Source organism: Rhagoletis zephyria, unplaced genomic scaffold (genome assembly GCF_001687245.7).
Source record: "Rhagoletis zephyria isolate East Lansing unplaced genomic scaffold, Rhagoletis_zephyria_1.1 Rzeph_scaffold_00073, whole genome shotgun sequence".
Taxonomy (NCBI): domain Eukaryota; kingdom Metazoa; phylum Arthropoda; class Insecta; order Diptera; family Tephritidae; genus Rhagoletis; species Rhagoletis zephyria.
This window is the reverse complement of record NW_016157157.1, coordinates 42,671-107,764: the sequence shown is the minus strand read 5'-3', so window position 1 is coordinate 107,764 and position 65,094 is coordinate 42,671. Positions and strand designations below refer to the sequence as shown.

Here is a 65,094-nt window from a genome sequence, read left to right as displayed (position 1 = left end):
CTGATCATTTATGTATACATTTGTCTATATCTATCTCGATTCGTTTTGGCTGTTACAAACAACCGTTATGTGAACAAAATTAATATACCCTTGTGCACAAGTGCGCTCGGGTATAAAAAAATGGAAAAACTAAAGGGAGGAGGGCAATTAGGTTAGGAGTTCTTTGTTGCGAATCAAAAAAGGTCGTAGTAGGATAGCAGCGTACACAGGATTTACACTACACCCAGAAAAATGCCAGCTAAATATATTTCTTCATATTTCAAATCATGTGTTGAGAGAAAAATTTTTTTTGCTGCTGTTTGGTGCTCTCGGAGCACTGGCACAAGACGGCAAAATATGGGAGGTGGTTTATTTATTTAATGCCAGTTATCTAAAGCTTTCTAAATTTTACACATATTTTTTGATAATAATCCATATTACAAACGTTATTTTATTTGGTTTTATTATTTTTTGTTTATGATATTTCACATAATTATTTTAGGTAAACCAAATTTTTGGGAGTTAAATTTTAATTCAAAAGTCGTCAATTATAATTACATAACGTCGCCTGGGTAAAAGATTGTCGTATGTTACGCACGTACGTATGACGCTTACGACAATCTTTTACCCAGCCGACGATAATAAAAAATTTTATATTATATTATTATAGATTATATTTAAAAGAACAAAAAAAAATATTTAAAAAAAAATTTTCCTCAATTCCGGCTGGCTAAATCCGCAATCCTGCAGCGGACACAGCATGAACTGATAAAAGTACTCATATTTCGTTATATATTGCCGATTCAATTTTTTCTCTTCATATCATCTCATCTTAACAAAAAGCTGTTTCTAAGATGTCTATTATTGGCATAACTTAAAAATCTATTCTAAACTTAAAACTTTATTTTAACAGAGGATGGGTTTTAACTTACGGCTATGACTATAGGCCATTGCCTTTATTGAGCATCTATTTTTTTTAGATGGCAGCTTGAAACCGAACATCCTCCATAATATAATCTCGAATACGGAAGTCCAATTGCCCCAAAAATGTCAAAAATGGTTCCTTGAAAGTCCCGTTGGTAGTAATTTTTTTTTAATTACGTAATAAAATGACGCAAACATTTCTAAACATACAAGCGAATAAAAGATAAATCAATTTCTGCGTAGTTGCAGTCCAACGCATCAGACAGAATTTGATCGTTAAAAATTTATGATATATACTATAACCAAAAAAACGCAAACCACATTGCTAAGGTTGTTGACCATTACCCGAAATTTTAATTTAAATTCAGTGCCTGTAGCCTGCAGTAATTAAAAATTCCAACAATAATATCTTAAGACAACCAATGAAGCATAAAATCCAACGATTCATTGCACGCAGCGAATATTTAGCTGAGAGACGCGACGCGAACATGTACACAAATTAATCATACGACCCGGTGACCCAACGCAAAGTCACGCGTCTGTGCTTCGCTTTTCTTCACTTCACTTCTGCTGATGTTGAGTGTATGTATGTACATGTGTGATGCACAAATAATATACCAACATGTAATACTCGATATGAACGATCCAGAGCACGTTTATTCTCGCCTGCTTGTGATGTTGCTGCCTAGTTGTTATAAAATAAACTTTATATGTATAACTAAAAAAGATATCACTGCTCTAAAGTAATAAAGTAGAACCTAATATTGACTATTTAAAATCTATAAAATATTTTCAGGTATGTTTAGAGAAGGCTGACAGTGCCAAATGCTGTGGCGGTTTCTTTGCAGCTCAGCCCGTTTTATTTGCCTCGTATGTGTATGTATAAATAACTGTTCTTTTAATTCATCCAATGCATTTAGTCTAGCGAAAATTTCTTTGATAGCTTCATTGAGCATCAATTCTTAAGTCGCTGATTTAGCTATCGCAACAAAATATAGCCACATATATTTCCAGACGAAGACAAATCCATCCTATATGTACCTATGTGTATTTGCATAACTAAGTATGTATTAGGGATGTACGATTAATCGATAAACTAATTTTTTAATAAGTCATAATCCTGAGTAATCAGAAAACGAGATTAATCAGATCCTGAGTAATTAATNATGGATTTTAACAATTCAGAATTTTTGTCAGAAAAAATTAAAAATATTTGACATTTTCGAGACCAAATAATTTGAAAATAAATCAAATCAGCTGCTCTACTGATACTACCTGTTCAATGTACCTTGATGTGTACTCAAAAAAAATTTATTGAAATTTGATTACATATGCTCATATCTTTCGAGTTGGCTTTAAAAGCAAATGAAATGTTTTTATAATATAATAGAATATTTTCCATATTAGCAGCAAGTAATTTTCAAGCAAAAAACCAAACCGACTTCAATCCTCATATAAAAATTTGTGTACCGGTTACTTCTTCATGATCCAATGATAAGATCTAAACTAAATTAGTATGGGACCACCTTTGTGATACTATCTTTCCTTTAAAAAAGTAATTATAGAAATCGGCTAACGTGGTCCAAAGTTATGCGGTAACACACGTAAAAAAATATAAAAAATATTCTGACGAATTGATAAACCCCTCCACTTTTTAAGTCGGTTAAAATTAGAATGCCAAACAAGCACGTTACTATGTTGCTTATTGAAATGAAGAAATATATACACAAAAGTAGTATATATATGTATTTATGCGTATAAGTTTTTTTTTATACAAAAAAGAGCATTTATTCGGGTCTGTGATTAATCAGGTTATGATTAGTCAATTTTCTGATTAATAAAATTACTTGGATTCTGATTAATTGAAATGTAATTCATTGAGAAATTAATCACTTTGATTAATCAAAAATTATTATTCTTTCATTAATTAATTAATCAGGTTTTGATTACTCAGCTTTTTTGATTAATTGATTAATCGCAACATCCCTTGTATGTATGCATGTTTCGTACTTTTTCAGCTCACAAAGGTGTCTACTCAACACAGCATCTGGTTTCGCTGCGAAGAAAATTGTAATAGACCTTTTATGTGGTTAATTGCCAAAAATGGCAAATTTTATTGCATCATATTAAGGCTGCAAGCGTTTTAGCCAAATAAATATCTCATTCCTGTGTATATAAAGCTAAATTATATAATTTCTTTGAATAATAAATGTGCTTCTACTAGTGTGCACATATTTCTATAGAAGTTGTGAGCGGCTGCATTTAAGGTGTTGTCCAAGTCAGAATAAATAATTGCTAAGGACCGACTGATCTGAAGCACTAGCAAATCTGTGTGTTTTTTAGTGACGCAAAACCGTAACTACAACGTGTCAATGCTTTATAGACTAGACGGAAGAGCACATATCGGAGGTCGTCAGCAATTGGTTAACCATATCATACTGTGAAACATTTACATATGTAGGTTTACTTGTTACAAATATGACTGGGGGAAAATTGTGTAGTTTGTCAGAAAATCTAAGTTGGCAACCCTTACTATGGGTGTTTATAGGTATTTGGTTAAATTCTATTGTCTCATAAGCCATTTCATTCTATTCAATATAAAACATCGGAAAAAATATGGCGTTGGGTTTGAGTTTGAGTTGAGTGCAACCAACTTTTTACTAGCAGATCCCAATTTAAATTCCTTATATCCTATCTCTTTTAGTGCTGGCTGAATGTCAGTAAAAACGGTGTTGCTGTGAGTCGTGCTATTCTGCAGCAGATTGGCTGCCTTCTTTAACTATTGCAAACAATTTGTTTTGATAGAAAAAGCTGCATCAGGAAGGTGATAGGTATTTTGAGTATAAAACCCCAACATTTGCCTATCGAGTAAATGGAGACTCAAAATTATTAATTTCCCTTAAACTATTAGGGAACACATTAAATTTTAGACTTTGGATCTTATTTCATCGTTTGAGTTATACAAATTTTTTACATAAACTGTTTATTAGGAAATATACTGGAAAATCTACTGAAAGCAGTTTAAAAGAATTTTTATCATTTGTAACTATTTGCAAAAATATTTTTTCAATATGATTGGGCAAAAAACTGAACGACCCTGCGTTGACAATAGCTCCCAAATGTCTAGCAATACAAACATATTTACATTAAAATTTAAAAATAAGTTCGTAATGAGTATTTGGGAAAAGCGTTGGCAATGCCGCCGTTTTATTCACTACCACATTTACCATCACATCACTCATTAATTAATTAATTCAATTATATAATAGCTACTTACTTCTACTCTAAACAAAGCACACATTTCCCACAGACCAAAAATATTTAGGAGCCTCACTACATACATTTTCAATTAATTTTTCGCTTTATTTATTTGCTACGCATTTCTTTTTATGGCGTATTGCCGTTAAAGCGCAAATGTATCACTGTTCTTAAAATATTTACAATTATTTATTTGTCGTCGACCGCATAGCCGACTACTGACTACTTACTTATTTAAACATTTCCACGCGCATTTTCAATTTTAATTTAATTTATTTAACTTAATCAATTGAATTTGTTCTTCACAACCATAAAAAGCTGCGAATTCCGCTGAATCGTGTAGTGGCTTACTTATTTATGGAAAATGCTGCATGTAACACCTGTCAGCAGAATCCATATGTGTAGCTGCAGCATATGCAGTTGTTGTTAAATGATTAATGAATGTATGAATGACGTAATTAATTTTGGGAAAACTCGAAAATATTACATTTTTACAATAAATCAATATGGGCACCATATTTTTTTTTTGCTTACATAGGTATTGCCTACTTTTAGTCGGCTTACATACTTTTTACTTGTATAACTGCAAAATGTGAATTAATCGGTGATTATGACAGTTTTTAAATCCAGTGAAAAACAAGTGCTCTTTTGCACTAAATAAACAACTGGAAAATTTAATAAAACAATCTTTCGATGAGCAAAAAGCACAATGAAAAATTGCACTGTAGAAAAATAATACATAAAGAAGAAAATAAATAAATAAATAATCCGAAGAAATGATAACCTCCTCCTTTTTGAAGTGAGTTAAAATCTGAAACCGGAACTTAAGTTATCGGTCAAAAAATTTGTTTAGTTAAAAACACATTTTCCTCGACCAAAGTTATATATCAAAAATTACGAAATTTTAATTTAGCTATAGTAATTTTGTATAAAACGTAAACTATCTGTGTACTAAGATATACGTAGTTAGTGAACTAGACAACTCATCTACATAAGCTCTTTTAATTAAAACTAACTACTTAAGCAAGCCGTCGGAAAACCGTCAAAGGCCCGCCGACGACACCTTCTATGTTTTAAGTGAAAAATGATTTTATTTACTTGAATTTAATGTGAAAACTGACAAATGGAAAAAGCTCATTTCCGCTGCTGAAACCGGTGTAAATATACAAGTAGATGACTTTTTATGAGGGTCTAACCAGTAATGGTCAAAATTGTATTTACTACATAATTACTAATTTCAAGCGTATTTAGGTATTTATGTTGTAGTAAATACCAAAAAGGATTTCGGGATTTTCGGGACTATTTTGGATCTTTGCGGCAACTTCTGGATTCTCGAGACTATCTCGAGATTTTCCATTTTTGGGGCTACTTTGGTATTTTGGGGCCATCTAATAACTTTGGGACTAGTTCTTGATTTTCGGGACCATTTCGGGATTTTAGGGACCATTTCGGGCATTTTGGAAATTCAATTTATTTATGTTTTGCTTCGCTGGGCTAAGGTGAATTCAAATGATCAGATTTGGGGAGAGTTGAGTTGAGGTGAGGCGAAGTGAGTAAACGTGAGGTCAGTTTAGGTTAGGTGTGTTGAGGTTAGTTAATGTGAGGCAAATTGAGGTGAGTTGAAGATATGGTTTCAATTGATTAATACATCTACTAAATGCCATAGTACTTTAGTGGCAGTATTTTGCATTTTTAAAGTGTCGCAATACTTTAGATCAGAGTACCTAGCGCCTAATACCTATTTGTAGAAATTCCGTGAAAGTGCAGAAAATTTAAACTTGACAAAGCAAAACAAAATTTTTGAAGCAAAAAACATTGCTTTGTGGAGTTTTACGCGAAATCTTTTACTCCATAAGCGCTTGCAAGTACCTTCTGAAGCGATTTTATCACAACAGAGGATTAAGAAAAAGCCTCAATGAGTTTTCAAATTATTCCCGTTGATCTTTATTTAAGGCACTCCGCTTTGGCATAAAGCAATTACATACATATAATGCCACGTGCCGCACAATAAAATGAGCAATGAATAAATTTAATGGCGCAGCATTTTCTATGCTTGATTTTTATGAGTATAATTTGCGGTTGATTTGTTGAATCAAGTGTGAACCGCAGCATCGTCAACACCATCGGCATGCAACAAAAGCAACGCAAAAACAAAAAATTAAAGGCAAATGAGTTGTGTGTGCGTGGTTGGGTCATGCCACCCGATTTGAGTTCATTGCACAAACAAAGGCATTTGAAGGCGCCTTAGAGTGGGTGACTGCTGTTGTGGTATACTCTGGTGCATAATGTGCAGTTGACGCTCTTTATGTTGCTGCGGCACTCGACTGTTGTTGACGTTAGGGCATTGAATCGTTGTTGGTTCGTTGGTTTGTTGACTGCTTGCCGCCCGATTACTTTGCATTGCTCCTCTTTATTTTCGGCTCATTACAATTTCACATTGACCTAGTTAGGTTGGTTCGTGTCCTGCAGTGCAATGCTTTAGCTTAGCAACAACGATTGACGCCAGCGCTATCGACTACACGTGACTATTCATACATACTTACATAGGTAAGCAATTGGCAGTGGTGGCCTTGAATGCCGCTGATTATTTGAGCCGGGGGAGGAGGAGCACAAGAAAACAGCATTTCTGTGAATTGTTTTTGTAAATTGAAGGTTTTACAGCTAATTCGGAAAATTTTGTTTTTTTTTTTTGGAACTGGCCGAAAAAATTTTGGTTGTCGAATGGGGGTTCTAATTTGAGTAATAATTAGTGCTTATTGCAGATTTAAATTTCTGGTGCAGCCGCTTGGTAAAGGCATTCAAATTAAAACAACGGGCAATTTAACACGAGGTCGCTCATACGCCGTGGCGCATTTCTTAGCAGCAGCATAAGTGGCGCGAAAGCGTATGCAAATTAGGCAGGGGTAGGTAATGACCATGCGGGCAAAAATGCACTGAGGAAATATAAATGAAGAAGTCGTGCCCAAAAAAGGCTAAGGTACATTTATTCAAAACGAGGCAACTTAGCCAGAATTTTTCGAACATTTTCGGAGCCGTTTAGGATTTTTAGGCATTTTCGGGATACCATGCATTTCACTATTCGGGAGATTTCTTTCGGTTGTCGTTGGGGTTTTGCTGGATTTTTTCAGCACATTTGGGGTTTTTCATGACTTTTCGAAATACTTGCTTTTTATTTATGTAATTTTTCAGAGGCACATTTTAATCTTGAGAAAAGCATTATTTACCGGTTATACTTTGCGAAAAAATTAAACAAGAAAACAAGAAAATAAAATAAAATAAAATAAAATAAAATAAAATAAAATAAAATAAAATAAAATAAAATAAAATAAAATAAAATAAAATAAAATAAAATAAAATAGAGGTCGCCCGTCTCCGAGTGTATTTCTGCCATGAAAAACAGCTCCAGAGAAAAATACATTCGCCATTTGGAATCGGCGTAAAACTGTAGGTCACTCCCCTTTGTGTGACAACAACAAGGCGCACGCCACAAATCGCAGGAGAAGCTGGACCAAACACTACTAAACCCCTTTTTATTTTTTTTTTCATCATGTGCACTGGCGGATTCTTCCATTGTTAATTACTTCAAACTTATTAAGTAGAAAGTTAAAATATACTTGCCTCATCTTGCCAATCTCTCTTAGTCCACGCTCTTTCCTCGCCTCAAGAACATACATACATATGTAAATATTTATCGCGTTTCCAATTAAAAACTTTTACTGACTAATCTCCAACCCATTGACAAACAAAGCCAATCAATTTGCCACTTTTTAATTTTAAACTTTAATTGCCTTCATTTTATCAGTTTTCTTCGACAGCACTTCACTTAAAGTGCTTGCAATATTTCAAGCGCATCAATTCTCAACAAACACTTTGTGTACTTAACCACACAACCGTTCACACTTTCACTGCACTTAAGTCATTATAAACTAACCCAATTACGGAAAACAGTGGAGCCAGCTATCAACAGCATTCGTCTTCCGTAAATATATATATAAACGCAACAACTAAGATGAAGCGAGTGTGACCACAGCGATAACTCACACATCGAGTGGAATTGTCTTTTCACAGCTTTACTTAGCAAAATTTAATTAAAGTTTGTAGTAAACTTTGCATTTGCAAAATTGACTTTTTGCACAAGCCGATTTTTGCATTGCATGGATGTGCTCTCAACTTTATTCGCATTATTTTACTTGTATTGTTCAACATTTATGAATATGTTTTTTTTTATAGATTTTTGGATTGTGCAACGGAAATATTATCTACCAGGGCAGATTTAAGTCTTCTTCTTGTCACTTGTAGGAGATTTTTTTTAAGAGACGCCGCACAGTGTACGAAATTCGAAATTAGGACGACAAAAATCATAACTTGAAAACTAATGGATATAAAATTATGAATTTTTGCACATATCATTTTCGTGACGAAAAGTACGTTCAGGCAAAAAATTGTATAAATCCGCCCACCGCCACGCCCACTTCCCATAGGAACCACACATTGGAAATGAATGAAAAACCAAAATACACTATTAAATTAGTTTTTTATTAGACAGAATTTTTGCAAATTGACTTAACTCTCATCAAATTCAATATTTAATAATGGGTTTTTAAGCAATTTTAATATATCTGGAGTAATGGCTCCATGCTTGGTCTTGGGAGATTTCCTTAAGATAGAAATGTATGGATCAGACGAAATTAGAAGTCTTTTTAATAAGTCGTTGTTTGTTTGGGTTCGAGAATTTTTTCGCGTGAACTGCAATCTGTAGCGTTTATTGTCCTTATTTCTCGATTCTTGGGCTTCTTCAGATAATTGGCCGATAGGAAGTATGCAATGATCAATTACAACCTTGCCATGACAGAGCACTTTATGTACTGTAACTGGCATATAATACCATGAATAAAGCTTGAAATATAGTTTATATATAAATATAGTTATATATGTTTAAGTTTATCAAAATCGATAGTTGTTGTTGATCCGCTGCTAAAATTCATAGTAATAAAGTTACATATTTTATCACATCTATCTTCTTTAAGGTTAGATAACCATACATCAAACAAAATTCTATGCGATATTTTAGAGGCGCTCATACTAAAATTTAATTTTCTCACAAAAGTGCAAGTATGTGCAGAATTTTATTTCTTATTTTTAAAAATAAATATATGTATGTTATAAATATGTTCTTTGTTGTGGTGGGTGTTGGTGGAGTCAAAAGATCAGGACCGCTGAAAATTGACTTTTATTAGGAATCACTTGTAAAAACATGCCCTGAGTTTTTCATCTGTAAACAGTTACCTTTACTCAAAACACAAAAATATAAAAAGTTTAACCAGATAATAGCTTAAGTTATCTCCACCGAAAAAATTTTGAAAATATATTTATTACTTTGATAATTATAGGCTTTTAAAAATTGCACTAGTTGCATTTGCACTAATTGTGTTTTTGTTTGTTTATTTTCCCTACCAGTCGTAATACCGCTAGAAGTGTATAAACAAAAAACTTGTCGCATATATGGTATTTCTGGTATATATTGACATTCTTCTTTATAATAGAGCAGCCAGATTTAAAAAAAAGGAATATTAAAAAACCATTTTTGTCGTCTCAAATTTGAAGATCCAACACGACGCGTCGATGCGAAAATTTAACATTACGTATACGACCTGGTGGCTCCTCTAGATATTTCTAAAATATGCACAACATTAATTGCATACACATTTTAAAAAGCTGACGGCGTTTTTAAATTTTTGATCATATTTTTGTTATCCTTTTGTACAAATAAAAATGAGCATTTTACATTTCTAATGTTTTCTATACGTAACAGGCACATGACCACCCCTTTCAGGCGGCAGGCGGTTAAGTAAACACGATGTTGCCGAGCTACCAAAAAGGCTTAATTACACAGCATACAATTCTGCCATTTTCCCTCTCCCACGTTTGTTATATGTCTAATCTAAAAATCCGCATGAGTAGCGTGAAGTAGCCGTAGCTGCGAAGTGGAAATTATATACGTGGTAATGTCAAAATTTCCGCTCATTAACTTTGGAAATTAAACTCTACACCATGTTTGCGCACATCCACATAGTTTGCAAGAGGCAGAAAGTGTGTAACCAATTCAAATCTGTGAATCAACTACAACCACAGCTACTAACCGCTGCGCAGATGGCGTATCCAAAGTGAAGTAGGTTGAGCTTGTGATGCTGCAGTTAAAATTGCAATTATAATTTCACTGATTTTCGACTGTTGCTTGCCAAAGGATTACAAATGCTCACAATATACAAACGATAAGCTGCCGGCAGGGCTTCCGTTCGCTTTAGCATTAAATGTGATGACAATTTTTAGATAAACAAATGCTGTGATGTGGCATTATTCTACACAAATATTACGGATATTAACAACAAATGTTATCAACTATTAGCTTTTATTCATTGCTCATTATTATTCCATTTCATTCCACTTAGTGAAAATTTTGCCTACGGCGGTTCGAATTGTCTGTCACTCCCGGCTTCAATTACCTACCTTTTCGCTTTTGACTAGTTTGTTGTCCTTCTTGGACAGCGCAATCAACGTAAGCGGCTCTAGTGTAATCAAATAATTTAGCTGAATGTGCATGTATATACATATGTATGAGTGTGTATGTAGTAGAGCCAAATGGCTTTCAAATTAAAGGTGGGATGATAAGTATAATAACAGTCAGCTCAAATTAATTGAAACGCGATATGATTTTCGGTCAGTGCCTTCGTTTTCTATCTGTTTTTCACAGTAAAATGATGCGCATCTTTCATAAAGATTATGAAAACAATGTATCAAACAATAATGCTAAGCCAAATATTGTCTTACAGTGAATGGTCGCCCCTGAGTGTAATTGAGTTGGAGAGAAAGTGAAATAGATCAGGCGTATATTCATTCTTCTGTTTCTTTGTGAGAAACCGACTTCGAATGATTCTTTGACGAGTTCAATTAAGCACAAAAGACGTTCTCGTTTCGTTACTAACTAGAAATACCAAGTGCAGTCAAGCCCTATTCCATTTGGTATTTCTACCGCAGAGTAGTGGTTCCTCATTCTGATGGCGCACTGTGTTCTCTTTAAGGAAAAACTGACAAAAAGTACCTAATGTACTTAACAAATAATTAAAATCCGTTCTTCGGCTCTTTAGAACATGGAAATAGACTTCCTGATGCAATAAAAGTAAAAATATGTGTTTAAACATTTTTTTTTTTTAATCTCATCGCATCTGGTTTAAGGTCAAAAAAGAAAAAAAATTTAAACTTTTAATTTTTAAGTACGTTTTAAAAATAAAGGAAATTATTTTAAGCAACGAATTTACTTATTTAGGTTGAATCTTTTTCTGTAGCGAAGTCACATTCCTCGTCGCTCCATTGTTTCACTCGGTCTCGCTGAAATCCAGCTTCTTTGAATCATATCGATTTCTTCCAATGAGTTTAATCATACAGAAGCTATTTGTCGCGTCATTTTCTATTTTGGCTGCCCGGGCTAAGGCTTGCAAGTCTTATGCTGCGACATTAGAGCTATTATTTTTGGAATTTTGGCAGCTCTTTTCGTCTGGAAATTTTAACAGGAAGGAAGTCAGTATCGTAAATCCGCGGAACGAAATGAGTCGCTTTACACTTGAGCATCGTTGGAAAATATTGCTAACGAAATGAACTTCGATTCTGCTCGAAGAATCATATTTTCTGACGAAGCGCCTTTTCATCTCTACGGCTATGTTAACAAGCAAAACTTCCGCATCTGGGGACCAAAAAAAACTGCTTTTGATCGTCGAAAAGCCAATGCAAACTCAGAGAGCGACAGTTCGGTTCATTTCGGCTAACGGTGAGTGCCACAGCACCGTGATAAACGATTTTGTGTCTCCGAAAATTAAAGACATCGATTTGGACTTGGACGTCCTTCGATTTCGGCGGGATGGCGCGCCAAGCCAATCGTGAGATATAACCAGAAACTGCCACTAGCATCTTGGGAAACTGCGTGAACTGGATGCGCAACTGCAAATCCAACACGGGCTGCTGTGTTTCGTAAATAATGGGAATTTTTGTATTTTCGAATATACGAAGAATATAAAAGTGTTTTTGTTAATTTTGTATATAAAACCACTTATATGTACCACCCAGTAGATAGTTCTTAAGTGTTTTCAGCTATTAAATTTTTAACTCGTTCGCTTTTTTGCCACATGCCTGCACTTCTCAAATGGCATATAAAAGCAAGTTAAAGACATGAGTTGCTGCCCTTCCTCAACCAAATTAATCTAAAGCTGTGCATTTTGTATTTTGCTCTAATTTTCTGTGAATATAAAATACCCAAAGACTTTTTGGCTAACTTCAGTTCCAGTTTTAGTGAATCTAATTTTTTGTATCATTCTTTTTTCACTTATCAAATCGTGGCGACGGCAGCCCACAAATGGCACAAAATTGAAGCGGTGGCAAATAAAACGAGCATTGCATTTATGTAATCCCATACAATTCTTCATTTCCGATACATAAGTATGTACATATGTATGTATTTCTTTTCAATAGGATTTCTTTGTATAAAATGCTTTTATTTATTTATTTATTTCTATAGAAAGTGACTGTCATTATCTTTATCCCAAAAATGCTCTCTTTTACATGACTGAGTTAACATACAACTTATGTAACTGGCAATTAAGTGATTCTTGACTCTCTAAGCTTTTGATTCTTTTGTACTATATAATCCTGTCATTAATAACGGTACACCTGAGCATTAGTAAATAAGCTCGTAGAATTTGTTACTCAACCATTTGTAGATAGTTTTGTGTGTGCATATGCGAATCTCTGCTATTATACATACAATTGACATTTCAGGTCACGTAACATTAAGAAGTACAGTCGCAGCTACTACTTTTTGCTTTGCTATCTACAAATAAGTGCGTTAGTGTTTCACTTTATAATACTTTCCCAGATGAAACCCAAAATTTGTATAAACTTTCTCAATGCAAAAATTTACTTAACAATTTTCGATGCCTTTAGTAAGAGCCCTTTACCCTTTCAATGATTACACGCTTGCCTTGACTGCTTACAAAAGTATAGGTCTTTTTCGAAGGTGCGTTCTACCATGAAATTGCCTTTGAGCAGAAGAAAGAAGTTTAGGATTTAGAATGCAAAATTTTAACCTTAATGAAGTCGATATATGCTGGGAAGAAAACGAAATATTAATTACATTAAATACATAATTACGAGTGGAGCTCTTAGGCATTTCAAATACGCAACCTTTTTGTATTTCGAACTTAAAAGGCATCTGCAAAAGTCGCCTAGTACATGTCTGTGTTAAAGTGATTCTACTACTTTCATATCCATATCCTTTTTTATTGTTTCTGAAAAGCTACATATGTCTCGATTTTTTTTTTCTTATTTTCACAATGGGTTTTAAGAGTCAAGTAATCTATTATTTATGTACAAACATATGCATGCGTCCGAATACAACTATGTGTATACATACATATATATATGTTGCCATTCGAATATTGTTCTTATTAGCACGTGAATAATTAAACAACAAGGCAATTTGTTGTTTCATAGCAAGCAAGGCCAGCTGTCTAATTTCTAACTAAACCTAAAAAATAAATGCATATGTCCACTGTCCTCCAGAGAAAACATTTGTATATACAGAAGTACATAATCAAGAGCATATGTACATAATTAATCGATAATAAGCTTGTAAGGGAATTCATGTCAGAAATATGTTCAGCTGTTGCGCCTACTCGCTGTTACGTGACAATTCCCGCATGTAACTTCATACAAATTTTCATGTATTTATGAATTTACATATGTATGTATGTAAATAAGTGTGTATACATATTGAACAAAGGTACGTATTTGCAGCTTTTTGTTGTTGTCACAATTCTGACTAAAAGTTAAGTCATTCAGATGAGAATTAGAAATGTATGAAGAAGTGATGTGACTGTAGAGATATTCACAGATGAGCAACAGCCTAAGCAAAGATGAATGCCCATTGGAAAGGACGACATATATATTTATATGTATTACTTGAGATGATTTGAAATTATTGTTGAACAAATATTTCCTCGCTTCATCTTCGGTTTTTTTTCTTTAATAAAATAGAAATCTTAAACCTTTTCCTCCATATTTTTTTTTTTGTGACCTGCTGAGAGCTAGCTGACAAATTAGTGACTTTTTTTTTTTTTTGAGATGTGAGAGAGCTTACTAAATACCAAATAGTCCCAAAATCGATTTTTACCACGAAAAGTCACTATAAGTGATTAGAGACTGCTCACTGAATTCCGTGGAAAATTTGCCTGTTTGCCAGAAACTAGTTATTTCTTAGCACATTTTAATCATTTGGACAAAGATTCGACTTTTCAACAAATGGAAAAAAATGGATCCAGCTTTTGCTGAAAGGTGAACATTTTTAGCGCATAGTTGTGCCAGTGCCTCCGCTAAGATAAAAGTTCGTAGTGCTGTTTATTATTTAAAAATTTCAGAGGAAGGATTTTCGACGAAAATTTACGCAGTGGTCACGTAGATCTTTTAATTTATAAGTCCATGTTCGACCTATTTATTTCTTTAAAAAACTCTATGTCAATGATTATTTCCCAATTTCATTTACTCATGTTGCGTGAAACAAATTCGTAGTGGTATTCACCTAAACGCGTAAATGCGTTGTAAACACGTAAACCTCGTAAATTTATTAATTTTGTATGAAAAAAACGATTACGCGATTACGAGGCATTTAAGCATTTAGATGAACACCCATAGTAAAAACTTTCCCATTTTAAGAGACCTTGGGTAACACCATATAAAACACAAAATGAATTATTCAAAGTGAAGGCGGCTGTGAAATAACCCAAATGCTTCTGACGAAAGTGTTAGGGGTTAAAAGCTTGTCCAAAGTGCCTTTTTCTAAATTTCCTACAATTTATCTGTCAGATTGCATGGGCGTTTTTTAGGTACCGATGTACATTTTAGTTACTGCCATTTTAGATATTCTTGAGGAACCTGTAAATTTATGTTCTGATACCGATCTCAAGGAGCTACCTAAATACCTTAGAATCGCACAATTTCTTCCTTGACAAAACTATAAGTAAAGCCACAAGGGATAATGATTGCAGTTGGTCATGCGATTTTCCTGCCCCTAAATAATAACTATGTATCAAGAACCCAATCAAAACCACCAAACGTAAAAGTCGGTGAAAGGATTAACAATTCTGCAAAAATCAGCACAAATGTATGGCCTACGTATTGCTTATGAGGGACTTCAAATGTAAGCTGCCTGTAACTTACCTACGTTCACTGTTTATTTCTTTCATAAGATACTGGATCTTGGTTAACATATGGCTAAAATGAATTAAACAATTTTCATCGTTCAATTACTTTCAGTCCAGTATTCCAAGGTAAAATCAAAGTCGAATGTATCTCAACATATGTATCTACAGATAACTGAAGCATGTTGATGCCACAAGAATACTAGCAACATATAGACTGCGAATTTATTTGTATATGAGAACCCAGTACGGAAAGAAACTGGTGTAAATATTGATGTTCAACCAGTTTTTTACCCACCACAACTAATTGCAGATCTGACTTTCTTCCTCGAAGCGAACTGTTGACTTTAACATGGCGATGTCCTAGGAAGCAGTCAATTATCCGACTCTGCATTTGATTGATTTCAACTACTTTAAAATGCATTTGGCTTAAAGCACTTCAAAGTCAGTATGTTTCGTTTGAATACGCTTTCGTTCTGCACTTTACAGATACTTTTTAATATTTTCAAGGCACAAAAAAAAGTTTATTATTATTTTCACATGTTGTCTCTGTTGGGATTCGAACCCGGAGTTTCCGGAAGCTAATAAGTAACAGCAGGCATCTCTGTCATGTCTCTGTTTAAAGTCAGTTGCTACATAAGCAGAGATAAATAACTTTTTCTGAGGAAATTGGTTGAGCTATGCCATACTGGGTTGAGGTACTCAAGCGCTTGGGTAAATCTTTTCCCAAATGCACTTGCTGTTGCCGATGTTGTGTTTTGTTCGATGGCGAACATGTTGTGCTGGCATGCCACGAGCANAATTGAACGGCAGAAATATGTATGCATTTACAAACATAAAAATTATTATATTATTAATAAAAGTTCTCTGCTCGGCAACAACTTGCCCAGGTTCATGCAACATTGTTTAAGGAGCATTTGGTGAGAAATCCACAAAAATGTTAAATTTCAAATGTTAAGAAACCTCGAAATGTTAAAATAGAATGGTGAAATTCCGTCCTCTAAACGTTCCAGACAAATGTTCGATGCAACCAAAATTTGCATCTTCTCAGTAGTTATAAGTTCTCTGCGGCAGTGCGCCAAAGGGGGCGGTATGCCAGCACGTATTTACAACCTGTGAATTTCGAGTTTTCGATGCGAACCAACATAACAAACGCACCCACACACACACACACACACAGATATAGGCCCGTGGTTGACCTGGAGCATATCGCTGGCGACAGCAGTGCGGCGAACACGAATCGCTCAGTTCAGTTTTTCAGTTGTGTTTTGTGCGGCGTGTGCGATGGTTTTGTGTTGGCGCTTTGGCGGCGTTTTGGCGATGACGAGAAAACTATGTAGAATGAAACGTGAAATGATTCTAGTGAAGCAAAACATAAAAAAATAAATGAAATTGTATAATATCTGCATAAGTGTAAACAGTGTCTTAGTGCAGAAGTGTAAAGAGAATAAAAAAAAACTATTAAATGTTAAAAGATGTTGGCATTTTTACAATTTAAAACGTGTTTTGCCAGCGATTTCTGACTTCGAAAAAGTATGAAGCTCAAATCTTGCCGGCCGCAGACGCTTACATACCTATGTACACAAATATTTAATTTTAGAGTTCTAAAGTAAACATTACTATGTGTGTGTTATTGAAATTAAGGCAATCAAAAAAAATATATTGAAAGCATAAATTAGAGATGCCTAAGTGAAAAGTACTCGAACATACATATTTACTTGGATGCACTAATATGCATATTTAAATGTAAAAAAAAAATATTGTAGTTACTTGTGAAATCTGTTAAACATTCAATTCATATGTACCTACATAATTCCATAGATACCTGCAAAAGTTTTAATGCATAACTAATTTTTATGTGTATTAAAAACCAGAAAGAAACAAAACAAAAACGTATAAAGTCCAACACAAAAGTGACAAAAAAAAAAATCAACTTTAACCGGAGATTCGCGAGCATCAAGCGACAAGTACGTACGTATTTTTAAGTAAGTAAACGAGCGGCTAAGTGAGTGACTTGTGATGCGTTTGTGGTGTGTGTAAGTGGCTCAATCAGTGGAAAAGGTTTTTCGTGTATTTTAAATTTTAGACGCTGCTACTAAAATGATGTACATATATGTACATCAACATACTTATGCACATACATACCTACAGGCACGCTAAAACAAACATATGCGTACATATCTGTGAGATATTTGCACGTTCGCACTAAGCAGCGCACAGGGAAGTGTAGGTAAAGATAGGCAATAAAAAGCAAAGTGTGTGTGTTGCATGTGCTACGAAAGTGGTGATTATAAGTACTCGTACATACGTACTTATGTACAGTGACTCAAACAGCTATTCACAATTTTTGTTTTTATATTCACAATGGATGCGTTTCTTTATACATTCTAGATAATCCCATTTCACAGCCAGAATAAACAGAATGGGTTTGAAATATACATACGTTAACATATCATCAGGAACGTTCTAAAGAATAGGTAAACGAAAAAGTTTATTCCAAATGTTCAGAATGCATAAAGAAATGCAGCCAAAATTTTTCAACTTAAATTTTTTTCATAAAAATATGGTTAATAAAGATTAAAATTTTACACTTTATACAAAGGTTAGGACCATTCAAAAAATTTCCAGTAAAATTTTTAATTTTCTATTCTGAATGTTTTTTAACGTTTGCTCTTTTTCTATAACAGGCACAATTTATAAAAACTTTTTTTTTGCGAACAGTCTTCATATTATTCCAATTGAACTTTGTTTCAAAAATTCATACTAAAAAATTAAAAATGTTGATAACATTTTTTTAATGTTTTAAAGTTTTTAAAAGTTTGAAACTTTGATTTGTATGTTTTTGGTTAAAGCATAAACAATAATTTTATAAAAAATACAACAAAAAAAAGTAAAAAAAATTCAATGTGAGCACTTGTTTGAGTCACTGTTTTAAGTACTTATGCGTATACTTGTATTTATATACATTTCATGAAGTTGAAATGGCATGTTAACTTTGGATCAGGTTATCCCAAACGACGCATCGACCTGATTTGATTTTGCCATGTCCGTCTATCTGTACGTTTGAACGCAAGCTGTGTAGTCCCTCAGTTTCCGAGACTAAAATTTTATATGCACGCGTGTTTTTGTAATGTTTTAAAAATTTTCTGAACTGACAATAATAGTTCACTATAACTTATAGCTCCCACACAACTGATTGTTCAGATATAAAGTTATGATTTCAAATTATTGAAACCGTTATTTTTTTCCAATCAGTTTGCATATTAAAGCTTAGAATCCAGCTCTCAAGAAAGATCACAAGAAATATTTCTTATTATTTCTGTTGCTTTTACTGTAAATTTTCTTGAAGAAATAAATATACCTATGAGCATTTTTTTTTGTTTCTTGAGAGCCGCAAACTGATTTGAGAAATTTTAGCTGATGAAAATTTCTTTTCCATTTCTTGTGCATATTTTTTTATGAATTATTCGTTTTTCTTGAGAGCTGATTAAAAAAAAATAATTTTTCACTTTAATGTTTCCTTTAAAATTGAATACGTTTGCACTACAAACGAAATGACAGATTAAAGTTAAATTTTCCTTTATTCATTGCAGATATGAAGCCGGGCGGGTAAGCCGACCACAACACTGTCCTTACTTCTTTTTGCTATGCTTCATACATATGTATTTTCTGCTATCCCGCTCACTCTGCCTTACGAAGTTTGCGAATTTTGTTTATCTCTATCTGCTGATTTTCTGTTTTATACGGAACTATAAAAATGTCTGTTTGTATGCACATATTTGTGTGTTGGTAGGTAGCTTTCTTGTTTTTAGCATTTGTTTGCTTATTTTTTAGGGTATTCCCCTGAGGGAGCCAGCTAACGCTAGTTAATGCATTTCACAAATGCACTTTACTGCGCTCGTAAAACTCACATTGCTCGTTGCATCTTCGTGTTTTTTTTTTTGTTTTGGTCTGAACAGCTGTTTTTGGGTATTTTTCCTTTCCATTGCCTCATTGCTGAACAAAGCAGTGTGGTTTTTGTTGAGGCTGTTTTGTAGTTTCTCTCTGTTTATTTGTCTGCATATCTCAAAGTACCTCATTCTACCGCTCTCGCATTGTATTACTTTAGTGTTGCCCCTTTCCAATACATGGTGCGGCAGAAGTGCAGCGGGCATGCATGGAGTATGTATGTAATTTCCCCACTGACTACTTATGTACATATGTATTTATTGCTTTGATGCATTGGTTTGTGTGTTATGTGGATGAGCTTTGACAAGACTATTCCCATATAAGCACGATGCGTTTTATGCAATCACAGCAGCGAGCCAACACTGAGATAACTATGAGATAACTATGTACTTGAAAAAAGAACTACCTACAAGTCAATACACACATATATGTACTACTAGAAGATGACCCGGTGAACTTAGTATCACCTACAATTTACTTGATTATAACGATATATAATTGTCCCAGCGTGAAACACGAAAACTCTTAGTTAATTCCGCAAATTTCCAACGACTGGCCCTACGATTTGTTTATGCTCATCGCAAATACCAAACGCACGGGGAATTCCAGCTGCTTAAAATGAAATGGCAAGTCCTTTGGAATCATCGGAATACGCGGAATTAAAACATCCCCTTCTTTGTATTTACTCTTGATGATCGTTGCCTTGATGACGTTATTGCTTAGTCGAGTTTGATTAAAGTTACGCAACATGATGATGACTAAGCTTACTTTTAATGTCATATTGTGAGGTGGTAGTCCAAGCAATTCCAGCGAATTTAGACATTCAGTGAGATATTTGACCACGTCATCCTGGTTGATAACTGTGTTTTTTGTCACATTGAGATCTCCGACATCTTTGTTTTTTTTCGCGGCATTATTCCTCGTTTGCCTTGAATTAATGCGCGACGTCCGGAAAAATACGCAGAAGTCTGTGGATTATCTGATGAGCCCGGTCGAGGTGTAAACTGCGATTTTTTCACGACAAATGTCCAACAATTGCTTCGAAAATGCCTCCGCACATGACGCCGCATTTAGTTTGTCAGCTGTAGTTGATCGTGCAATAACTGGAAGTGTCTGACGGAAATCGCCGGACAACAGAATCATGGCACCACCAAAGATGTTTTGATTGTTAGGAAGATCTTTCAAAGTTCAGCCTCATGTTTAGTTCCACCCTAAGAGTTTCCTTGTCCGACTACGGTCAACGGGTGACCTGATGGACCTAGCAACCTTGCATTACGAGGTTTTCGCCCAACGTTCGCTAAGGTGACTAAGCGCTCATATGTTCAAAAGTTGATCACAGGTGTACGGACTTTACAACTTTATTGGTATATCTACCACCTTTTTAGATATATTATATTTTCGACCATTTTTACCTACAAAGACAAAATTTGCCATTTAGGGTATTCACAACGGTGTCGTAAGTGTCGTATTGGGGGTGTTCGCAAAATACCATCTAATTCATATTATGAATTTTTTCAGTGTTAAAAAATAGTTGGTTGGCGTTTCAAGTTCTCTAAACATTTATTTAAGCTTTTAGAGTTTACGACATACAAGAATACGACACTTACGATACCGTTGTGAATCCTTCAATTATTTCCTGTGTGTATCCATGGAATTTTGACATCTGATATTACACAGCCTGTTGCTTCACTCTTTCCTCAAGAAATAATGGAAGGGGGCATATATTTCTGTTGCAAACATGGGTCGCCTTGTGCTGTTTTTTCACAAAAAAACCACAAGAAAATTTCTTAGCCACACAGGAGAAGTAATAAAACCGCTTTTTCTCTTTATTTTCTTACATTCGGCTGCCTTACATGTAGCCAAATTTTATAGGCAAATTTTCAAATAAGGCAGTGTCAATATCTTTCTTCCAGCTCTAATTACTTCACCTGGTATAATTCAACCATGCTTAGCCATTTAGTGTGCCTCATTTTATATGGAGCTTTAGATTTTCTTGAGAGCTGGATACTAAGCATTACTCAGAGACAGTTCCTCAAGAGTGCCCTTGAGTTTCCAACCCATCGGCTGTGGCCTAGCAAGTGCGTTATGTAGAGCGGACGATTTGACGATGCCAGAGGAACCGAAAATAAACGAATCTACAATAAAGTTCAGAGTGTCATATCTCTTCACTAATAACTGAAAGCGATGTAAATTCTTTGTCAATTTCAAAAGCTTTCATCGGCAGCCTGTTAAAGGAATCTACTCTTTTCTGAAAGCCTAAAAAGGAGCATTCCACTTTGCATTCTTGTTACAGAGATACTTACTAACATCCTCGAACTCCAGATTAGCGACAATCAGTAGCTTATCCTTTCATACCCGTTATAGCGTATTCTATATATTTACTTACCATTCGAGTTAATTGGTTGGGTTGTACAAAATTTTAAAATGCTAAAATGTGCCATGCACCCACACTTTGCCCGCTCCACATGGCTAATATGAGAGCTGTAGCATTTACCTGCGGTCGAATAATATCCCTGCAGTAAAATTTAGAGGCAGTCCGACGAAGCGTTAGTTCCGAACTACATATTTCAGAACTATTTATGAACTGGTGTACAAATTCTCATTTCTTGTCCAATATGAAAGTAGCTCAGCGAGAAGACCTCCGACTCAAGCATCGTTGGTCGGGAGTTCAAATCACGGTGGAGGCTGTTGTGAGTTTACAGATTTAACGAATTTAAATTGTTGCGTGCCGCTTACAATAATTTTTTATTTTTTTTCAATAAAATATGTAAAAACATGATCTCTGTAAAATAAAAGTAAAAACGGGAAAAATATCCAAAAATCGAATCTTAAAAACGTTTCCTTATAAAAAAAAAACTGTCCAAACCGCAACCGGTTAAAAACTAGTTGCAAAGTAAAGCTCTACGCTAGTTCTGAGCTAGTCAGATTTTTTGCAGGGCTACAATTTAAAATTTCTTCTACAATATTCTTTTCACCAGCAACTTCGTTTGCTTTTATTTTTTGAATACGATTCTCTTTTGTTTTTTTTTCGTCCGTATACATTCCGCTCTATGGCTTTGTTTTTATGGATGCTACACGTGTTAAATGCGGCCACTGTTGCACATTTTGGTCAATGCCATTGCAGACGACAAGTACCGAGTATACAATTCTCTTCAATTTTTTTGCGTTTTTTGCTTTGGTTGCTATTCCCACGCGCGCTACTGTGCGCATAAACATATGTACATACACGCATACATATGTACATATATACTCTTCTGTTTCAACCAAAGTGGAATAAGGAATGGTAATAAAATATCTGCTCATTGCGAGATTGTCTTGTACTAAGTACGAATATATTGGGTATGAAAATGAAGTGGAAAAATGAAACAGTTATTTTGCAAAAAAAAAGTATCGTAAAATGGAGTAACCGATGTGAAAGTGAGGAAAAATAAAGTTCGCATCATAAATATGTATGTGTCGCGCTGCACCATCGATTTCTCAGCACAAAACGAACATGTAGGACATGTATGTACATGCCAATGAAAAATCTATCCCAGTACGGTTGTTGGAAACAACATTTGGTATGCCCAAGCTCTTTAAAAAAAAAATGTTTTAAGCAGCCATGCTCTGGAAGAAATTGAAAATCGAGAATCCTTCGCAAGTATCGTTGCCGTTTCTACAAAAGTTTGCATGCGTATGAATACATATATATTAAAGGATATAACTTCAAAGGACATATACTGTACGGGAGCTTTCCTACAACACCCGGCCATCACTTTATACCTTCGTACGTGGGGAGCCCACTTACAGGCTAAAAATAAATGGATTTTGGTATGATACTGAGTGGAATGGGGCGGAGATTTCTGGTGGTAGGGATTTAAACCCAAATTTCCAGGATAGTACACCACCATTACCTTTGCTGAGCACATTCACAAAGCTAAGTTCCCTGAGGCTGAATTTGTATTGGCTGGATTCCAATACTGAGCGCAGTTTCAGAAACTGTCGAATCCAAACTGTTGGCTCCAGAACTGACGCCGGGCCAAGATCTTGTATCTATATCGAAAATAATGAGGATGAACTTCATTTTTTTCGGAGAATATGCCTCGGTATTCCAAGCCGAGTTATTTAATATCAGCGGGAATTTCCATTTTTGTAGTGACAGCCAAGCTGCACTTAAGACATTGGCTAGCCTTCTAACTACTGCCAGATTGGTTCGGCAAAGCAAGTTTCGACTAAGTCATGGCGGAAAAAATAACTTTTATTAGTCAGATCACACGGACATACCTCTTGATGAGGCATCTGATTATTTGGCCAGAGAGGGCTCAGCAATGACTGGAAGGCATCGATAGCATGCAGATGGGTGAAAGTCATGTTGCTTCCAATCTCGGAGTGTCATGCTAGGTATTCGCTTTCATTGTGCAGATTGGACTGCATACAACTTGTGAGACTGTGGAACACATAAACACCTGGCTCTGATTGGAATACATGACAACCCCATTTGCCCTTCCTACCTTGAAGAGAATAAGACGCCGGAAGACGCCTCTGCAAGGATTAGGTATGATATTTTTGGCAGAGATTTTTTTGGAGAGAACAACTGAGCTCTTTGACACTCAACAATTTGCTTCGATTTAATCATTAATGAAGTAAATTTAAAACAGAGTAAAAAGAACATGAAAACAGTAGATTAGGTGGCATGTAGCCTGAGTTCTTTTTTCTGCATGCAAAAACAAAAAATAACAAAAAACATATATTCAAAATGCTTATATGAAAGGTGTCCTCAACTTGTCTCGCACGTGTCTAGCAATGTTTCTTTAATCCAAGAGAGCCTAGAACAAGAAGTAAAGTTTTGTTTTTTAACGCAAAAAGTTATATGTATCAACCAGCGATCGAGCAAATAAATATGTATGTATATGTTTTTCCCAAGTATGTTAGATTTCTTAAAGTATGTTGTTTGTTTTTTCATAGGAAGTTTCCCAAATTCCGAAGAGACAATACATTTTGAGAGGACTTTCTGCCATCCGTTCAAAAATGTGGCTTGTTGTTGTGCCGCCTTTAGTTCGTGGACGTTCGTGACTAGGTTATGTTCTTCCGTCAACATTTACATATATTCAGGTATCCTCGTTTGTCTTTTTTCGTATTTATACATAGTATGTGGCCCAGTTGCGTATTGTATCCTAGCAGGTAGACGCTTGTTGTGGCGTGTGTGTCTGTTGACAGGTAAATCCGATAAAAATGTACTTGCAGTGTTTTTTATTTTGCTATAAATAACAGAATTTCAGTTTGCTAGGTTATTATTCTTTCGCGGAATTGTTATTGCATCTTCCACATCAGTTGCTCACGATATCCAGCGTGCGCTATTGTAATTCCGTATCCAGAAGTATGTACCAACATAGCCTAAAACCTTTCAAAAGCAGTTGACAGTTTGAGCTGATATTCCAAAAAGGAAAATCCGCCAATTTTACGATTTTTCAACAGTGACATGTCTTCGTGTTACGCTAATAACACTGGTTTACAGCAAAAATGTTCGATGGATGCCACTATCCAATTTCTATAAAGAATTGCTCGCTGATTCCAAAAATCGACTTAACTTTTTATTCTATGGATAAGTTTTCAAGATATTTTAAATTTTTCTTTATTCAGCTTAAAACAAAAAGTGGTTACACTTAATCACGTATATCTTATGAACCAATTAAGCAATCTTAATATGAAGTACGGCAAATGAAAGCCAACAAAATTCTACATAGACCGTATATACATCACTTTTCGATAGGTGTGATAGTTTCTGACAAATTAATTAATTATTCCAGATTTTTTGTGTGTTTTTTTGTTTATGAAAATATGGAAAAACACTTCAACAGAAGAAAAGTTTTAAAAAGAACGGGTTCTGTGTCAAATTTTTGCCTTTGTGCTAAAGCCTGCTCTGTTACAAAAAAATCAAGTTACTAATGAAGAAAATTTATAGATAAATAAAGAAGTAATGAGTGGTCAAATGAAAATGTGCAAAGATTGTTTGTATGAAATATGGTGTACATGGCGTATCAGTAACATTATTTGCTGCTCATTTCTCATACAAAAAATTTTTGCTTATTTTCATTTGACCACTTCTTTATTTATCCATTGATTTGCTTCATTCGTAACTTGATTTGTTTATAACAGAACAGGCTTTATCACAACTGCAAAAATTTTACACAGAACCTGTTAGTTTTTAATTGTTCTCCTGTTAAAAATTTTTTTTTTCATAAAAACAACTGGAACCATTGAAGCCTTTCTTTCTTATTGTTTTTAACCGACTTCACAAAAAGGAGAAAGTTATCAGTTCGCCGGAATATACATATATGTATATTTTTTTTATGTATGTTACCGCATAACTTTGGACCACCTTAACCGATTTCGATAATTCGTTTTTAATCGGAAAGGTGGTTTCTCTCTCATTGGTGGTCCCATACTAATTTTGTTGAGATCCAATAATTATATCGTGAAGAAATTAACGATAATCTTAAATTTTTATATGAGAATTGAAATCGGTTTTGTTTTTTGCTTAAAAATTATTTTTTATATATTTTTTTTATTGCGACAAGCAGCGCAGTTACATTATACCGGCACAATTCCCACGGCTTCTATTTACTACTATTGCGTGCTTTTATTTCTTTGCACTACATACCCGTGTACTACACTTTTTTTGAATGTGCGATGTCACTTTTTGTTGTTTGTGTAATTGAGGTTGTAATGTTTATTTGTATGTCAACCGCCAACTGCAGGTAATTCTCGCTTTCGTGTATATCACCTTTTATCGTGTGCTTCGCTGCTATTACATAGCACAACAATTACATATGTACATCGCAATACAACAAGAGAAAGAAAACAAACAAACCAGCAACAAATAAATATTATAAACTGCAAGCAACTGCAACTAAAACAAAACAAACAACAAGAAAACCTCAAAACAACGTGGTTTCATGTCGTTTTCCCGCCACTTGTCGCGCCGCTCCAGCTAGTACTTTGGCGCTCCATCCATGGCAGCTCTGTAAAATATTCCAACAATTTCATTAATTATGCATTTTATGCCATAACATTCATTCATTCAGCGATTGTATAATACTGCTGCATATTGATTTATTTGACTCTTCCAGCACTCCATTGCAGTTGTGCTGCTATGTATGTACATATGTACGTATGAATGCCAGTGCTAGTCACCCTGCAAACGAGTATGTATATATGTATATGTGTGTGTGTACGTTAGTGCATTGCTATGCTGCAGTTGCAGTCTCAATCCGAAATTCGTTGAGTGATTTAGCGGTGCAAAAGAAAAATCGCCACGGATCAATAAATTAAATTATTACATTGTGGCCAGTAGTTTAAAGAGATGCAAAGTGATTGGGATAAATGCAGCAATCAATACCAAAAGAGAGAGAGTTTACTGCTTGATTACTTTAAGTTTTAAATTCTTTAAGAAAAAGGATTAAAAGATAGGTTTTTAGGGCTGAGCCTATGCAATAGTTAAGTTAATTAAGGATCTAGTTCTGGTTGGTACTAGGGTGGTAAACACTTGGAGAGGCATTAAGTTAACCTTCCTAAGTAGGTCCATGTTAAAAAATCGAAAAAGTTTGCTTTTTTAAGTGGGTTATTGCATAGGCAGGTGTGAGACTTACCCATATCATAGGTAGCTCCATATGCTAGTATAAAGTTTAAAAATATATTTGTGCACAGATGGCCCCATAATAACGTTAATGTAAAAAACAAGACTTTTTCTATGTATAGAAAATATTAAAACCAAAATTCTGACATTCCTTGTTTATTACGAGGTACAGAAATCTAATTCAAGCTCTCATCTTTAGTCTCAAATCAAAAAATTATATTTGGCTGACTTTTTCTGAGTCTTACTTTTATTTTGGTTGTTGTAAATAAATTACGATGTACCCCCTGCTAGAATTAACTTTCCTTGTGTTTCAATAAAGACACGTTAAGTTAGAAAATTTTCCAAGTTTTTCACAATGTAAGAATCCAGATTTACAACATGCAAGTACTCACGCCTTCACATATCTATCCAAGTGCGCACATAAGCGCTACCCAGTACGGTATAACTCAACCAATTACCGCAGAAAAATTAATTTATTTCTACTTATGTAGCAACTAGCTTTAAATTGTTGTATAATCGCTAGGGAAGACAAAATGCACAAAAAACTCCAAAATATTAAAAATATGCTTGATATATTTTTCGATTAACGCATAAGGAGTGTACACAATTTTGACAGTTAAAACTCATTTTCACACTTCCTGAGTCACAAAATGAAGAGTGCACATAGTTGTCATAGTTACGGAATCCAGCCACGCGAAACTGTTAAACAGTTTTCGTTAAAAATTTAAAATTTTGATTGAATTTTTCAACCACGAAAACCGGTTTAGCGCGAAACTTCACTATTGGAAAACAACAGTCGAAATATTTTTACGAGTATATTAAAATTGTTTACGAAAAAATAGCGGCGCTTTCCGTTGTTTGACAGCTTTTTCTTTTTGTCAATTAAACAAACCTCGTCAGCAACCCTGGCTATCTCCGCAAAGGTATTGGCAGATGAAGTTATGCGAAAATTAATTCACTTATTACCAAAATAATCGTTTTTATGCATTTGGATATTTTTGTCTTTCCTAATAATCACCTAGCAACTTGATTGAGATAAACCAAATGTTTACACTTTTGATACATGTCTTTGGAAATAATTCAATATTAGTTGAAAAATCATCTACCTTGGGCAATTGAGAAACATACTGTCTTTGAAGTGCTTTATGCCAAATGGATTTTAAAGTAGTTGAAATCAAATGCAGAGTCGGATAATTGACTGATGCCTAGGACATCGCCATGCTGAAGTCAACAGCTCATTCCAAGTTAGAAAGTCAGATCTTTAGCTAAGTAGTTGTGGTGGGTAAAAAACAGGTTGAACATCGATATTTAAACTGGTTTATTTCCGTACTGGGTACTTACATGCACATACCGACAAATACATACATATACTATATATGTAGGTATGTACACATTTGAATACGTATGTTAGGCAGAACTTTAGTTTGCTGCTAAACTCCAGTACTTTAATGCAAATGTGACTCCCTTTTGCCACTTGTGCTGCGGAAATTTTCCGTTCATTTTTACAACAAAGCTTTACTTAGTTCTCGACTGTTCACAAGCGTGTAAGTACGCACATAAGTTTACAAGTATACTTCAGTGTTGTTTATTTTACATACATACTACATACATACAGTTTAGCAATAGTTGTTGGAAATGTGCATTTTTTTAATAAAATGTTCTTATATTTTTATTACATAGAATGCCTACAAGCATGCATGTACACATGCATACGAATGCACTACTTTAATGTGTGTATGCATATTAGGGTGCTCCAAGAATTGTTTATATGAATGTGTATTTAGTTATTAATTCAGCCTACGGAAGTAAGTTCTAACAGACTTTTTAACAAATCTTTACTTATTAAAGACTGAGAAAAGTTACAAAAATATACTAAGGTCCCCAGTTGCATTTTTTTTTTGGTGTTTGGGGGACTTATAAAAAATAGTTAACATAAAAAAAAAATGGTTAAATTAACAATATTGAAGAAAAACAGATCAAAAAATATTGATAGATGAAAAACTTTGAGCGCGAGCTCTAAATATTTTTTGATTTCAAAAAGCAGGGGTAAATTTTTTCCGATTTAAACCAGTCCTAGGGGCGAGAACATGAAAATTCTGACTTACCTTCTTTAAGACTACCCTAATACATATGCATTCATAAGTATATAACATATATGTATCGAACATATATATATTTAGATATATATACCTATATATATATACATACATACAATCAATAGTACTGATACTTATTGTGCGACACTGTGCGTGCTTCTCACTAAATAAGTTAGTTTTTTTCGCTCTGGCATTGCATGTTACCGTGAATTCTTCCTTTAGTTTCACCACAACCTCAAAGCCCAGTAACTAAATATTGACTATGAGAAGGAAGGTCTGCGATATGTATGCACATACATACCAGGCAATGTGATTGCATGCAACTAGGTAAGTGTTGTAGCGGCTTGTATTTCATGTACGATTTAGTTATTCTATGGCTTTTTGACATAAATATATCTACACCTAAATTTCCGAGCACACCAATAACATAAAAATACACTAGTACGAAAATATGGTAAGGTCCTTTACAAAGTATGCACCACTTTGGTAAAAAACCCCATATATTTTAAATGTTTAAAGCAGCCACCTTACCATTTTTTCGTCAGCATACTTTTATTTCGCATCCGTCAATTTTCGATCGGCTTAATCTGATGAATTTCCGTGGCATCGCAATACTTTCAGTTTTGTATAGCTCACTGTGGCGCTTTCCGCTCGCTCAGCTGGAATGAGAAGACGATCCTGTTGTATAAAATTGTAATCGGCTGCTAGATGATTCAGTTGTTCACACTTTGCTCATCTGTCAGGTGCTTCCATTTTGTTCTGGCGCGCCCAAGCATTTGTGGTCCATCCAAGGGTGCCAAGTCGAAGGATCTTTTCACTGGATCACAATCTGGTGTTCCATTTTTAGGCGCTTAACACTTAGGGTTTTCCTTAAAAATATCAACATCTAAATTTTTTATGAAGCAGATGAGGTACAAAATAAAGACAACCACGAAAATTTTAAAATTTTAAACAAATTTCTATGTTGTACATAAAAAAATAACGGGAAGCCCCGTGATGTTGATATTTTAAGGACCACCCTTTTAACCATGTCCACTTCGTTAAAGAGCCCTTCGCCACACGAACGGGGCCATAGCTCTTGCCTTATGAATAGTTCTCTCGAATACGCCCAAAGATTTCCGCCATATGAAAGCACGTGCGTAATCAGAGATTTGCTGCGCATGATTTTTGTACATCGAGAAAGGGCCCTGCTTCTTAATTGCCTATCCAAACCCTAGTAACACCCGTTGGCAAGACTTATTCTTCGCTTGCTCTCTAGACTGACATTATAGATGGTATTACGGCTCGATCCAATGTATACCAAGTTCTTCATAATCTCAAAGTTATAATGCCTCTTTTGGTTCCATTTCCAAGATGGAAAATAAGCACCTAGCCATCTGCATTCTCCAGCAGCATTGTACTTTTGATTTATTTGAAGAGCTGTGGATAAAATTTTCAGCCTGGCTTACGTTTTCCAACACCAAATAAAAGAAACCCTCGCTTAATAGGCACAAACAGTAAGATGTCTCTTCATTTGTAGTCGGCAAAGTACATTGAGACTCCAAAGCCGTTATTCCGTCGGTTTCAGGTACTCAGTTGCTCCAAAGCCACGCCAATGCTGTTTCACCTTTCTGAATTCTTCTGCAGCAAACTTGCCACCTGAGTCGTCATATAAAGGCATGGGAAAGGGCTCCCTCCATACCTCAAACAAGAGTACTTCACTAAGTACTACTTATCCTTAGAATCCTGAATGAAAGATCTTTTTAGGCAAACCAGGTTAATAGGAGCGTATTTCACCGAGTTCATAAATGGACTTTAGAACAAGTTTGCATCAAAAAATAAAACACCAAAATTTTTCAGATGCATAAATATCTATGACTAAATAGGAGAATAATAAGCAGGTATTGGGCTTATCTGTAATTTTCATACAAAATGTTTACAAGCACTTTTTTGTGACCGATGAGTCTTTGACGCGCCACGTATAATAAGTTTAACTCAACGCTTCGCAAATTATAAATCATTAAATTCCAGTAATCTTGTACTTAAATACATATCTGAATTTGGTTATTCTCATCAACATTACAGCTGCCTGCCATTGCACTTCAATAGAAATCAAATGTAATTTCACAAAACACAAAACTGTTGAATATACCGTGCGACAAAACCAAAGAAATTTCAAAACACACGAGAGCATCGATATACTCCCGAAACTATGAGTAAATTATAGTAAAAATGCGTTTTTAATTTTTCACTCTGACGTCAGCATTTTTTTTGCAAAGGACTTTGACCTTTTAAAAATATAATTAATTCAAAAAATTATTTAAAAATATCAGTACAATGTAGAATACCAATATGGGTATGAAATGCGAGTGAAAATTCTGTAGAATTTAAAAAAAGGCATTTTTAATAATTTTTATCTTTTAAAGTTGATAAAGTTTGCAAGACAAAATTCGATAATGAGATCGTGCGTACATTATTCCTCAAACAATAATTAAAAAAAAATTTAAATATTTCAAATTTCCAAGGATATTTGAGCACAAAATTTGCAAAAGACATTTTCCATACCCATTCGTCGTTATGGACCAAAAAATTTATTCTGTTATAATTCTACAATTTTTTTTCTTTTATATGATATTGTTATCCTACATTGCACCGAATTTTTAAAATAACTTTTTGTAATAATCATATTTTTTAAATTTCTTTTAAAAAAAATCCTGACGTCAGAGAGAAAATAATTTACACATAGTTTGGCGAATGTATCCATTTTTTTTGTGTGTAAAATTTACTGTCGCACCGTGATATAAATACATGTATGTATGTATGTATATATGTATGTATGTATTCATATGCAGTACCCAAAATGCGTAGAATAATAACACAAAATCACCGAAAATCGATCAATTGTAGTATTCTTACTTAATGAAGCATTGAAGCGATTTCTGAATTTTTTTATTCTAAAATACTACAAGCAGTTAAATTTTTGCACACTTCAATTCAGGTGGGAAGGCAAGGCGAACAGCTGAGCTGTCTGGGTCGTTCACTCAAGCGTTCGGGTGGCCGGTCAGTGGGCTGGAAAATGATGTCATACCAAATGGCAAATATCGAATGTCAATCAAGTGTAGAAATAAACAAAGCTTTGCTTACTAACACCACCTTTGGCTAATCTAAAACTTTGGCATGATTTGAAGAGCTTAATATTGCATATATATATACATACATAAATATGTGTGTATTTATAAAATTAATAAAAAAAAATATATGTAAATATATTTTGGACAAATTAGCTGCATGCGAGAGGAAAATATTATTTTCAAAGAAAATTTGCACACAGTTACCTGATTTTTTCGATACTCAAATTGTTTTGCGTAATGGATGGGCTGCAAACTGCATTATCGATATTTTTTTAATCTGATTTGAAATTTTTTATATTTTTAAGAAGTTGATGAAAAAAACTGATCATGGAAAACATTTTGAATATCGAAAGGAAAATACTTTTGTGCGTAACTGTAAGCAGTATGCTGACCGTACATAAATACATATACATATGTATGTGGCAGTTGCTAGTGTAAGCACATCTGTAGTTCATTTGCAAATAGATTTGCTTCGAAAGGAAACGAAAAGTTCCAGACATGAAAGCGTCTATTTTCCTAACCCAACAAAGTACAGACAGACAAATATAAAAACAACAACTAAATTTCAAAGAGTTCTGAGGCAAATGAAAATGTAAAAAAAAAAAATAAACATTGAATTTGTGCGGTGTAGATACATATGTAATTATATTGAGTTGTATTGCCAAAATTAACACCTTCCCCACCAAATATGGTCGCTCGAGTGTGAGGTAATGAGCTGCAGCGCGACTAATGGACTTTAATTTTTTGCGCGTCGTATGAAAAATAAATAAATTATAAACAAAGTTGTATGCGCGTTTTGAGCTAACGTTTTTTTGTTTGTTGTACACTTTTCTGATTTTGCTTTTTCGCTAAAACATTTTGTGTGTTTCTAGCGTAATTGGAGAAAAATATCTCGAATTATTGCAAAATGAGTCAGTTTTCGTATTCATTTTAATGGTCAAATAAGAATTAATTATTATGGCTTAACGATAATTTTTCAAAGCGGTTAAAAAAATCCATAAAAGGCAATGGAGTGCGCGGCTAAAATTGGAGTAAAATTTTCCACATGCTGCGAGCCAATCGATACAAAAAAGGAGCCTCAAACATTTGATTAATTTACCCAGTAAAAAATAAGATCATCCAAAGGTTAATCTTAGATCGCTCTATGCGAACAATGTATTACTCCGCAAATCTCCGGACCTTGTGCATTTAATAGGGAGTAATCTTCATTATTTGTATATTCCTTAGCTCGTCCCTTACTCCGAAACATATCAAAAAGTGAGGAATTGATAGAAGTTTTGGAAAAACTTAAAAGAATATCTTGATTGCTCGCTAAAGCTTTTGGTGGAAATAGGCTATAAGTCTGCATATGAGTTCTATGATGAAGACGTATCACAGAAGTTTACCGAAGCAATATTAACATATCCCAAGTAACAGATTTCTTCGAATTTTTGCTTACTTGCTTGAGGAGGTATTGCTCTTCATATCCAGTGCTACTTCCAATGCTGGTACAATATGTATATTCAAATAAAACTTAAGGTTTACATATACATGCCAAAGTATAAGTATTCGTTCGATTTTCAAGAGTGGTATGTCAAACTGGTTTTCTTTTTTTCAAAAAGAGTTTCCACCTGTTGAAAAATTAAATTCAAATTATTTAATAATCAATGCGATAATATCAGCACCGTTCGTTCGATTTTCCTAAATGAGGTGTCAAATCAAAAGGCTTGGACTGCAGATGTGCAATAAGGTTTCACTTCTTTGAAAGGAGTTGGAACTTCTTAAAAAATTATAGGAATCCAAATTATTGAAAAAATAAATCATTTGTTACAAAATGGGTATCTCTCGAGATGGTTTTGAAAAGTTTTGTTTCATAATTTAACTACAGGAGGTTGCCACCTGTTTAAAAAATCAAATTAAATTTGAATTAAGGGAATTGGGTAAGAGAAATATTTATCACCATATTGGGTGTCAGAAGGTAGAAGTTTAAAAATATTTTGAAGAGGGTTGCCACCTGCTTGAAATGTAAAATTTAGTTAACTTATAAACACGTTATAAGAAATGTCAAAATATGGATGCTAAACGAAAGAGTGTTACGAAATCTGTAGTTTGAATACTAAGAATATTCTTGAGGCGTTGGAAGAGGGTTGCCACCTTTTTCAATAGTTAAATTAAAATAATTTAATAGGTTAAATAAATTATTAAAACATGGGTATCAACCGTAGAGAGTTTGAAAATCTATATTTCTGAACTATATTTAGCCGGGTTGCCACAGGTTTAAAAATCAAATTCAACTTAATTTATCAGCTAATCAGTCGCAATGTCAGAAGAAGGATATTTAAGAATGTCTTAGCGCGAAACTACTTTTGAGGAGAGTTGCCACATGTTTAAAAAGTCGAATTAAATTAAATTTTACGCAAGTTATTTGAAATATGAACACTTTGGTATCAAGCGAAAGAGTATGAAGAAAACTTTAGTTTGAACGTTTAAAATGTTTGAAGAGGGTCGCCACGTATTTATAAAGTGACAGTCAAAGTATTTAGTAGCTTTGATGAATTATTAAAATATTAGTATCATCGAAATGAGATTCAAAAGGCTTTATTTCTGAAATAATAGGCAATTACCTTTTTACTGAAGAGGGTTGCCATTGGTTTAAAATTCAAATTATTTAAAAGGTTAAATGAATTACTAAAATATGAGTGTCAATCGAAATGGGTCTGAAAAGGCTTTCAGGTAGGTTCTTCAATTCACATCCGAGTGAATTTCAAGCAAATTCGGTTCGAACTCAAATTGAGCTTTGTAGAAGTTCATTCGGAAGTAAATTGCAGAACCTGAATATTTATTTCTGAAGTATGAGAAGTCGAAATAAAAACCTTGGCCTGTAGATATGTGATAACGTTTTAATTTTTTTAAGTTAGAAACTTCTTTTCGGTACAGGGTGGTTTAAAAAGTGACGAAACCTCTCTTCACTCAGAAACGGCTGCACGGATTTAGATGAAATATGACACTCGAATCGCTTATCACTCTGACTAGCATTTGGAATGGTTTGTAGGTTTTTGAAATTCAACCTTGAGCGCTTTAACGACGTGCTCGTTCACTAGTTGTACTTCTATGTAAACCTAATTTTATTCCGTTTTTATAAGGCCAACAATTTTTAAATGATTTTGAAATCAAGTATTTTAGTAGAGTTTCATATGCGTGTGACATAGTAATTCTATTCACAGCAGAATACAACAGTTATAATTTTAGCAACATAATAACTCGCGCGAGCCAACTTTAAGCACCGTTTCATGATTGGTTTAATTTTAGCGTCCACAAAAGCACATAAATACATACATATATAATATAGTTATATTTAAATGATACAAAGAGCTAAAAGAGAATAAAACGCCCAAGCGTCTTTCACCGCTTCAGCGCCTCGACTCAAGGTGACGTAATTCTAATTCTAATCCACGCTTAGCGTTGAAATCACCGCTAACACGATGCTTGTTGTATGGTTCTTTTGTATATATGTATACGTATCTACATATGTATATACATACGTACCTACCCAGTCGGCAAAATAAAGACCGTAAGTCAACGCTTTCAGACTTTTGAATAAGACCTTCCTCAATCGACTAGCCCGTGCCAGTCGAAACATATGATAAGGTTTGATTCTAAATCCACGGGTTTAATTATATTAAACAAAAGTAGTCAAGTTAAATTTTTCCCAAGGGTTGTAAGAAAGCTGAAGCAGAAGTCCTTCAAACTCCTCGAATACAGAAGAGCCATAACTTTAAAATATCATAAAGAAAGGCACCTAAAATACCTCTTTATAGCTAATTTCGCCGGCTGGGTACAAATATACGAACACATATAATCATACATACAAACACATATAATTGCCGATATACATTAAGGTTGTCCCAAAAAGGATTAAAATCAGAATTTTAACCATTTTTTAATATATATTACCTTTTTTTTATTGGACTCCTAAAAACCTTAAAAGGGGGGGGGGGGGCATAAAAATCGTTAGTATTAACAAAATGGTGAAATAGACCAAAAAGTATTCTATGCCATTTCCACGAAGAATGGTTATTTTTCTATATAAAAAAACATCGAAAACTTTGATCGCTTTGAGCGACATCTAAATATTTTTTTGATGAGCTGCAGGGGTATAATTTTTTCGATATAGAATAATCCTAGGGGGTGAGAGCATTAAAGTTCCGACTTTAATTTTTCACATGCATTTTTGGATCACCCTGATATGCACACATACATGTGTAGATCCAAGTGTTGGCTGCCGCTGTTTGTGGCTACTTTTTGCTATACATTTCAATTTCGTTCTACTGAAATAGATACGCGCACTTGGCCTACGCTAGAATAAAAGAAAACAATAACAGAACAAACAAGATATGTATTGAGAAATAATAATAATAAACCGAACAAAAAAGCATTTAAATCTATTCACTGCACACAGATACGCTTTGAGAGGCGTGCCGAGCTACTTTTGTTGCCGTTCTTTGTGTTGTGACGGCGGCAAGCGCAGATCACAAAAAAATATTGGGCGTCGTTTGGACAGGGTCTCGGACAAGTACATATACATGTACGTATGTACATTAGGCATATGACTTTTTTTCTAAAATGAAATATACCTATGAGGAATGATGAAAAACAAAAAAAAACTTTTTTGTCGAAATTTTGGTACAAAATCGGAGAAATAAAAATTTGTACCGTAAAAAAAAACGTACACACATATGGGAAATTCCATGTGAACCGAATCGTGACTGAGATCAAAAATTTGTTTCTATAATTATTTTTATTCGATTGACTTTGAATTTTGTTAACATCGCAAGCTTAGAGTCAAAAGTTTCTAAGTCCACTTTTTATGAAAACTCATATTTTAATATAGGAAGCAAGAAAAATCAAAAATGCACCGCTCCCAAAAGGTTTATAAATGAGGCGCCTAAAATCCAATAATATGAAATATTTTAATATAGATGCAATTCCTCTGATTTTTATGCAGTTTTCCTTTGCTTTGAACACGCAAAATTTTGCGAAAAAATTTAAGAAAATGGCTATAAGAAGTTTTTTCCTCCTGTAAAATTTGTAAAAATGGACTTAGTAACCTTTCCCTCTAAGCCAGTGATATTGACTTGTTCAGTAGGTACCACATATGAAAATTCTATACAAAACAGCGTATATATGTATGTAAATTAGGGTGGGACTAAAATCCAATTTTTAGAATTTTCATTGATATTTAATAGCAAAAATATGGTTCATTATCATCTTAAATGGTTAAAGTCAAATTGTTCAAACAATTTTCTTTCTCATTTCTGCAGTTTTTACCAATATATTAGCATTTATAAAATAAGATATAAAATTTAACATTACCAACCTTTCTGACAAAAATCGCAATTACCTCAGAAACTTTTTATCGCAAATAATTTCATAAAGGCGCCTTTTTGAAGGAAATTAAAAGTCCTTACTTACTTACCAACTTATCAATAGTCTTTTATCCAAAAATATTATATGCATCTAAAAACCTAAAATTTTTGCTACTAAAATTGCAATTAGCTTCGAAACTATTGGTCTTGCATAATTTTGTATACAAATCTCTTTTGTAGAGAATAAAATTTTCATATTTTGCATTAACAATAAAAATTCTAAAAATCAGAAGTTTAGCCCACCCTAATGTGCATACATACATCGGAAAACTCCAAGTCAGCGGAATACAAAAAAAAATATATTTCTGGGGGTCGGACCTATAAAATATGTTTAGCTAACATGAAAAAAATTGTTAAAGAAACAGTTGGGTATTATTTATTGGGAATCTCCTGAAGAGAAACAGAGGCTGCATTTCTTTATTCATTGTGAACGTTTGGAATAAACTTTTTTGTTTACTTATTCTTTAGAACGTTCCTGATGATATGTTAACGTATATTTCAAAAGCATTCTGTTTATTCCGGCTGTGAAATGGGATTATCCGGAATGTATAAAGAAACGCAGCCAGAGTCTTCCGATCGAAAAATATTGATTTTCAAGAATTCAACGCTATTTCTACGAAAATTTGATTTTCTCAAAATTTTAAAAATAAAAAAATAGGGGTAAATTTTTTCGGTATAGAACAATCCTAGGAGGTGGCAGCATTCAAATTTCGACCTTATTTTTTTCACATGCATTTTTGGACCACTCCAATAGACGGTGGAAATTTTTTTCTTCGTAGTCCTCTGCGATAACTTTTTTAACAAATTTATTTTTGGTTGGTTTAGTCGATTGCTCATAATTTCTCATCCTCTCCTCATAGGTACATACATTTAATTTTAGAAAAAAGTTATATGCCTATTGTGCACAGTATGTATGTAAATAAAAATGAACAAATACATTCTTTCATATACAGGGTATCTCTATTCTCATAAACTTTGAGCATTTTTCATTGTTTTACATTAGTTTTAAAAGTTTTTTGACTTTTTTATTGGTATGTTTCATACAATTTAATTTTCTCGCTTTTTTAATTGGCTTGCAATAAATTTTGTGCCTTTGAGCTCTTTCATTGCTTTTTTGGTATTTTTCTTGCTCTACTTTTTTTTATCATTTCATTTCAATCAATTTAAATATTTATATAACAGCTGACAACAATGCAATTAAAAAATAATAAAAGTGTTGTTTTGCTTACTTTTCTGTCGGCACTTTCATTGATTTTCTTTCCTCGCTTCCCGCCAAAAGTCAACTAGCAATTTTTTACACCAGTTTATTGGCCAATCACTTGATGGGCGTTCATATTTTGGCACTTATTTAAGGCAATTACTCTTGTTTGCATCAACCGATGAACAACTTTTTACTTTCATACATATGTATGTATGTTTTTCTTCATTTATTTTTATTAAATTTCTACGTCAACTACGTCAATTACCGACCGACTACTTGCAGTGTATTTCAGTGATTACTTTTACAAGCCAATGTCATAGGCGATAGTCACCATCGGCTCTCTCTGCACTAACGGGAGTTACTGAAGTAGTCACTTGCGTGATTTATGGGCGCCCTCTGTCGTAGTTTTTCGCTATTCTGCTTCCCACTGGTTCGACTCTGTCATAACAGGTGCACTACCACGGGTTAATAGAGTAACTACTTACCTAGGAGTCGGTGCAGTAGCGGTTCGAAAGTAGCCATTGACTCCAGTAGTACCGGAGTGTATCTCTACAGACACAAACCAGTTTGCAAAAACTGCTATTGACATCTATAAGGCAATGACAATCGTCAGGCGTGTAGCAGATGACTGGTGAATGATTAAACAAATAGAATAGGCGTGACATATTAGTTCCACCAGCGATATAACCAAATGCAACAAGCAATTGATCCAATTGCGACGGCTGTGACAATGGCATTTATGGTGACAACTGCTGACGTTGTTATTTAAAAAAAAAATTAAAAAGTATGAAGAATTGTGGAATGAAAATTTACAAAATTCTAAATATTCACATACTATGTAGGTATGTGTGTATGTGCGCGAGAAATTTTTAACCATTTGAGAGTGTTGGTCACTTCATGAATGACGCTTTGAATCGGTGAACACTCAAAACGATTTATTTTGTTTTTTTATTTTTTTTATTATCTTTAATTTATGCAAATGCCTACGTTACTCTTAATGACGTTGATTCTGTGGTTTTCCAAAGGCATTTCAATTTATTTAATTTGGGGGTTTTTACTAAAATTTGCCTATATAAATTAAGAGCGTGATAAATTAATGTTGTTTCTAATTTCTCATTTGACTTCTTTAATTTTTTAACTGAATTTATGCATATGTACATATGTATGTATTTAAACTTTTCATTTGACGTATGCTGTTGATCATTATTTACTCGGGTGAATTAACTTACTAATTAACTTTCTTTGCAGTGGCAATATTTCATTAAATAAATGAAAGATCATTACCTAGAAACCGTTTAGGAGCGTAGAAAATTGTTAAATTTCCATTACCATACCAAACAATCTTATTCACAATACATTAGATACTATTATCATATACATTACCATTACAATTAACATTACTACTGTCAATTAACATTACTTACCAAAAGCATTACCGTTACCTTTACCGTTTCCTAGATTACTTCTGGAATACATACTACAGTTTTACAAGAAATTAACAGCCATATTCCCACACAATCACAAAACTACCAACTGCATCACTATTGTCGTAACTAATGTGCCCATAAATAGGCTGAAATATGAATATTGTTCATGCGCTGGTTAATTCCTGTGCAATGTATTACTTAGCAACAGTGTTCGAACTACTGAAAATCTATTCGGAACTAAATGACTAGAAAAGTCAGACTAAAAACGAAATTATCGTAGTATACATACTTTGTGCATTTCTCTTAGTGTAATTGTCAATAATTTCAACTTGTATTAAAAAAAAAAATCAATATGATAAAATAAGAATAAGAAAGTTATGTTTAATGTGACCAACCGTACTTCTTTCGGAAGTACACAGTCAAATGTATTTCTGTGCAATATTCTGTACTTCGGGTCCGATCTTCTGCTATCGGTACAAGGTGAGGTGTCTCGCCCAAACTAATTCATTAGCTCTATGGAACCAGATTTAAGCCTATCTTGTTTCACAGAGCTCTTTCCCGCCCTAATCGGGATTAGTGGAGCATAAAGAGTCACACACTTTCCACCAACACTATTTTCAGGCTTTCGGACTTCTACAGTGTCTTTCAGGTGCGCTCGAAATCGGTAAAGGAATATCTGGCTCTCTATCAATCGCGTCGGAGTACTTCTTAATAAGGTTAGTTTAGGTACCGGATCATATAGAGACATCGCAGGAAACCGCGTGGCTGATGACCTGGCGTTGGAAAGGCACCCTCAAAACGTTATCCTCAGATAAGGAGCAACTAGGGACGCCTCTGTCCTCCTGCGGTACACTCTGGAATGGTTATTTTTCAGAGGAGAAAGTAAAGAAGTTACCATATTGACTCATTTCGTAGGGTAATTTTTTAGCACTATAAACATAATAATGAAAAAACTAATTAAAAAAATCGTTGCATTTACGCGTGTAAGGGGTTTAAAAATTTTCAAATGCGTAGAAAATCTACTCCGATCGGAATAAAATTCGAACGCTGCTCAGCAGCTACTACAACCAACCAACCAAGCAACGGTATCACAACGGGCGCTAGGTGTCATTTCAAGTTACGACACTTTTCTATTTTACTACTCAGTGTTATTTTTACCAATATGTACATACATATATATGTATGTGCATAATTGCATATGGAGTATAAAAAATTGCCTTAATCCAATCGATATATTGCGGTTGTTCACACTTGCCTGGTTATCTGGTTATGTGGTTATAATTTTTATTCAGTTTACAACAATAAAATGCACTACAGAATAATAATTTTTAACCAGATAATCTGGTAACCAGACAAGTGTGAACAACCACATTGATTTTCGGTTAAATATGACTTTGCCTTAATGAAATAAAATTTAGTAAATCCTCAATATTTTGAATTTCCTTTGTATATCTGTTAGTGTCCGACCGAAGCTGGAATTTTGGCCGAAGACGAAGCCTAATATTAGGTACTATTCAATATTCGGCCGAACACCGAAGCCGAAGCCGAACATTAAAATTAAACAGAACTTTGGTGTTAATGGTGCTAGCCAAAGCAGAGAAAACTACAAAGAACACTTTCCTGTAAAATTTGGTTTTTGTAACATACGATAAAGGGGTCGATATAGAGTTCCTTACATTTTCAAAAGTGTTATGTAGAGGTGTGAAACAACAGCAAAATTTCAACAACTGTCGCAAAATAATGTAACTTTACGATAAATACAACACCTTGTGAATTGACATTTTCAGCCGAAGCCGAAGATAAAAAACCAGCCGAATAGGCCGAATACCGAGGCGAGGACGCACCTTCGGTCGGACACTAATATTTGTCAATGCCGAAAATTTATTTCCCTAATCTATATGTATGTATGTAAATATGTAGTATGTATGCGCAAACATACGCTTTTACAAAGAGAAAATGCAGCTGTTTCCAGCTTTTGACTGCAATGTTTATTTATGTACGAATCATTTAATTACGACTTTCCATAATTTCCAGATACAGAAAGTTTTATGAGCCATTTACGTACAACAGATGTTTTTCGGAATGTAAATATGAATATCTTTTTTGCAATTAAGAATTTTGTTTGGAATTTAAAATAGCTGTTTCCTAAAACTAATTTCAATATTGACTGATAAATAAGTAATTTTCAATTACACACCAACTATTTACTTGAACACTTGTATATGCGAATTGCACTTGAAATTTAAACAATTTTTGATTAAGAGCTGTGTGCAACAACTTAAGAGCAATTAATGCTGTAGGAAGAAGCAAAAACTTAATAGATTCAAGGTGTCGAAAATCGCACAAATTGGCCATGCAGTTTATTTACTTAAGAAATTCTCATAAATTTTTGTCAAAAGGGTGTTGGAAGTGGGAATTTATTAGATAGATACATATGTATTTATTTTCTTTGCATATGTATGTATTCATTCAAGCACATTTGGCTCGTTGAAATAAAGCATCGCGTGGTAATAGTATGTAAAACAAAAATTCAGGGATTTTTGATAGCTTCGCAGTTCAATGCCAATGCCTTTCCCCTCAATTTCACTATCTAAGCGAAAATTCTACTTCTTAAAATGTTGCCATTTAATGTTTAACAGATTGCAAATTGATAAACAAACATAGCCTTTAATAAATATTGTACTTATTACAACAAAAACCCTGAAACAAAAAGCATATGCGAGTATTTATGGCTATGCATCTGCACGAAAATATTTCTTTATTTTTATGAGTTAGTCTTGTTGCAATTAACAGGAAGATGAAAATATTTACATACTAAGTGAATATTTATTTATTGTAAAAGCAATTATTTATGCAGCTTCGTCTGAGCGCTGCGTGCGATGTAAATAAACACCGAAGGTGTCTACATCGTGAACGGCAAAGGTTAAACATGTGAAAATAAATATTCTTATTTGACTTGACGCAGTGGTGCAGAAATTTTCACAATGGCAACCCTGCAGGAAAGTGCAAATGGGCTTTTGTCCAAAGTGGTCGTAGAACTGCAAAGATTAAAATTAAAATAAGAATTAAATTAAATAAGATTAAATTTAATTAAAAAAGATAAAGTACAATGAAAAAAATTAAAAGTTAAATGGAAAACAGAGTAAAATATACATAGATACTAACAGAAAAATTAAAAGTTAAAACATTTAATCAAATATTTAACTTAATTTAATAATAATAATAATTTTATTAATGGAAATTTATAAAATTAAATCAAAAATGGAAAAAAATACATACATCAAATAAAAAAGTTAATCAAAATAAATAAAAAAATTAGATTAAAAAAAAAACAAATAAAAAAAGTATACTAATGAAAAAAATTAAAAAGTAAAAAACATTAACTAAATATTTAACTCAATTTTATTATAAAAATAAATTCATAAATGATAATCAATATAATTAAACAAAAAAGAGAACAAAAATGAATATAAACAAGATGAAATCAAAAAATAAAAATAAAAAAGTAATTAGTTAATTAAGTGCATTTAGAAAACTTTAGTTAAATGATAAACCAAATAAAAATTAATAAAGTAAAAAATTAAGAGATAAATACAATGAAAAAAATTAACAAAACTCAATGAAAAGTAATACATTTTTTGGACAAAATTATTCATTAAAAATTTGTATTAGGCCAAAAAATAACAAAGACAAAATACTTAAGGACGAGTACGCCTTCAAGTTGAAATTCTCAAAATAGAACTTATAAAACACAATAACCACATGATCAAGTGTAAATAGCAACAAAAAATAGAAGAAGTCTGATGAGGAGATGAGATGATCTCTGAAATACCAGTTATAACTTCTGTCACATTTAAATTTATAATTATTGTTGTTTTTCGACAAAACTTTTCATTAAAAACAACAAATTTGGTTAATATGAAAAGTGATAAAGTTAAATGGAAAAGAAATAGGAAACAAAAATAAGTAAAATAAATAAATTAAGCTGTTGCTAGCGCTGCCATTTCAAAACTTATATAAGTCAAGCAAAAAAAAAAAAACAAAAAAAAATTGTAAAATTAAAAAAAAAAATATATGCTAAAATAAATGAAAAACAACAGCACATAAATAGACAAAATAAAAAAAGAATTTTAATGGAACAAAAAAAAAATTAATTTAAATACACTAAATTAAAAAATAGATAAAAATAAACATTTAATAAATTAAATTGAATTCAAAAGCTATGAAAACAAAAATAAATTAAGTGCAATTAAAAAATATAAAGTAAAATAAAGTACATATTTAAAACTATTTTTCCACCAGTTCGTCCAACCTTTTTCAGAGTGAAATATTTTCTCTAAAGAATAACAAAAAAAAAACGAATGAACTTAGCCGAAACACCTTTGTAGATAGATACCAATATCTCGTATCGTATGTAACTGCATGACACCTCTCAGTCAACTAAACAAATCGAATTTGACGCACATGTAAAACATGGCTGGCGTTGTGCAAATACCCGCCCACTTTCTTACATAAAGAATAACGTTAGGCATACTTTTATTGGCAATAAAATGTTGTTTGCTTTTAAAATTTTTCCATTTTGAGTGTACACACAAGCCGATTTGTTTAGTTTTAGTTACTATGTACTTGTACACAGGTAAATGTACCTACATACATACATACATACATACCCGTAGCAGTAGTACATTGTATTTGCTTGTTTTGTTGCATTAAGATAATTTGTAGAAACAACGTGCCCTTGTTTTTCTTTCAATTTTGCAAAAGTTTTTTTTATCTTTTGGCTACCGTTCGCTAATCTGCCGCAACCCTTTGATTTATGCCACGCAGCCAATCAGCGGCAGAGGGCAAGCGGCAAGGAGAAGCATTGCCGAAATTTTGGCGCTAAAATGCACGATTCTGATGGATTACTATTGGGGGGCTACACAAATTCTAGAACCTTGCTCTAGTTCACAGCGACAAAAAAGAGAAAAATCGAAAATTCTAAATTTGTTTTGTTGTCTTTTGATTTGCTTTCATGCATTGTAGTACAACATAAAAAAGATTCAACTGAAAGCTTTCAATGGCCATGCATAGATATGCATACTACATAATAATATTTTACAGTTTTGCCAAGTGTTTGGCCGGGCTTCTCCTCCGATTTGTGGCGAGCGTTCTAATGTTATATAACGGCAAATGCTTTTATGAGAAGCAGAAATACTCTCTAAGGTTTGCCATTGCCTGCCTAGGGGAGACCGCTGTTAGAAAAAACTTTTTCTAATATTAGATGTTGCTCGGACCAGAGATCGAACCCAGGCCCTACGGAGTAGTAGTACGCAGCTCTAATCACACAGCTACAGCGGCCGTCATGCCGTCATGCCGCCATATTTGCATACATAAATTTGCAATATTTACACTTTCGTTTGAGTGATTGCACTCAACTCAGCCAGAATTCGATGCTCTTTTATTTTTGATTTGTCCTCGCTTCTCTGTATCTCACTTCGTTCATTTGCCTCCCTTCAATGTTAGCAAGGTAATAATTTATATGTATACATACATACATACATACATACATACTACCTGTATACCCATATGTCAACTTTTTGCATCTGTTCTGTTTTTTTTTTAATATTTTAAATATTACATTGTTACTTAGTTTAGTCGAAACTTTAGTCTGTAACTTTATTTACAAGCGTATTTTCGGGGATATAGCTTTATTAAAACAGTTTAATCTCGCGATATCATAAATGCTTTAACTGTACCTACCTACATATATACATTCTATATATTAATACGCTAACACAAATTTTTGCCGCCTTGATTTGGCGATTATACCAAACCAAAACCAAAAACACAAAGGTATTTTTCTGTAGATGAGGAGAGTTTTTATACTTTCAAAATTGGTTGAAAGTTTCGGCCAAAATCTTTGTTAAAAATTTCCGCATTTATGTATAGTTGTTGTTGCAACCTACAAATACAATTTGGGTTGTTTAACCTTTTTTTTACTTCGTATTTGAAATTAAACTTTTCAATAAAGATGAATGTGATGATGAAGAAATTAATGATAAAGATTAAGAGACAAAAGTGAAGGCAAATTTACGAAAATGACGAAAATTAAAACAATGAAATGCTAAGAACATTTATTGAAATAAAAAAATAGTTATCGAAACTTTACAATCATCAAAGTTTATAGTTATCGCAATTTATGGCGTTGGGCATGTTTATTGAGGTATCGCAACCTATCGAATTATTCAAATTGATCAATGTTTATTGGGTTGCCGAAATTTTTAGACACAGAAAATTTGTTGTCGAAGTTTACGGTTAGTTATTGAGCTATAAAAATTGATAGAATTATCGATATTTATCAGGGTATCGTTTTTTATTACATTATCATTATTTATAGAGTTAAAAAAAAACAGTCGAGTTATCGTAATGTATTGAGTTTTTTTAATGGAGTTATCGATATTTTTGATTTACTGAGATTTTTCGATTTATTGACACGAAGATTTTAGAATTTTCAGAATATATCAAGTTAACGAAATTTCAAGGTTATATAAGTTTATCGAGTTGTCACTGCTTATCGAATTTCATCCTGTTGCCAGAGTGTAACGAGTTATCGAAATTTGTCGATAGGTTTCGAAAAATTTGGTGCTCATAATTAACCGAGTTATCGAATTTTATAGAGGTATTCAATGGAGTTATGGATTTAAATCAAGATATATGCATTTTTGAGTTATCGAAATTTATCGTTCTGCGAAACGCACAGTTATCAAAATTTATCGAAAATATAAAACTTTGTTGAGTCATGGGATTTTAGTGTTTTTGAAATTCATTGAGTTATCGAAATTTATCGTCAACCTAGAATGTATCGGGCTATTTCCAAGTCCTCCAAAGTTATACAAAATTGCAGTTACGTTTTAGTTCCAAAGCAGGAGATTTTCCGGTAAGTAATTTTGTACCTTATAAGTCAAAGGACGTGCTAAGTTAGAAAACCTCTCCAAGTGTCTCAATTGTGCTACTAAAAAGCCTTCTGCAGGCCCACAGGCAGGCCAGAGTAGCTTTGGTAAGAGTTTTTTTTTCAAAATGAGGGCAGCAATTAAGTGATGCGAATATAAGGATAATTGAATTTCATAGGCTATCGCCTAGCAAATACCAAAACTTCTTTATGCAGCCCGTTAATGTAAGCCCGTTGATGTAAGCAGGAACTTCTTAATAAAAACCATAATTTAACGGTTAAAAATGGATTTATAGTTTTCCGATCAAATTTAACCATTATTTAATGATTTTCATTTTTTGATCAAAGATAATCCTTTTCTTATGTATTTTTGATTTTTATGTTTTCGGTCGTATTATAACCATTATTTTCAGTTCTAATTTTTTAGATCATAAAAGACATAAATCGGTCATAAAAATGCAGCCTCAATAAATAAAAAAAAATATAAAAATCATAAAATAAAGATGAAATGCCGATTTAAATTATTTTACTTAAAATGATTGGTGTCCCTGCGATTAACATTACACTCAATTATTTTGCTACTCTTTACTCAATTACACTCAACTCACGTAACAGCTTCTACATTTGGTGCACATTGTTTAGCGAACGTTTACTGTAATTCGCAAAGTCAAGCGATTGAAAATTGTATTTGCATTTGCATAATGACAAAAAAAATTAATTGAGCTCTGAAATAATGAATGCAAAATATTGCCACAACTGTCGGTGTCGATGTAATAAATTGCTCACTAATCGCACAAAATTGCACAACATTGCACAATGGCTGCGCAATTCTAGAGAATTCAGGCATTCCCAATTGAGGCAGTCATTAGATGAGGTCGAAAAAAAAAAAAAGTATTTTTGTGAAAAATTGAAAAGTTGTACATATAATAGGACCTATTGAAAATGCATGAAAATACTTAATTTTCGGAAAATTAAATTTGAATTTGCGATTTAATTTCTTCACAATTTTTTCAAATTTTCCCTCTCTCGTTTGCGTTAATTGTATTGCAACAAAATAATAATAAGCAACAGTCAACATGTCTGTTACATACATACGTATTTGAGCCCATTATATTTACATAGCTATTATGATTGCTAGGAAGCTGCGCTCAACTCTGCAGTGCCGCTTTATTATTGAACGAGTTCGTAATTGTCAGCAATTAAGATTAATGTGACTTAACTAAAAAAATAAATGCAAAAGAGCAAATGAAATAGCAATATGTTGGCACCTACACAGAGAAAAATATGACCTATAGAAGCAAGAAGCTGGTCTGTGCGAAAAGTTTCTTGGTTAAGGGGTAAAACAGACAAAAAAACGAAGAAAATACTATAGAGATTCCTTATCGAAAAGATAAAAATAAGCGGGCTTTCTTCTTGAACAAAAACCATCCAGATATTTTCTAACATGTATTCTATTTTATGAGATGGTTTTCGCGCTGTGTATTCGAAGTCAAGTGCGACCGCCATTTCATTTCATTTGGCTGTCAGCTAACACCACCGCTACCTGCATTTTTCACACATCTACGAGTATGTTCCATTTCATTGCCTCCCGTCAATTTACATTTTAAAGGGCGCTTAATCGGTCACATATTTATGTGCATAAATACGATGTGTGCTTATGAATAGGTCGAAAGTGGAAATGGGATTAATTGCGAGTATTTAAAAAGGCGTTTTTATCAATTAACAATTCAAGAAAAAAACAAAGAAAAAAACCAAAAGCACATTTAAAATTACACAGACATTACGTGCCCCATCCGACAAACTTTTAAGTGGAACGTGCTAAGCAAGTTCAATGAGCAGATAAAAAAAAAACAGCCAAGTGTTTTTTATTGCTCGAAATTCTAAATAAAAATTAAAGGGAATGTGCACATAAAAAGGTGTATGTTGAATTGTCTTGGTTAGTGAAAAAGTGAGCTTTGCTGTTATGACTACCTTTTTTTAGTTAGGTGTAATGGCATTTAGCTGAACATTGTGGGACAATGTAGGCAGTTTTCTGAACTCAGAACATTGAAAAATGTGGCAATGAGGCACAATTACCTCTAAATGTAATGAGCCACTTAAAGCATGTAACAATTTAAAAATACATACATATCTACCGCTTCTGAAAAATGCTATTACTTTGTCATTTATTTGTCATACCTTAATTTGTCGAAAAGTTTTTATCATCGTTTGAACCATTGTCATTGTCACTCAGCTTAGGAGTGAGTTGAAATAATTCAGAATCCACCAAATTCGCACGTTAGTTTTTACCGCGAATTTTTCGTGTTTGGAGCAGAAAATAGTAGTAGAAGCAAACTGTAGCGGAGTATTTTGGCTGCGGGCTTGATGGGCAGATGTGTTATTGACTTGTCGCAACATAATTCGCACTAATAACTTTTCCTTATAAACAAACATTAAAAAAGTTCCCTTCGCAGATGATTCATAGTTTCACACTCATATTGCATTTATCTCATAAGTATGTTGCCAAACTCTAGCGTATTTATATGAACTTTCAATGAGCCCTAATTAATCTGCAGCTATTACCACAAATGCATACATACATACATATGTACCTATGTATATGTACACCTGCTAGCCGCCAGCTGTTTGCGAATGACTTTTTTCTTCCGCATAGTCTTTTTTTCTGATTTTATACCTTATATTGACACCTCAATACAAGTATCCATGCGACTACTCACATTTACAAGAACTTATATGTATTTAGTTTGTATCGAAAGCTGCAAATTGATACTAAAATCTGTCGCTAAAAATATGCACAGCGGCACTTTTTTGTGAGTGTTCCACTTTGAAGATTTTATATCTGCTACAGACAGAGCGTGGCTTATGATCGTAAGTATTTCACTGCAAGCGCGTTCAAGCTCACTAAAAAAAAAAAAACTTATTTAATCGAGAATAAAGCAACTTTTTTTGATACTAAATAAACCGGCTTAACGCATCAGCTGCTGACGTCTGTGCTGCTGCTGCTGGTACTCATACTCGATTGCGTGTGTATCACATAATCCGATATACATACATACATACATACATACATATCGTTACCTAAAGGTGAAAAGGTGTCAAGTCCATTTTTTGAATTTGCTGTGGAGGGACAAAAATCAATGTAGGTTCGCATTATCTGTCATTCTGCACTAAAAACGAAATTTTTGAAAAAAGTGGACTTGCCACCTTTTCGCCTTTACGTAGCGATATGTAACACTGCATTTGTCATCGCTTCGCCTCCAACGCAATCGCAGTCAAGCTGGCTGACGACGCGTTTCGCCATTTCTGTGCCCATGCCATTACCAAGTGTATCTCGCCCGCCGCATTCTTTTTCACTGCTTTCGTACGAGTAACTAACTAACTGTATGCATAGCATGTGCGCGTGGGTATCTTTATGCATCACAATCGCCGTCTCGGTTTACATGAACTTGGCACTGAGACTGACTGATTATGTTGTTGCTGTTGCAACCGTTGCTGTTGTTGTCTGGAGCTTCTGTTTCACACTTAATGCATCGGCAATGCTGTCATCTTCAGCTTATTAAATAAGAACAACAAGAATATGTATATGCACACAGCATCATTATCATTGGAAAATTTATGCAGCAGCATTTGAGTTTGAGTCTGTTCGACTTCCTGCTTCTTTTTATGTAAATGAATTTTTTTTTTTGTTTTTTTTGGTATTGGTATTGGTCAATAGACTTCCGTAAATTACATACTTCGGACAAATAATAAAAAAAATAAATTATTTCAACAATTGCAGGTAGAATTGTTGGTGTAAAATACAATAGCGTAAAAAATTAGTCCCGCTGTTAACATTGAAGCGCTCATTAACAGCTGCCTGCTTGCCAGAACCATTCTCAGAAAACGATTGGTTTTGGCTGGCATTCATAATGCGGTTTTGGCCATACGTTTCCAATAGAAGCATTCTTAATTGCTTACTTGATAAAATTTTGTACTGACGGACGCTTTATATTTTTCAACCAACTAATAAACAGTTCTAGAGAATGCCCGAAAACATGTCGATATGGCTAATTCTACATACATATGTATGTATGTATGTGTGTACTTATGTATATTTAAAAACAATTTATTTTTACAAGTTTAATCACTAAATTTTTAATTTTTTGACGGCAACAATTTAAACAATTAAATTCTTAGAATTATCGAATGCAATTCGAAACGAAGGTTCTACAAAAAGAGCAGCCAAAGCAACAAATATAAATTCACGATTTAAACAAGTGTAGTAAAATGAAATCCAGGAAACAGTTTACAAAAAAATGAAAGGGTGACTTTTAGAGGTCGCAAAAGGTCTACACATATTAAACATATGTATGAAGTCAAAATATGAAAAAAATGTTTCAAAATCAAAATCTTTGCAAATTGCAAAATATTTAGTCAGAAATAAATTTGATTTAGTCATAAATAAATTTGGCTCGCTCTTTTACCAGAGAGCCGACTGTAGTGTAAAAGCATAGAGAGACGACAGCGTTAATCCGAATAAACGGCACAATTGATCCGACCAAAATTGTACCTTGGTATACGGCAGTAATGCGAATTAACAAGCCGCGAGGTCGTAGGTTCGAATCTCACTGTCAGTAGAAATTTCATTTAATTTATTTTTTTAATTCATTCAATTATTACTTTTCTTTTTATTATTTATGTATTTATAGTTCTGAACTTTTTTATTAAAATTAAGCTCTAAAAAATTAACAAGTAATTTAAAAACAAAAATTCTAAATACAAGCTTTTATTGGTGGTTAGTAACAACAATCGACTCTCGCCCAACTTAACAGCACAATTTTTTGTCGATTTATTTCTTTCCATTTAAGCATATAGCATATATATATATATATTTTAAATGTGAAACAAATCCGACTAAATACGGATTTTTCACCTATGAGCAAAATTTTGTGTGGAGGTATGCCCTTTCATGTAGGTAATATGTATTCCAAATATGAACCCAGTCGGATCACAAATACGAATTTTTCGCATATCTCGAAACCTGCGCCACCTAGCGGATTAATTCCACTTTGGCATTGCATTATCATCGTGCTCCGAACCAAGTTTGAAGTTGCAAGTGTCTAGCTCATCGAAAAGTGGATAAAAAATTTGTTGCAAGATTTCATTGCATGCAGAGGAAACATAATAAAGGCATGTAAAATAAACTTAAAAAAAAATATATAAAAATCCCTACGGACTTGAGTACGTAGCTCTCACCGTGGACTCCAAACTCGCTTGCTCTGTTAGCTTACTTGCACAATACACAACAGCTGGCTGTATTGTTCGCTTTGTCATCGAAAATTCCCTTGATCCGAATTAATTTTGGGAATTAGCTCTATGACTTAATCCGGATCAAGTGCAGTTAATTTTAGAGATAATTCCAATTTAATGAGTTGATCCGGATCAACACTGCCACCTTTCTATGCTTTAAGAGACAAGAAATTGGTACATAATGAATGCGCTACCTTCATAACGATAAAATTTGTCGCTACCCTTGCCATCCTTTGGATTAAAATTTACCTCACCGTGACGAGGTTGATATGTGAAAGTAAATAAGTATGCACATTTTTTTGCTTTGGAACTAAATTCAAACATCTCGAACTTTACTGAACACTAAAAGCCTTCAAAGTAGCTTAGCGCAATGTTCTGGCTGTCATAGTCTCCTTCACAGGATTATGTCGAACAAAGAAAAACGTTTGTAGATGTACAGAGATACATCCATCGAAAACCCTAAGCTTTTTCTAAAGAATTCCGTTCCGGTAATGCTAAATAATGCACCTTTCTTCCAATCTAATTCAAATCTTTCTACGTTCTTTATTGGGGAAGGCTAATGGAAGTTTTATGACGCATTAAACGACGTTTGGGGGCCATCAGTGCTTTACATTCAAAGAATGTGTCACTTTCGTCATAGCAAAAGTAAGTGCTCAATTCAAACATATCCCGACACGTTATAAGATCTATCACGAATATACATATATCCCACGTGATACTCTACTAAGCATTTTCATTGCCAAAATGATCAAAGAGTGAACGGACGCGTCCAAAAAACTGCATCCTGGCTCAAACTAAAATATTCGATTAGCAGTGATCAGCACCTATTCAGGATTAGAAAGGCAAACACAGCTATTGATCTTTAAACCACGATTTTTTTTAGAAAAAAAGAGTCCTATGCGGTGGAAGGTATGGCTGTCATTTCGGAGAACCCCACATCCCCTCATCAAGCTTTGCTTTCCTCTCGTTCAATTTTGATTGGTTTTAAATTGTACATACAAATGGAACCTCGTCAAAATTTATGTCGACTAGCGATGCCGGATCGTAGATTTGACTATGCATTTGGTAAATCGGCCAGACGTCTTGGCTTTTGATGCCGAAGTTTCTAAAGAAGCCCCCAAAGAGCAGACCTAACGATTCTAATGCGGGTCAGATGACTGCAGATCACATAACTGTTGAACAAAAGCTTAGCCATGCCATCAAGGCTGGATAGTTCAGATATTGAAAGCTGAGTGGTTATTTTAAAAGTAATCTTTGGGGATTGAGCTAAAGGTAAAATTTTTTAAAACTGAACTCATTCACGGGGAATAATGCTTCGTATACGACAGCTTTCGATATTATTGTGGACGTACTTTTACGCAAGCCACCAATGGAAAATTTATTCTCTTGGCTATTTGTCATCGGTCAAAAAATATACATAAATGGTTATGATTTGCTCAATATTTCAGATAATCCATCTTGTCAAAGGACTAACGTAGTGCTTTTTTCAGTCGCTTTAGAACGCTCACTTCGCAGATCCAAAAAAGTTTGTTTCTGCTTTGCACTCTGACAGCTGCCATTTATTCTGTAATGGAATCTCTGTCGACATGCGCTCTCAACTACTCAAAAAAGTGGTCGAAACTTGGTCTTTCAAGCCGACAACATTTGAGGCTTATACAAATCTGATTAAGTTTAGTAACTTTCGTCAGGGTTTTTTACCAATCAAAACACCCTTTATATATGCACGTAACTTTTTATGCAAACAAATAAATATGCCGTTATAGTTGGTGCAGTATTTGAGCTGCAATTTTTCGCTGTCGTTGGCGTAATCCTACGTTTTCATGTTGAAATATAGACATTTCTGCATTTGCAGTTTTTGCTTAAAATTTTTTTTATATTTTTTTTTATTGTTTTTATTAGCTTGTTTAACATGTCCAATACATATGTTAGTATATATATATTTTTTTTCAAATTTTTTAGAAGCTTGCTTAAATATCCATATACATACTCTCAGCGCACATACACACAAATGTATGAATTGTAGGTGTGCTGTTGTTTGTTTTTGTGTCTGCAGCTCGTCGTTCGACGCTTGATTGGTGCAATGTTACAGACATTTGTTATTTGTCTCATTTGATATTTTTGTTCGTTGTTTTCTTTGTTGTTTTTTTGTTGTTGTTATTTGGCTTGCCATTTGTTTTTCGTTGAACAAGGTTTAATCGCTTTTGTTCTTATCTGCCTCTGACAAATTATTTTCCAGTAGAGAATTTTTTATTTGTTACTGGAGTCGTGTTCAGACATTTGTTTAAGCACAAATTTCAATGTTTTTGGATAATCTGTACTTGTTGTATATTTGAAGTAATTTTAATGATAAATGTACACTTAAACATCTGCTTACATTGCTGATTTAATACAGCGGGCAGTAACCTTCATAATACCGATTTGACTTCTAAAATACGGCAAATAGGATTCTGAAGAATTAAAAAAAATTATTATGTTTTGGTGCACCAGGACGAATAAGTATTGAAAATGTCCTTTTAAAACTTTATCCTTGAATATCCTTGGAAATTTCCAATATTTATTTTTGAAAAAAATATATATATCAAGGCCTAATATGTAAACTACCACATTCTCGAATTTCGTCCTTCTACCTTTATTAGGTTTAGATAAAAAAAATGTTACACTTCTCTTATAAGATATCGATAGTTACAATATACATAAATGAAGATGGGAATTTGCGAAATTTTTTCGAGTATTTTACGTTACTTTTCGGAACATGTCCTGTTTAATATTTCGGGCGCTATTAAGACACTTTCTGAGGATTCTTCGTGTTGTGTTTTACGGGGTTTTTCGTAAACTTAAGCTTTTTTGGGATTTTTCTGATTACTTTCAGGTACTCTTCGATATACTTAGCACTGTACGTTTCAGGACTTTATCGGTGTGTTTCGGCACCTTTCGGGACTTATTCGTGATTCAAATTCGATTCAGGCCTTTTTGGAATAATTCTGGATTTTTTCGAAAACGTTTTGGGTTATTTATAAGCTTTACATTTCAATCCTACCTTGGGCTCTATATAGATCGTTGTTTTTTCGGCTAAGATATTCGTTGTGACTTCTGGGCTAATAACACTGCGCGACAGTCCAAACTAGCCCGGACTTTGTTATACTTTCTGAAAGTATACTCATCCCGTAATAAAACCCTCGATGGATATGGAAAAGTTAGCTCGTATTTTTATTTTATGGTCTACTAAATTTTTCATGTCCCGACCCAAGTAGTTTTCAAAAAAGTGGAAAAAATGGCTAATGGTCTGAGCGAAATTAAAGGTTATTACACAAAACACATTTTAAGCCATTAGCACTCGCCTGAAAGCGTCTTTTTGACCCTTGCTTCAAAAAGCTCCGTAAAAGCTAATTTAGAAGATCGTTAGAGGATTGATATATTCTAGAAATGTGTTCTTCGGTAAATTTTACTAAGGATCTTCTCAGGCAAAAACTTCATGTCACTAACATAAAACATAACATAAAAGAAGGTATAACAGCCAAAATCAACTTTAAAAAAGTTGTTTATAGAAAAACCAAATTTTTTACTAATTTTTTGTTAAATTTTTTTTTAGAAGCTACCGCTAAGGTGTGTTACCGCTACCAGAGCAGCCGATTTCATTGCGAATTATACTGATTGTAAAAATTATGTGTTTGTTGTGCTTTGATTTTGTTCTGATTTTCATTGCGAACTTGTATGAATTCGCCTTAATCTGTACGATGCACAACCAGTTATATTTCCGGATCTGATTTTAAATTTATATCTGCCTTTTTTGAAGAAGGTGTGGGATATGTAAGCGACGGTTGTGGACAGCTTTGTCAATTTTATCCCACACAATTATTTGCGTTTGTCATTTTCACAGTACAGCTTCAAAAAAAAAACGTAATTCCTACTTTATTATTATATTACGAAAATATTCCATCGAAATTGCGCAGAACAGCTGCTGATTAAGAGAACTGAATTAATGTCAAATATTTTGCAATTAGTATGTACTTAAATACACTCGCTTGCCTGTGTGTAAGTGGCAAATATTTGCCTAAAGTCACTTAACCCTGCTGTGATAACCTACGTCTACCTTCTTCGAAATTAATATATTTCTAAATAAAATGAATTATATAAAAAACAAAGACTTGAATACTTCATATATTTGAAACGAATTTCATAAAATTTTGATTACCATAAAATTAAGGCAAGCAAAACAGGATGCGTACCAGCAACTTTCAGTAGGCTTTTTAAAACGGGGCTAACCATCATTCAAAAAATGCAGGTGAATTGAAAATTACACTTTGATAAGTGGATTTAAAGTCAACAGGTGGGACATCCGTTTTTTTTTATTGTTTATATTTCATATTTGGACTAACACTTCATGCAAACAGATATGTTTCTATGTATTTAAAAGCAATATGTTAGTAAATAAGAAGGCAGTGAGCAGTAATTCTGGTTATTATCAATGAACAAAAAAATCTATGGCAAAGCTTTATGGTTTTTCAGCAAAGCTTTGATAAGTATTCGTTCAAACGATTATAGAACGATTTTTTCTCCTTCTCTATCAATTTAAGAAAATTTAATTTATAGTACTAACTCATACCTATTTTTGGACATTTGTATGTATCTACTACCTATAAGCATACATACATACTCAAATGATTATGATCTGTCATATGAAGTTTCAATTAGCAAGTCATTTAGACCGATTGGAGGCCTAATGTATGTATGTCCCTGAGGCGGAGCACTAGCAGAATCTTTACTGATGGGCTTCAAAACTAATACAGACACTTCATCTGGAGTACATATCGAAGTTAGTGGAGACTATCTTTACTTCCCGCTTGTGAGAAATGTTTTGCTATTCCAATCCGAAGTATCCTCAAACTTCAAGGGCATGGCCTATGCGGTGCAAAATAGGTGGAGAGGAAGATTTTTATTTTAAGATTTAATTTAGACTATTATTAGATGTATGTGCGCATTTAAAAAGCTGCTGCTAATTTTCATAATCATTACTTTTTCTTAAATTTCAGAAGCGCCCACAATAAGCCATATGTCAACATTATACACCTTCCTTCGGTAATTCAAGACAAGCAGCAAAACGGTAAACATGTTTATCTCAACGAATGAAAAATTAAAAGTGAATTGTTCATTGCAACGAACTATTTTAAAATATAGTAAAATTATGCACCTGGAATTACTCGTATTATAAAAACAAACGTATGGCATTTAAAAATTCAAACTAAAAAAACAAAAACAAAATTCGATGAGAAATTCCAAATTTAACTGCACTTAAGTTGCTCATAAGCGCTGCGGTGAACAAAACAACGGTATTAAATTCATCATACGCCGTGTGCTCCGCTGGGGCACACGCCATTCAGCACTCAGCTGAGCCAAGCAACTGGCAAACTGGCAACTGGCAAGTACGATAACCTTTAGTGGCGACGCGTAGCTTACCGAGATTTTCACACATCAAGAAACTAACGGAACACGTACGCACCCTCACTGGCACAAAAATATACTCACAACATAAAAGAGCAGCTCACATAACGCACGCCGATAACTGGATGAAAAAGAAACGAAAAATGTCTGAGGTAAGTGGAAAAAAGTTGGTTTTCCTTTCCTTTTTGCGGTATAATGCTCGCAAAGGTATGTAAATGTGTACGTAAGGTATGTATGTATGTATGTATGCAGATAAGTATGTATGCGTGTATATAAGCGAGGAAACAAATAGTAATCACAGCCATTTTTTTCTTTCGAGCATTCCGAATAAAGTGCGTGTTATGCTTTCGAAAGTATGCATTTACGTAATATTTTTTTTTTTGCTGTAGCTAACGCACTATTCTTCTTCGTTATCCTTCTTTGCGAAATGTGTTACTGAACTAACTTTTTATCGCTCCTGGCCACTGGCATTCTCTCCACGGTATTTCTTTTGTCACTTTTATTAGTCAATTTTTCATTTTGTCTAACAAAAACTTTCTTTGCAAATATTTTCCTGATGGAATTCCATCGTAGGAAAAGTTTGATTGTTTGTGGTAATATTTTTGCGGCAGTGGAAGTAAATGAAAATGGCAATGAATATATTTAGATTGAATAATTGGATTTCGCCAGAATAGAAGGCTTAAAGGGATTAAGTCGAAGGGAAGAATTCCAAAGGAAATTATTGGTTTTATTAGCTTATCTAGATAGTTGCTTATTCTTAACGGGGAAAAGATTCAAAGAACTAAAAGTAAAATAATAAAATAAATGCATGGAAATTTTCAAATTCTTATGCCCAGTTTCATCAATCAATTTCAAATTTATCAGACTGTTAAATTTTAAAGTAACACAATTTTACATTATATTTATCGGGCCATAGCATAAAAAATAAATAAACAATTTAAATTTTTTTTTTTCGAAGTCGGGAATGCTATCGATAACACAGGCCAACAAAATTTAAACGACTAAATTATTACAGCCGATTCTTATAGGATTTTTTCCCGTAGAATCTGAATCTCACCGTAAAGATTTTATATTGGCTGTAGTTTTCGAGCAATTTAGGTTTAAAGATACCGAAAAACGCATTTTTGGACATTTTTGAGCCTCTGTAAAACAACAAATTTATGCAATATATCTGTCTGTGTGGGAAGATATGAAAGCCCAAACACTGCCCTTTAATATTCAAAATCAAAAAAAAATTTGGTTAACAGGTCCATACTATATACTGCACATACTGCATAAAATCCTGCACCACCCTTTGAATTACAACTCAATGGATTAATCACCAAATACCGATGGACACTGACTCTAGCAGTGGAAATGAAGATGAGGAAGACACCTTTAAACCAAAGTTGCTCGAAAACTTCCAATCCAAAAACTTTACGGTCAGATTCGGATTCTACGGGACAAATTCTATAAGAATCGGCTACAATATTTTACTCAAGAGAATTTTTTTGGGCAGTGTAATCGATAAGCAAAACAATATCAATGAATTTGTCGGTATGTGTGAGAATATATATGTATAGAGCTATCGGTAAATATATGTAAATATGTATGTATGTATTGAATACCAAAACCCATTTTATACACAATTATCGAAATGGAATCGATATCAATAAATCACATCAAAATAATTTTATAGGCAAATATTTATATATATCGATTACGAAGATAATGATGAAAATATCGATAAATGTAAAAAGCACAATAAATTAAGTAAGTTTGCCCTACAAAATGTAGAAACATACATACTCCTATAGGTCGATAGGTACACGAAAAATATTGTAGGTATCGATAAGATAATCGATAAAAATATTGAATAATAAAAAATAAATACACACGTTTTACTGGTAGAGATATGCACACATCGATAGCAATAAATACTAACCGATAACATTACTTTATTTATCGAAGCTAATGAAGTCTAAAATCAAAATTAATAATAAAATACTTATATATACTTGCGCTTAGACTTTTGCTATTTAGTGGTTGGCTGTTGTTGCACAAATGGTGGGACCTACAATTTTACGCTACCTCCAAACGGCAAATAATTATATGGCTCAAATACACTCGAACGTTTGCTTTGACCAGCGATCGAACTTTGGTTCCGAGGAGCCTAGCTACTCGACTACAGCGGCCGCCATAATTTCTCAAAAGAAGGTAAACAAAATTTTTACAAAAATGTCAATTTGGAGACTACACGCACGAAAAAAATCAACCTTGCTTTTCTCCTGCTGGTACATCAAGTTCCCATTGAACGTATAAGGCGTACTTTCATAAACTGAAAGAAACCTCTTGATGCCGAAAGTCATTAAAATCTTACGAACCTCAAAATTTAAATTCCGGAGTTCTAGTTTTTTGAATTCAAGATAATCATGTAATTCTACCGTATTTTTCTCTGTGTACATATGTACTATAAATATGTATGTATTAGAGGGCTGCATGAATGCATTCAAAACGGCTTTTGAATTATTCATATACAAAACGAATGAATAATTTTGGCTTAAATTTTTTTTTAATTTGAGTGAATAGATGTTCTGATATTTGTGTCGACATCACAATATTGAAACAAAGTGAAAATAAATTGCATTGAAATAAATGACAATTTTATGTATGAATATCCAAAAATATTTTTTCTATGCACATATGTACAAACATACAATTTATGTATGTATGTATTGCTGCGCTCCGATTACATACGATAAAAATTGTTTGTAGAAAAAAACTTGTACCGAACTGAGTTTGAATGATTTGAATGTTTTCCATTCATTCATTCACATTCTTCCATTTGAAGGTAGTAAATATAAAACAAAATGCATATTCATAACTTACAAAATTCCAAACGCTGAGTGTTTTGTATGTGAAGTAAAATATTCAAATCTACTGTACTCTGTTTGGCTAGAAGTTTGAATGAATTCATGCAGCCCTCTAGTATGTATGTAAATCCATAACTGTTTCTCTGCACAAAGTTTTATCAGCCAAGACGCTTCGAACAAATTTTCCTAACAAAAGCTCTCTTGTCAGGATCTATTGCTGCACTTTTCAAATTCACTTTGTTAGATAGTTTTCTTTTATACTATGAACCGACAAATCTTTATGAAAAAAATCTTTAATTCAGTCAAAATTACATAAAGTTTTTTTTAGCACAAACTACGTATGTATGTATATGCTCCACTCCGCAACCAACCTTTGCCGCCAAACGCGCAAAAATTCCAGCCAAACACACAAAGGGCATTAAAAGTAACCAAACTCTAATTAAGAAATAATGGCCGACAACTAATTAACACAATAAAAAATTAAAAGTGACAAGGGGACAAACAAAGTTACGCCAGACAAACTTTGCACCAACTCTCTCTCTCTTCGGATAAGCTGCGCAGTCCAAGTTGGCGACTAACAAAAAAAAAAATTCTGAGAAGAGCGTCAAGAGTTAGCGTAGTATGCGGCAGTAAACAATCATTAAAAAGTAATTAAACGAGAAAAAGTTAGGTACTAAATATAAAGGAACGCCACAAATATTCGCAAATATTTGTATTTGTTCGCGGGGGAGGTAGACAAAATGAGTAAGTAATCACGCTTAATTGCCTGTGACCACAATGAAAATTTACATAAAATTAGGGGGGCAATTTTTGCAAACTACGAGCAAGTAAGTAAAAGTTCAAGCAGCAAAAACGCATTTGATAGGAATATTTTGAAAGAACTTTCGTCACACGTGGCCACAGAATAAGAATAGTGAAAACGAACGCAAAATAAAAGTTTTTTATTACAACGTATCAAATTGAAAAGATAAACAAAAAGCCAATCAAATATCGGGTGCGTCGGCACTTGGCAGGCAACGAACGACCTCAACAGGTGATTGATCAAATCCACTATTAAATAAACAAAAATACTTAGTTTGCGCTCTTTTTAGCAATCGCGGCACTGCCAAGCGGTGTACTCAGGTATACAAAAAAGTTCAATAACCTGCCAAGTTTAGCTACAGTCATAAATTAAAAAATTTACACAAACACGATTTTTGGACTGGGAAAACAAAATTTGAACTAATTGCCATTCATTGTGATACAATTAAATACTACATTGGACTTTAAATTTTTTATAAATTTATGTGAGAGATATTGAAATTTAAAAACAACCTCAACTTTAATATTACTACCTACGCTATTTTTTCTATGATAAATTCCAGGAACCGTAAATAACAGTTACATTTTTTTCAACAGCTAAACTTGGCCAGATATTTTTAAGTCGAAAATAAAAGTCCTTTTCTAATAATAAACACACCCCTTATCCAAATTAAACAAGTTTGGTATCAACTGAAAGAAGACTAAAATAGCTTTACAACTGAAATATTTAAACGGGGAAAGCCAGCTATTGAAAAATATCTAAATAAAAAAAGGTTTTTTAATTACCATAGAACAAACCTTGGGTCAAGTATATGCATTTCTTTTGTATTAAATTACGAAAAAAAGAATATGCATTTCTTTTGTATTAAATTATACAAAAAAAAAAAAATATAAATGGTACCAAATTTGTTTAATTTGGATAATCGGTTTGTTTACTGTCCGTAAAGACTTTTATTTCGAACTTAAAAAATATCTGGCCAAGTTTAACTGTTGGAAAAAAATAACTGCTATTTACGGTCCCTGATAAATTCTTTGATCGTGATCGCCAAAACTTTAAAAACTAATTAGTCTGCTGAAAATGTTATTGTAGTTAATTTACTAGTATTTTGGCCTGTTTCTAGATGTAAAAGTTCGGATAGCTTAACATTAAAGAAAAATATGAAAAGTCGTCAGTTGTCTAGAACTGTTGCGAAGAACCAGGGAACAAAAGTAACACCGTGGATCACAAACAAAAAAAAATCTAAACACAAGAAGCGTTTAGTTTTTTAGTTTTTCCCTCTGACATCAGGATTTTTAAAGAACTTTGCAGTTTAAATATACGATTCAGAAAAATATTTAAAAAATTCAGTGCACTGTAAAATAACAACGTGGGTGCCAATTGTGAGAGAAAATCTGGAGAATTTAAAAAAATGCCATTTTAAATAATTTTTTTTTAATCTAATAAGGTATGTGGTCGAGTGTATATTAGCCCTTGACAGATAATTTTTTCAAAAATAATTATTTCCCAATTTCAAGCATAACCTTGAATATTTTAAAAGGACATTTTGCATTGATAAGCCTCGTAAATAAAAATAATCGTTATTTCTTGAGTTTTATTTTTTGCTCAGAAAATAAAACTTAATTTTTGCGTATGCGTATGCGCATGCGTGAGTAGACAGGGGGCGGCTGCACTGAACCTTTAACGCAACTGTGGAGTGGGTAATGAAAATACAGATACTAGGGCAGAAACAAAGAGAACCACATTTCTAAAGAAAAAAAGCAAAAAAGCGCATACGCATACACAAAACTTAAGTTTTACTTTCTGAGCAAAAAATAAAACTTAAAACGTAACGATTATTTTCCGAGCAAAAAATAAAACTTAAAACGTAACCATTATTTTCCGAGCAAAAAATAAAACTCTGTTAATAACGATTAAAAAGTGATTTTTATAATAAAACTTGTAACCGTTACGGTCCCTGCTTTTAAGGCCTTTGCTAAAGTAAAGTATTTTTATCAGGGACATAACAGTTATAAGTTTTGTAGCAAAAATGTTGCTCCATAACACTTATTAGATGAGAAATATTTTTTTATTTCGTCGATAAGAGTTATAACCCAACGTTTACTTTTTACGTTGCCTGATAACTGTTATGCAGGAGAAATATTTGTTCCGTTGCCGATAAATTATTTCCCAACGTTCATTTTTTTACGTTGCTGGATAAGAGTTATTTTACAGCGTTTATTTTTTACGTTGTCTGATAAACGTTGTAAGATTAGGATATTGATGAAGATGGAGAATAAGATGAAGATGATGAAATAAAAGTGGGAGAGTGAAATAACTATTATCAGATAACGTAAAAATAAACGTCGGGCAATAACTGTTATCGAGCAACGTAAAAAATAAACGTTGGGAAATAACTCTTATCAGCAACGGAAAAAATATTTTTCATCTATTAGCTGTTATGAAACAACGTTTTCGTTAAATTTCAGAATTCAGGCAACGTTTTCAAGTTGTAAATTCCCTGGTCCCTGATTTTTATGGCTTAAGCTAGTATTTAAGATCCATTAGATGGCTTCTGACATGCGTGGGAAGAGGATCGAGGTCAAGCAAGTGCCTGTGAAAACTTCAGTTTGTATGTGAGGTGCCATGCCCCCTTGATATATCGAAATTGATTTTCATCTTCTATCATCCTTGGATATTCTAGAGTTGATGTCCAAAATGTCAAAAATATCGGTACAGCTGTCCTCGATTTCAATTCAATTAATTTCAAGTATTTTCCAAAAAAGTGGAAGCATTCAAAGGTAAACATTTTTTTCTTTCATTTTTCAACAGAGTCTTTAAAAAAATTATTTTTTATTAAAAAAAAAAGAATAAGCGAATCGGTTCATATTTGGGCTCGCAAAATTGATTTGCCCACAGCAACTTTTTTTGCCCCACTGTGCGCCGTTAAAAGCAATTTCCGAACGATAGCATTTATTCTTCTAGTCGGCTGCATTCTCCAAAGTTCCTACAACCTTAATTACGACATTAATACTTAATTGTAGAGAAAAATGTAAAAGGAGTCGCTTACTACCGGGTCAGCTAAAATTCTTTTGCTACTAAATTGTGGCATTTGTAAAAGAAGTCTGCTTTGAGTTAGCTCCTTTTTATGAGCGTGTACAAAAATTCTGGCACCGCATTTCTGACTGAATTTTTCGCTCCCACCCCCCACACCCCGCACGCTGTTGGGCAATAAATTTGAATTCTGACTCGAAGTGACAGCGACGCAAAGTGACGTTTCGTGACACACAACTAAATAGAAGATATTCTTAGACATTCCACTTATTTAGAAATGATTAATGACATGCTTTTGAAGAGGCTGAGATGTACATAAACAGACAAAGGCTTCGATATTTTGCAGTACACGCTCACCCACCCACAAAGCGGTACGAAAATGGAAATAGGTTAATCAAATGATTATATTTTATGTATTTACTTAATTTATATTACCAAAAAAATATATTCTAATAAACTTCCCGAACCCCTCGCAGTTGACAGTTCAAGTAACTGATTCTATGCCAACCCTCAATCGACCGCATACGAGTGGCATTCACTTATTG

The 65,094-nt window shown here is 33.6% G+C and overlaps 1 long non-coding RNA gene across 2 annotated transcripts; it reads left to right on the top strand.

The window, feature by feature from the left end:
* Window positions 1-16,630: 16,630 nt before the first annotated feature.
* Window positions 16,631-58,017, top strand: LOC108372171 (uncharacterized). 2 transcript variants are annotated; one of them, XR_001848819.1, is made up of 3 exons: window positions 16,631-16,982; window positions 17,226-17,371; window positions 57,457-58,017. It is a non-coding gene; the product is annotated as an uncharacterized LOC108372171 (long non-coding RNA). The 2 variants fall into 2 exon arrangements; XR_001848818.1 differs by having other exon boundaries at window positions 17,226-17,389.
* Window positions 58,018-65,094: the final 7,077 nt, after the last annotated feature.